The sequence below is a fragment of the Schistocerca nitens genome, chromosome 1 (genome assembly GCF_023898315.1).
Source record: "Schistocerca nitens isolate TAMUIC-IGC-003100 chromosome 1, iqSchNite1.1, whole genome shotgun sequence".
Taxonomy (NCBI): domain Eukaryota; kingdom Metazoa; phylum Arthropoda; class Insecta; order Orthoptera; family Acrididae; genus Schistocerca; species Schistocerca nitens.
The window spans coordinates 430846858-430918946 of NC_064614.1; the positions used below are offsets into that span (position 1 = coordinate 430846858).

General features: G+C 42.3%; 1 protein-coding gene across 1 annotated transcript; it reads right to left on the minus strand.

Moving 5' to 3' along the window:
• Positions 1–7309: 7309 nt before the first annotated feature.
• LOC126250968 (proton-coupled folate transporter-like) lies at positions 7310–25722 on the minus strand. The gene is made up of 11 exons (XM_049951601.1): positions 25710–25722; positions 22888–23007; positions 17949–18227; positions 17598–17772; positions 15472–15658; positions 15223–15370; positions 13940–14041; positions 13292–13429; positions 12922–13005; positions 10446–10602; positions 7310–7801 (listed from the first exon to the last, which is right to left on the minus strand). Exons 2-11 carry the CDS (start codon positions 22985–22987, stop codon positions 7720–7722), a joined length of 1452 nt encoding a protein of 483 aa, XP_049807558.1. The 5' UTR covers positions 22988–23007; positions 25710–25722; the 3' UTR covers positions 7310–7719.
• Positions 25723–72089: the final 46367 nt, after the last annotated feature.

A 72089-nucleotide genomic window follows, 5' to 3' on the forward strand; every position in this document is an offset into this window, starting at 1 on the left:
CAAACTGAACGCCGAACAGCGCAATACCCGAATGGTGCTGTCTTTGAGTCATCTGCAATGTTATGATGAGGAGGAATATGGCTCTCTGTCGAGTATTGTCTTAGGTGACGAAACATCGTTTCACTATTTTGAACCGGAAAGCAAGCATCAGAGCAAGCATTGGAAGCATGCGACTTCACCACCTCCAAAGAAATCAAAGGCCGTGCACACCAGTTCTGGTAAGTTCATGATGTCCTTTTTTGACCACAAGGGTCCACTGTTTTTCGAGTTCCTGGATTGGCGAACCAGTGTTATCAAGCCGCTTTACAGAAACTTACAAGAGCCACCAAATCGAAACTCTGAGGCATGTTGTCCAATGGCGTTATCCTTCTGCATGATAATGCCTGCTACACACTACACACCGCCAATGAGGTCAAGACGACATTGCAGCAGTTTCGGTTGGAAACGCTGGAAGATCCACTGTATAGTCCCGACCTTTCACAATGTGACTTTCATGTGTTTGGACGTCTAAAACAAGCTCTTCGCGGACATCGATTCGCAACGGACGACGAACTGCCTGGCTCCAACAGCAGCCTATTAGCTTCTTCGAGGATGGAATCGATCGGCTAGTATCGCAGTGGGATAAATGTGCCAACAGTTTTGGCGACTATTTTTGAGTATTTGTGCTGCGTATAACTACATTTTTGAGTTAATAAAATCGTTACCGTTACTTTACAATAGTGACCGGGTTTCATTTGAATGCCCCTTATATTTCCGTCATCGCTTCTTCCATGTATAGATTGAACAGTAGGGGAGAAAGACGGCATCATGTCTTACACCCTTTTTAATCCGGCCACTTCGTTCTTATTCTTCCACGCTTATTCTTTCCTCTTGGCTCTTGTATATGTTGTATATTACCCGTCTTTCCCTATAGGTTATCACTACTTTTCTGAGAATGTCGAACATCTTACACCATTTGACACTGTCGAAAGCTTTTTCCAGATTGACAAATCCAAAAAATAGTGTCTTCATTTTTCTGAAGTTTTACTTCCTTTATCAACCGCAAAATCACAACTGAGTCTCTAATGCCTTTACCTTTCCTAAAGCCAAACTAATCGCCCTGTAAAGGATCATCAATTTTCTTTTCCAATTTTCTGTGTATTATTTTTGTCAGCAACTTGCATGCATGACCTGTTAATCTTATTGTGCAATAGTTCTCGAACTTGTCTGCTCTTGCAATCTTCGGAATTGTGTGGATGATATTTCCCCGAAAGGCAGATAATACATCGCTAGACTCATACATTCTACACACCAAGACGAATCGTCGTTTTATTGCCATTTCCTAAATTGATTTTGGAAATTCTGATGGAATGTCATCTATCCCTTGTGCCTTACTCGACCTTAGGTCTTCCAAAGCAGTTTTTATTTCTGATGGCAATACTTGATCCCCCATCTCTTCTACATCGACCCGTGTTTTTTTCTTTTGTCACGTCATGATACAAGTCTTCTCCGTCATAGAGACCTTCAGTGTACCTTTCCACCTATCGGTTCTCTCCTCTGCTTTAACAGCGGAATTCCCATTGAACTCTTGCTTTTAATTTCACCGAAGGTTGTTTTGGCTTTTCTATATACCGAGTCAGTCCTTCCAACAATCATTGCTTTTTCGATTTCTTCACATTTTCCATGCAGCCGTTTCGCCTTAGATTCTCTGCATTTCCTAAAAAATGGCTCTGAGCACTATGGGACTTAACATCTATGGTCATCAGTCCCCCAGAACTTAGAACTACTTAAACCTAGCTAACCTAAGGACATCACACAACACCCAGTCATCACGAGGCAGAGAAAATCCCTGACCCCGCCGGGAATCGAACCCGGGATGCATTTCCTATCCACTGTATATTATTCCTAAGTGACTGTATTTCAGTAGTCCTGAATCTCCTTGAGCATTTTTATACTTCCGTTTTTTAATCGATCCACTGAAGTATTTCTCCTTTTACCTACGGTTTCTTTTTAGTTATCTTCTTCGTACTTATTTTTATCTTTCCAACTTAAGTGATTGCTCTTATTAGAGATGTCCATTCCTCTTCATCTGAACTGCCTACTGAGCAATTCACTATCGCAGTATCTATAGTCTCACAGAACTTCAAACATATCTCTTTATTCTTTAGTAGTTTGGATTCCACTTCTTTGTGCATTGTTTTTCATGACCAGTCTCTTAAACTTTAGCCTACTCTTAATCACTACTAAATTGCTGTCTGAATCTACATTTCCTCCTGGGGAGGCCTTAAAGTCCAGTATCTGATTTCGTAATCTCTGCTGGACCATGATGTAATCTAGTACTAATCTTCCCGTATCTCAAAGCTGCTCCAAGTGTACTTTCTCCGCTTGTGATTCTTGAACAGAATATTTCGCTATTATTTGCTGAAATTTATTGCAGAACTCCATTTGTTTTTCTCCTCTCTCACTCCTAGTACCAAATCCACATTCTCCCATGACCCATATTGCTATTCATTCGCCTACAACAGCACTCCATGATGCCTGACTATTAGGTTTTCATCTGCCTTCACATACTGAATTATCCGCTCAGTATCCTCGTATACTTTCTGTCTCTTCATCTTCAGCCTGCGACCTCAGCATGTATGCATGACCTATCGTTGTCAGTGTTAGTTTGCTGCAGATTCTGAGAAGAACATTTCTGTCACTGAACTGTTAACACTAAGTCACACTTTGCTGTACCTTCTGCTGCTGTTGAGATTACCCTATACTCATCTGACGAGGAATCGTTGCCTTCTTTCCATTTCACTTCACTGACACCCCTATATCTAGATTGAGTCTTAGCATTTCTGGCTTCTCTACTACGTTGAAACTTTTGACATTCCACGCCCCGATTAGTAGAACGTTATCCTTTCGTCAGTTATTCTATCTTTTTCTCATGGTCAGTTCCCCCTTACCAGTCCTCTCCCATAGATCCGAGTGGGAGACTAATCTGGAATCTTTGGCCAATGGAGGGCTCATCATGACACACTTCAGTTACAGGACACATGTCCCGTCGATACACATTATGTGTCTTAAATGCAGTGGTTTCCATTGTCTTCTGCATCTTCATGAAGTTGATCATTGCTGATTTTTCCACCTATAGGGACTGTTTCCCACCCTAATGGCAAGAGAGTGCCCTGAAAGTCTGTCCGTCCTTCCACCCTCTTTGGCAAGGCCGTTGGCTTAACGAGGTTGTCTTCTTATGCCGGAAGTATTCGGCCGCCCCTGCTGACGAGTTTTACTGAAAATGTAAACGGTGGTGAGGTACGAATCTAGGACCGAAAACGTTTTGATTATTAATCAGCGACGCTACTCCTAAGAATTTTATTTCATTCATTGCTTCAAGTGATATGTCACCTACAGAGTTGTCGAACAGCAATGGATCTCTTCGTCTATTTTTTGCGCGCTGTGATTTATTTACTTCCATGGTAACTGCAAGTCCCTGCACCAATTGTTGATCCTCTGCAGCCCTCCTTTCACTTCGTTACAGCCTTCTGGCGTTGCAACGATCCTATAGACAACAATATCTTCGCCTTCAACGTCATCCACTTAATAATTAATACAAATTGTCAATAGTAACGGCCTATAAAACTGACTTTGGGTACTCTGGGCATTACCTTTACGTCTATCGATTATGCTGTCTTAAGAACGAAATGTTGAATTCTACCTGCAAGGACGTCCTTGTATGCAGCCACGAATGTGGTACCACACTAAACGACGTTGTGGAACTGTAGCGAATACCTTCCGGAAATGAAGGAAAGCGGCATTATGCCTTAGCATGTTTCTCTATGTCATTCTGAATGCCATGCACGCACAGAGTGAGCTGATTATCCAAGATCTGCAGCATTCTTGTTGATTTTTAAGGAAGAGTGTTTCTTTCTCCAAGATCATAAAAATGCTAGACAATAAAACACGTCCGATAAACCTACAACTGACTGATGCCATGTGTTGTTGTTGTTGTGGTCTTCAGTTTGAAGACTGGTTTGATGCAGTTCTCCATGCTACTCTGTCCTGTGCAAGCTTCTTCATTTCCCAGTACCTACTGCAGCCTACATCCTTCTGAATCTGTTTAGTGTATTCATCTTTTGGTCTCCCTCTACGCTTTATACCCTTCACGCTGCCCTCTAATACTAAATTGGTGATCCCTTCATGCCTTGGACTATGTCCTACCAAGCGATCCCTTCTTCTGGTTAAGTTGTGCCACAAATTTCTCTTCCCACCAATTCTAGTCAACACCTCCTGATTATTTATGTGGTCTACCCATCTAATCTTCAGCATTCTTCTGTAGCACCACATTTCGATAGCTTCCATTCTCTTCTTGTTTAAACTATTTATCGTCCACGTTTCACTTTCAGACATGGCAACACTCCATACAAATACTTTCAGAAACGAATTCCTGACACTTAAATCTATACTCGATGTTAACAAATTCTCTTCTTCAAAGAGATTTTTCTTGCTATTGCCGATCTACATTTTATATCCTCTCTACTTCGACCATCATCAGTTATTTTGCTTCCCATATAGCAAACCTCTTCTATTTACTTTAATTGTCTCATTTACTAATCTAATTCCCTCAGCATCACCTAATTCAATTCGACTGCATTCCATGATCCTCGTTTTGCGTTTGTTGATGCTCATCTTATATCCTCCTTTCAAGGCACTGTCCATTCCGTTCAGCTCTTCCAGGTCCTTTGCTGTATCTGACAAATTTATTATGTCATCGGCAAACCTCACGGTTTTTATTTCTTCTCCATGGATTTTAATTCCTAGTCCGAATTTTTCTTTTGTTCCCTTTACTACTTGTTCAATATACAGATTGAATAACATAAGGAATTGGCTACAATCCTGTCTCACTCCCTTCCCAACCACTGCTTCCCTTTCATGTCCCTCGACTCTTATAACTGCCATCTGGTTTCTGTACAAATTGTAAATAGCCTTTCGCTCCCTGTATATTACCTCTGCCACCTTCAGAATTTGAAAGAGACTATTCCAGTCAACATTGTCAAAAGCTTTCTCTAAGTCTACAGATGATAGAAACGTAGGTTTCCCTTTCCTTAATCTGTTTTCTAAGATAAGTCGTAGGGTCAGTATTGCCTCATGTGTTCCATAATTTCTATGGAATCCAAACTGATCTTCCCGCGGTCGGCTTCTACCAGTTTTTCCATTCGTCTGTAAAGAATTCGTGCTAGTATTTTGCAGCCGTAGCTGTCAACGCCTGCTTTCTTTGGGACTGGAATTATTATATTCTTCTTGAAGTCTGAGAGTATTTCGCCTTTCGTATAAACCTTGCTTAGTAGATGGTAGAGTTTTGTTCTAATGGAATGTTGTCTACTCCCAGGGCCTTGTTTCGACTTAGGTCTTTCAGTGCTCTGTCAAACTCATCACGCAGTATCATATCTCCCATATCTACTTCATCATTTTCCATTTCCATAATATTGTCCTCAAGAACTTCGCCCTTGTATACACCGTCTATATACTCCTTCCACCTTTCTGCTTTCCCTTCTTTGCTTAGAACTGGGTTTCCATTTGAGCTCTTGATATTCACGCAAGTGGTTCTCTTTTCTCCAAAGGTCTCTTTAATTTTCCTGTAGCTCATCAGTGTTTTCGCGTTCTTTAAACCTGGCCTCTCCTCAGACCTTTCAGTCGGCGTTACTCCGTCAGTGCCGCACTATAATTGGTGTCGTTCACATAAAACGGATTCACTAACAGCACACTGTCAGAATGCTTTTGAGCTTTACGGTTTGTCTTACTCATCTTCGTTCGGAGAGCTGCGTATAAGGAGTTGACTGCTTAGATACGGTACTCTATAAATTGTCTCTTGTCACACTTGCAAACCAAACTTTTTCCTACGTTTCTTAACATTCCTTGTAATACTCATAATCACTGATGCTATCACAGATGGCTGCCTACTTGACGTTAACTGACTAGAAGAGTTCGGGTCTGTTAGTTGTTACGAAGTGCGCGGCTCGTGATCTTGCGGTAGCGTTCTTGCTTCCCGCGTACGGGGTCCTGGGTTCGATTCCCGGCGGGGTCAGGGATTTTCTGTGGCCGAGATGACTGGGTGTTATGTGTCTTTCGTCATCATTTCATCCTCGTTCACTCGCAAGTCGACGTAGTGGCGTTAAAGAACTTGTGGAGGGGCGGCTGAACCGCCCCGCGGGGGCTCCCGGCCACCAATGCCATACGCTCAAAATAATAATAGATGTTACGAAGTCTAAGACATTGCCTTATCTGCTCCAAGTAATTCTCAGACAAGACCTTCAAAATGATTATTATACTGGAATTCGTTTCTGCGGCACCAGTTTTTGCTGCGTGATTCTCGCATTATATAGATGTCGATGTATAGCCCCCCCCCCCCCCCGCCTCCACCACCTCCATTACAACAGCATGATCAGGAAACTTATTCATGGTATTCTGCAGGTGAAGTCTGAAATGCGTTGGTACTACTATAGTCACTGACACAGGTGGTCTACAAAACCAGCCTATTACCGTGTGTGACATACCTTAATGCTTACTTTTCCCCAGACTATCTCACAGTGGGAATCTTGCAATAAGCTTTCAATTAAGAGTTCTTTAGGGCAAGTAGGCTACAATCACTGGCGCGTAGGCTATCTCGCGTTGTATATTCCTTTGTGGGTTTAATATTTCGCTGTTGTTCATTTTCGGTTTCTTCTAGCTTTCTGTTCCTAATACTAAGTGGGTGTTACGAGTGTTGCGTTTTGTTAAGCAAGACTAATTCCTTGACGTTACCATGGATGCGCGTGGAGGTTACTAATACACATCGACTTTTTTGTGATGTGCAAGACCGAGAGTTCTCGTCCGAGAGCAATGTTGCTGATCTATCTTCGATTGTAAAATGTTTTCTGACATCATAGAAATGTCGAAATAGTGCCACATGATTTGTAAGTCAGTACTCTCAGGTTAAGGATTAGTCATTTCTACATAGTATTACAAATTACGAATTTTTCTGCTGTTTTTGACACAAATGAGAAGAACACGTGCTGATGTTGTAGACTCGCAGAGTAGTGCAGATCTGGATTGTAATGTATGATTCAGAATGGGGGAACAAATTTATTGTATGATAAATTTGAAAAACAGAGATGATCTGTTAATGCAAGTACTGATTTCTAACTTCTTTCGTATATATGAAATGGTGTTTAATGAAAAGAAAATAGTAAAAACTTTGAAATATTTTATAAAAACTTTATCAAACGATGTATTTATACAGATGTCACATGTATTTTATGCATACTCTACACATATGTACAATCGTAAATCTCTATAAAAACTGGCGTTGTATCTACCGATTTATGTAATAAATAACTAGTCGGTCGTAAAATGAGTTTGAAGAGTTAAGTGAAATACATGTGTACTGAATAATAATTGTATAAAAAAATAGATAAATGCACAATTATGAGAATACGTACAAGAAATTATAGTTCTTAATACGCACATACATAAAGTGAAACGTTCGGTGGATAAATGAGTATTAGGGTGTGACGCAACAGAACGAAAGAGAGGTTATGGCTCTGCCACGTCGCACTCGGGCAGCCATCTGTAAGCCGGCCCAGCAGCGTCACTGCCCAGCAAGCACGGTCGTCCCAGCTGTGGTCTCCTAGCAACCACGAAACCCTGCTGTGAGTGCCCCGGACAGGAACAGGGCGCGAGATTCAAGGCGAGGTCGCAGGCACCAGGCCGGGAACATCACGCGGGCGACGGGGTCGCCTCCTCTTCCCGCCGCTGCTGCCCCTCCTTCTTCGCTCCGCGGTTCAGGTAAACAGCAAACCTGCAGCAAACAGTAGGAGATAAAATCTCGTATCCACTGCATCCATACTACTACATGAATCTGTTTATGTACAATGCCCGACAAAACTATACAACACCCTCGAGAATTCTAATTCACAGGCACCAAGGTATAATACGAGCATGCGTACTGACGGGGTTATAATATTACTGACACATCTGTCGCGGTCATCGACGATCTTATGGAGTTCAGGAGGGCTGTTCGTGCACCCTATGTTTCGACTCTGCAGGCAGTAACTGTGCTGAGTTCTAGGGTAGAAATATGCCCGCCGCCGTCGGTTCGAATCCTGCCTCGGGCATGGATGTGTGTGATGTCCTTAGGTTAGTTAGGTTTAAGTAGGACTAAGTTCTAGGGGACTGATGACCTCAGAAGTTAGGTCCCATACTGCTCAGAGCCATGCCCCGCCAACGAGTACAGCTTCACCCATCTGCAATCTCATTGTGGGCCTACGGGAAGCTGGATGGACTATCTATCGATTGCCGTAATGTTGGGCACAATTGAACGCTGGTGTGTACTTGTTTTCAACTGTGGTCTTTGGAACATTCCCACACCTATTGACCAGGCTCTGGACGTTCCTAAAGATCGTCGCATTGTGCGAGCAGCTGTGGCCCCCTGAAAACCATCCAAGCATGAAATAAGGGCACCTGTTGCACTTGATATGACACGAGAAACCAGTGGGAAACGACAGCTTGCAGTATAATTAAGATCAAGTGTGCCTCTGGGTAGGCTACCACTGGCACAACGACACCGCCGAGCGCAGCTACTCCAGAGTCGTGAAGGAGTTGACTGGAGAGTGGCATGGCACTCTGTTGTCTTCACTGAAGGGCGTGGGCTCTGTGGGCGAGTGTTGGACATACACGTGTATGAAGTGGACCTGGTCACCTGAGTATTCAGGAGTGCATTGGTCCACGACACACAGGTTCCATCCCAGGGTTCGTGGCGTGTGTGGGTCTGTTATAACTGACAGTCACATTTTGTGTTTCTGTAGGCTAAAGTAACCAGTGCCCGTTACATTTACAGCCTGCTGTTTCTTGGACAGGAAAGCGCCGTGCTTCTTCAGCAGTAAAATGCACATCCACATACGGATATTGTGACGGAACGTGCCCTTTCTAGTGTCCAACAACTGTCCTGACCAGCAAGATCACCAGATCTCTCACCAACTGAACAGGTATAGAACACGATGAAACAGGAACACACGCGTTTTCCAAGGCCTGCAAGAATCCTTACCGCATTGCACCATGAGGTACAAGATAATTGGGACCGTCTATCGCAGGATGCCACTCGGCACCTTCAGGATCTTTTGCATGTGAGAATACACGCCTGCTTTACCGGGAACTTGGGCATATATTCGTCCTGTATCAGTTACAGAATAAAGAGCATGTTATACATAACTGTACCGTTACATCGCGTTAACAGTATCCCATCCCAGAGTAAAACCTAAAAATTATTTAATTTTTCGGAGGAGATGATGCTATTTAGTATAATTCGACATTTTTAGTCCTATTTGTCGGCAACACCTCCCCGATTTCTCATAGACTAGCTTTCTCTATTAGTACCTGATATGACAGATAAATGAATCTAAAGTTTGCAAGATGACAATTAGTTCAAGACTCTGTCCCTGACCTACTGATGAGCCAAATGTATGTTTTGACTTTTTTCGAACTTCTCGTCTTGCTGTAGGTGTCTATCGTCTGAGCGGTTTCAGCTACAAAGGCTTGCGCCAGGTGGCTGGGCTCCACGCAGGCCGGGCTCCCAGACTGGCCACTGTCATCATCATCATCTCTATAAATAGAGTAAACCACAAGAAGATAACGCGGAAGACAAGCATGGCTACCTGACGCAGTACTGTCAGCTGGCAAACGTTGGCCACAACCAAAAACAAATTACTACTGGCCGTTGCAGGCAAGACGATAAACACTAGTCTCCCTTTACTCTGCTATGACTGACGCACCTTATCATCGTTCGTATTCGCATACACTTTCTTGTTAAAAGGTTCCTCTTCGCTTTCTGGAGGAGCACTGAGGGTCGTCAACACGTAGAGATACACACAGTTCCCGACGCACTACCATCCTCCCTAACGACTTTCGCAATGAATGAAACAAGATTAGATTTACACATCTGTGAACAAGGTTATACGCAAGCGAAGAACTTCGCGTCGTCTGCAATGATGAGACACTTAACTCTGTCAGTGGAATGACAATGCCAAGCGTGAGATAGGCGGTTGTTACTAAAAATATATATCTGTGGCTGTTCAACCAGCTTCAAAATTTAATTTTCACACACTGCATTTCAATGATTGTTCTAATCGTGTTCCATAATGAAGCTGCAAGCAAGAGTCTTACAAATGCTTCCAACATAGAGTCCACCAAGACTGTGCAAGAGCATTGCATTTCAGCCTAGTAGGACGTTTGTAAACATTTCTTTCAATCAAACCAGAAACTCCACAGAAGACAACTAAGTCCCCACTGACTTGTCGAATACAGATGGACTACGGAGTTACGTCCTCTGAAAGTGTCACCGTTTCACGGTGCGTTCCATGAGGTGAATAGTACAGAAAGTATGACATGTCGTTATTCCTGACATCTCACAACCGTAGACTAGGATATATTGGTGTAAGAATACTCACAGCAGCATAGCGAGGTCGAGTGCCATGATCCCCGCGGACAAAAGGTGGAAGGCTCCAGGGAAGTAATCGATGGTCGCCTTGAAGACGGCGTTGTAGATGGGAGGCCCCGCCAGAGGAGTCAACGCCTCCAGGGTGACCGCCAGCGCGAACACCTGGCCTGTGGACACACGAAACGGACGGGGCGCTGCCCATCACACTCTCCATGCTGCAACCACATATACACCTTGCGCCTCAAACAAGTAACCATACGGAAGTTGTTCCTCAATCTTGGTAGTACTGAAATCGGATACAGTCAGTGAATAGACTTAGATCCTAATCTTCTGTATTAACATATTCCACACCGAAAGTGATCTGGTGGTTATTCCCTGTCTTAAACTAAAGTCTGCCATTTCTCAAGGTTCAATACCTGCAATGATAATACTGTTACTGTTCTGTAGTGGGCTCAAACATTTTTGCAGAATTTTTGATTAAAGGTTGAGTGAACCTTCATCGCTACATCTTTTATCATCCGTTCTGGCTGTGGCATCTATCTGAAAAGACGAGGAATTCGGCTATCACTTTTGGCATAAATGGAACAGTGGCGTTCGACATTAATAGTGAAGGAAACACCAATATCGAAAAGGAGGTTTCCTGGCTATACTAGTCGTGTTGCCGTGTACCACTGTAAATTCTTCCAACGTTTTGGCCACATTCAAGGTGTCCATATTAGATAAGCGAGTACTAATAACACAGACGCAGTCGAACGCCTCGAAGGGTATTTTGCGAAGGTACCTCATTCTTCCATTACATTTCACATTAATATTTCATACATGCAATGTATGAAGTGCACCCTAGCAAGAATTATGTTACTCAGTGTCAGTACCCTCTCATTACGGTTATAAAAAAATAAGTAGAAGGTTGAAGCCATATTTTGACAGTTTTTTAGACGAATTGAAAAACTAACCAAGTATAAATTTCTGTACAAACAATTCTTCATTCACTGGAATAAAATTGTTCTTTTAACACACTTTATGGTGTTTTCTGTCTCGCACCTTCGTGACTCCAAGTAGATTCCTCTTCGTAAAATGCTTATTTCCTTCTTACATTTTCAGATTCTTTACGTTTTTCCCATTTATAGTTGGTCAAAATTTTCGACATATCAATTTAGAATCAGTCATTACAGATAACATTTTTTATGGCAAACTGTAATTCTCGGCAGAGAATTGTTCGTTACTATACTTTTCGGCATCAGACTTTGATTTGATGGATCTCTCCATGATATCTTCTTCTGTGGCATTGTCTTCTTTTCAGAGGTGCACTTACATTCAATAAGTTATTTGTTGTACATCTTATCAACATTGGCTCTCAGTGAAATTATTACTCTCTACGGCGTCCTCTAGTAAAATGTGCTAGCCCCTGATGGCTACAGTTTTTCACAAATCATTGCCGGTACTGCTAAGAGCCTCCTCAAGTCTTATCTTATTAGTACACTTAACATGCTGCATCCTTCTGTAGCATTACGTCTGAAATGCTTCGATCTCTTCTTTTGCTGTTGTCCTACAGATCACGATTCACTTCAATAAAACTCTGCACTCCAGAAGTACATCACAGAAATTTCTTTCTTCAAATAAGATACATGTCTCATACTAGAGGACTTCTTAAGATGTGTTACCTCTCCTCGCACTAACTTATGATCTGAGTCGATGCCTACTCCTGGGTATGCCTTACACTACAACATCTGATTTTGAAATCTGTGTCACATCATGATGTAGTACAGCTGGTATCTCTTTGCGTCTTCTAGGCTTTTGCAAGTACACCTCCTCCTCGTGAGATTTTCGAATGGCGTATTCGATATTATTCGCTAGAATTTACGGCACAATTCAAGGAATCCTTCTCCTGCCTCTTTCCTATTGAGGAGCTCCTATTCTCTCATAACATAATTCTGTTTTCCTGTACTAAATAGTTCCAATACTCTATGGTTATTAATAATTCTTCTCATTACTGCATACTAAGTTACGCGTTCAATTCTCTCATGTGTTCTCTTCATCTCGTCATATTCTGCTAGGAATGTTGGGATGTATATCTCAACTGTAGTCGTTCGCATTCTTTCGGTTTCGATTTTAATGAGAATAGCGATATCGCTGAATTTTTCACTGTAACGTCTTCGTTGTCCTACATTCCTACAATGAAAAAATCCTAATCCTGATCCTGATATACTGTCTTCTATTGCTGTTCGTATTACCCTATATTCGTCTGGCAATATATCATTATTTTGTTTTCATTACAACTCCCAAGGTACTACTAGGCCTAGTTTCTAGCATTACATTTGTCTGTTCAGACTTTGCAGCTTCCGTAACAGCCTCATATGCTCCAGATTCGAATTCATAGAAAGTTATCATCTCTCTGGTTTCTCGCTCTTGTTGCCATGGTGTTCTAACGTTAAGCAGTACACTGTAATCCACTGCTATAAAGGAGAGTGTTTCTGAGCTGCACTCACCTATCTCGTCCTTGGCGACCAGCCTCGTCAGCATCGCCCTGGCCAGAACCCAGATCAAGGCTCCGAAGCAACTGATGGCTCCGCCTGCAAACAAATCAGAACACATTTCATTCGCGGGAGACCTGTAGCGCCGGACTGGCGGAGTGGTGGCCATGGCGAAGAATACAGCTGCACGATGCTTCCTCTGAATATACTCTGTATAATAATACTCGTACAAAGAAACACAAAAAACATATAAAGCTTGCAACATAGAGGAGGAAGCTTCATGGCGTAAACATTGGATTAATATAGGCTAGGAGTCGGGAAGTGGTTGATGTTAATGACAACAAGCCATAGACAATAAAACGTCGCGGGATAGTTGACAACTTACCCAGAAACATAAACCAGGACTCTGGTGATATGGCATAAATTATGGAGGCAGCGATCTTGCAGGAGAAGGTGATGAGGGCTATCCAGCCGTCGCCCAACTTGAGCCACCGCACGAACACCATCACGCCCACCAAGGTTCCTGCAAAGATGGAACGTGTTTTGTTGAAACAGTAACTCACTTGTTCATCGATCGAGTGAACCAGTGTAAATGTATGTCGATCATTGCCTGGTATTCGTAATTGGAATCTAAGAACGCCGAATATTTATAATCTTATTGAAAGACAATCTGTTCTACAGCAACTAGCAACAAAACTGGAAATATGTTTCTAATTCACAAGACTTTTACTCATCTTATCTTAACACTATAAAATAATACTCATTAAATTGAAAACAAAACCGGACACTATTACTAAGCAGAACCTGTGAACTGGACAAGACACGAAGAAATTCTCATGTAATTGCTGGATGCCCAGTTGCGGTTGCACATCGTATGGCTTTGAGCACAGTGAGAGAATTAACTATTTCCAGATCGATCTACGATTATGTCAACTGAAGTAGTTTTAATGTTAACTGTATTTACACTTCCCTTAAATGAATAGCAAATACTTCAGGACGTAGGTGGAAGCAGAAGTAATGCGTAGTGCCTCACCTACAGCAGTGGTGCCATTGTTGAAGAATCCATACAGAAGGTTCTGGTCTATCGTCCAATGGAATTTGGCGTTCACGAACTGGTAGTTGGCTATGCCTTCTCCTGAAAACATATAACACAGTATTACGATTCGTATTTTATACGATGTTGCTTCCTACATGAGTTTCTAGGCTAGGTTAATTAATCGTCTCTTTGTAATTAATCTTTTCTTGCAATATTACTAAATCGCAATGTTAAAGTGTTGTAAATAATTTGAATAGCTGTTTACCCTGCTAATAACACGAAAGCAAGTGACTGAAAATGTTAGTGATTGTGTTCAGTCACCTGCCTCTATATTCTACACTAATTCATAGTTAAACAAAACAAACCACTCCTTGGAAACTGATGGATGGAAAGAAAGAGAAGAGACGCACAAGAAATTATCCGTCAAGAGATAACGAAGTAACAGTAAGCATAGTTAGGGAAGTGCTACGTCCTTCAGAAGAAGAGATTCCAATGAGTTGATTCGAGACGATCTTAAGGAATTTTATTACAAAGAACGCTACTTTCTGCATTTTTTTCCGACTGCATGATGATCGCTGTCACGAAATACTATATTGGTTCAAATGGCTCCGAGCACTATGCGACTTAACTTCTGAGGTCATCAGTCGCCTAGAACTTAGAACTAATTAAACCTAAGGACATCACACACATCCATGCCCGAGGCAGGATTCGAACCTGCGACCGTAGCAGTCGCTCCGCTCCAGACTGTAGCGCCTAGAACCTCACGGCCACGTCGACCAGCAATACTATATTCTCTAAACGTTATTCCCTTGTGAAGAAGAACTTCAGCGTTGCGACCTTGTAGACATCTATGTAGGGAGTACGTGTTAAATAGCTTAACGTTCCGAACAATTTTCTGCAGTAAGGTAGACTTGGTGCGTATCTGCTGAATCGAGCTTGAAATTATCTGGAAAAATTAACTGAAAAGCCATATGGAAATTCTCTTCGATGTTGTTCGCTTTCAGCCGGCCGGCGTGGCCGAGCGGTTCTAGGTCCTTCAGTCCGGAACGGCGTTGCTACTACGGTCACAGGTTCGAATCCTGCCACGGGCATGGATGTGTGTGATGTCCTTAGGTTAGTGACGTTTAAGTAGTTCTAAGTTCTAGGGGACTGATGACCTCAGAAGTTATGTCCCATAGTGCTCAGATCCATTTTTTTTTTTCGCTTTCAGAACCAATATTACTGTAACAAAAACGGGTTCGTAGGTTTCTTTCGATGGCGAATGCGTCGATTGGCTATACCTTGGGAGATGAGGACACCAGTGACGACCACGAAGATGACGATGAGGATGGCTGAGCGCCCGTGGTGAGGCCGCTTCATCAGGGACGTCTTGAGCGCGTCGCGCACCAGCTGGGGGCGGAAGATCCCCTTGCAGCAGCCGCAGCTCTCCTGAGCACATGAAACACGTTTACGTCAGTTTTCGGTAAACCTGTTGCAATTTCGTATGACTTACAGTGGGAGTTGGGTTCATCTCGAGGCCAGCAACTCACGTCTTGAGACGGCGTGTAGGGCGCAGTTGTCTCCTGCAGCAGGAAGATGGAGTAGAGCAGACAGAGCAACATGAAGCCGGCGGCCAGCGCGAACATCCCGTGGTAGTTGAGGGCCGAGTACAGCGGCGAGGACAGCCCTGACGCCACCATCTGGGCCGAGTACATCGAGGCGTCCAGGATGCCCAGTCTGCAAGCAGCACATCCTCGATGTCAGAAGAGATCCACTCAGAAGGCTCTACTAGCTCTGCGATGGAAATGCCGGTTTCCGGCCCATTACACTTAGATCACAATTCCGCCTGTGCCACTGCTATAGTTTGTATTCGCATGAGGTCTTAGTTAACACAGTTGCACGCCACTTCCAGTGTAAATGATATTTTTATTAACACGGTTAGTTTGCTACAGGCCATCTGGTTTGTCGAGTCGTGTTCGAGAAATAGTGTGTGATAAATTTACAACTGAAGCCGGATTCTCAATCTTATCAGTATGATCGTCAGTTCCGTTGGTTTATCATATCAGACCTTATGGTACTTTTATGCCATACCGGTGTCGTTACGTGCATTTGCTTACAATGAGCCTAAGATACTACATAGTACTCAATTACATTGATGAGCAACTAACGCAGACTTTGACATTATTATGACAATACGACCATAGTGTCTCCAGGCGATTCATAGAGAATGTTTCGGTTTAATAATGGGAGATTAGTTCCATAGACTTAATACAATATTACATACTGGACCTTAGATAAATAATTTCTAGATCAGTCGGCTTCCATCGACTTTACCAAAACAATAGACTACAAGTAATTGCCAGCCATTATGTCAGAAGCGTCAAATATTGTAGCTTTATATATGGTATAATATTTATTGTACAAGTGTAAGTTAGCAACATTTTTTCTCCATATGTGTAATATTATACCAGTTCGCTTGCATATTTTACTCGATATGAGATTGCCATTAACTATGGGTGCCTAGTCAATTGATCATTTATTTGACTGACACTGGATAACACCACGTATTAACATTTGCTGTAGTGATGTACGCCTGCGAGTTACTATGAGCTGGATGCTGGCGGCAGGGTGCCGTGACTGTTTCGCGTTCCTGTGACAGCAGTGGTTGGCAGAAGGCTGGTTAGAAAATTCGCCGTCGTGTTCAACTGAGATGGGTGTTTGACTGCTCTAAAGGGAACGGAGCAGAGGCAGCGATTTTACAGCCCAGATGGCGGCCTCCCCATGGCGAGGCTGATGAGGGAACGCGAGACGCACTAATGCCGCCAAACAAATCAGGGAAAACAGCCAGTCGCTGGAAGATGGCTGTGAAGAGCGATAGCGTCTTCCAAGACAGGGACACATGCTTTTAGTGCAAAGCAATGCGCAGAGGTCACAAACGGCGGATGCGAGCTGACCCATCGCAGATCTTCTCACGAGAGGCACTGAGCAACGTTTCCTCCCAGAAAGCAGAGAAGTGAAGTTGACTCAATCGTAGGGGGAGTTTTAGACTGCTCTGAAACAGTGTTCTCTGCGTAGTATGTACTGCTGGCCATTGACTGTCAGCTTTATGACTCGTATAGTGGGAGGCATTGCTTTTGTAACGGGCGCGGGGATTCGTTGTAGGAAGCACACAGGCAGATGCTGTAAGCCTCGGAGTGAAAAGGCGACTCTCCTGCTGATGTCAATAGAGGACACGTCACACTTGGAGCAACTTACATACATCGCTGAAAACAGCAAGAGAGAGTTTCACTGTTAGAATTTTCGAAACGCCGATTTCGCGATTAGGAATGAATCAAATCGTTTATCTGTAAACAGAGTGACGATTCTTTGCTTCTCTGTAAAGTGCTTACTTACGAACTAATACCTGAGTTTAGTTTCTATTACTGGCTTATGAGCAAAGAGAAATCTCGAAGATATCCATTCAACATTCTCGACCTCCTAATTAAGTTAGAGTAGAATATCATCATGCCTAGATACCTCAACTAATGTATTCCTCTAAGTATAGGTTGTCAATGGTCTTTTTCAGTACGGTAACACTGACAGAGACGAAAAAAATTAATTCGATCTCAAGTTGCACCCACTCAATTAATAGCCTCGTCTAAATGAGTATAATACGTATTAAACAATGAGCACCTACCTGAGCTCCTTCTGCCCCACAGGGCTGATGTCAGCAATGTAGACATTGGCTACAGCCATGAGGTTCATCATGCCGCCACTGAAGGTGGCCACTATGGACGGCATCAGCAACCACTCTGGCGCTAGGTCTGGAATCGCAGACAGCCCAGAGAACAAGCCATAGCTGATGGCGTTCCCTGAAGGAAAAGGGTAATTTGTAGAATCGCTCGCTATCATTAGCATGACGTTGTTCAGGGTTATATTATTCATGACAGCTCTTAATGTATTAGTGACTGCAGTGGGCGTAAACTGTGAAGTAATGCCAGTTTGGAAAACATGTTTGAATAGTGAGAGACAACTACTCTGGACATACCGGCAAACGACCAGATGAAGATGGGACGCCGTCCAAACTTGTCGCTCCAGCTGCCGATGAAGAGTGACACAGCGGCTGGCACGACTGCCTCGATGATGCCTTTCCAGGTGGTGAGCGTGCTGGAGTAGGCGCGGTGCTCGTTGGTGCACACGTCGGGGTCGCTGGAGCCGCACACGCGATCCAGGAAGAGCCCGCTGACCACCGAGTGTGTCGTCACGTAGGAGAACATGAAGAGCACCACCAGCGGCTCCACCGTCGGGCGGATGCGCCACCACTTCACTGCAACACGACGCACTTTCCTGAATTGCTGAGTATATAACCGTGAGCCCGAGACAAGGAATTAAAGAGACTTGTGGCTTCGTCACCACTGAGAAAGGTAGAGACCCAACTATCATCGTCAAAAGCGATGCCGAGTGTTTTGGGGACTGCCACGGTGAGGTGACAGATTACGTATGTAAAGGGCAAACCGTCACAGAGGGTACTTCCGGAATCTACTCACGATTTTATGGGAGGCCGTGAAGACGAAGCATTTCGGGAAGCCGTCAAAGAGTGTGTTTGGTCGCACAGCCAAGCTCGAACTAAGTCTGCACCGCACACAGACACACATGCTGATTGTCTGGAATTTTGAATTTGACCTCGACTTCAAAATCTCCTGACGTGGCATTCAGCAACGTCTTCCTGTTACCTCGGAAGAAGAAAGCATTGCATAGCAGGTCTTTCCAAAATGGCGAAGAGGTGGTTTTAAGGCGTATCGGTTCCTGACGGCCAAAATACAGGCTTCACCAACCAAAGTCTCCACCAAGTCAATCATATTTGCGTAAAATTTGTCGCACTGCAGCGTGAATGTGAAGGTGTAACAGCTTGATTTCTTTAAGATGATTACTAAAACTTTATGACTACCCACAGTATTAATATCTGCTTAGTAAAGGATTTCATTTCAAAGCGCTGCTTGCTGTTGTTGTTGTGGTCTTCAGTCCAAATACTAGTTTTATGGAGCTCTCCATGCTACTCTATCCTGTGTAAGCCTCCTCATATCAGAATAACTTCTGCAATTTACATCCTTTTGAGCCTGCTGACTGTATTCATGTCTTGGCCCCGTCGCAAATTTCCCCTCCCCCCCTTCTCTCACATACAAACACACTGCTCTCCAATAGTAAACTGGTGATCTGTCGATTTCTCAGAATACGCCGTGTCAAATGATCCCGTTTCTTAGTCAAACTATGTCACAAATTTCTTTTCTCTCCAGTTCCGTTCAGTACTCCTCATTACATACACGATCTACTCATCGAATCTTCATCGTTCGTCTGTAGCACCACATCTGAAAAGCTTCTATTCTATTCTGATCGGAACTGTTTATCGCCCACGTTTCACTTCCATACATGGCTACTCCAGATAAATACCTCCATCAAAGACTTCCCAACATTTTAATCTACTAGTACAATCACTGTTAACAAAGTTCTCTTCTTCTGAAACGCTTTCCTCGCAACTCCCAGTCTACACTTTATATCCTCTCTACTCCAGCCGTCATCAGTTATTTTACTACCCAAATAGCATAACACTCTTACTGATTTTAGTGTTTCGTTTCTTCTCTAATGTATTCAGCATCGTCTGATGTAATTCGACCAGATTCGATTATCCTTATTTTGCTTTTATTCATGTTCATCTTATTCCTTTTTTTCAAGACACTGTCCATTCCATTCAATAGCTTTTCCAATAATTACAACGTCATCGGCATTCCTCGGTGTTTTTACGTCTTCTGCCTGAACTTTAATTCCCTCTAAAAAAATCCCTTAGGATTCCTTTACCGCTAACTCAATGTTCAGACTGAATAACATCGGGCAAAGGCCTCAACCCTGTCTCAACCCCACCTCAATCAGTGCCTCACTTATAACTACCCTCTGGTTCTTGTACCAGCTGTAAATAGTCTTTAGCTTCCTGTATTTTACCTTTGCTGAATGTTTGCTCGAAGAGAAGTCGATGGGTTAATATCACCTCGCATGTTTCTACATTTCAAAAGAATCTATAGTTATCTTCCCCGAAGTTGGCTTCTACAAATGTTTCCACTCTTCTGCAAATAATTCGTGCCGATATCTTACAATCATAACTGATCAAACTGATAGTTCGCTAATATTTACATCTGTTATCATCTGCTCTCTTTGAAACTGGAGTTAGTCCATTCTTATTGCGGTCAGACGGTATACCACCTGCCACATACATCTTGCACAATAGGTGGAATGTTTTTGAAGGGCTCCTCTCCCAAAGACATTAGTACTTCTGACTGAATTCTATCTGCCTCAGGGACTTTGATTCTGTTTAGGTCTCTCAGAGCTCTGTCAAGTTCTTCTCCAATTATCAAATCTCCCATTTCAATTCTTTTTGCGTCCTCTTCCGTTTCTATAATATTTCCTTCGAGTTCATTTCTGTTGTACAGTCCCTCTGTATAGTCCTTTTACCTTCGAGCTTGTCCCTTTTTTGGTTAGTACTGGTTTTCCAATCCGAGCTCCTTATACTCATTCAGTTGCTCCTATTTTCGACAAATGCTCTTTAATTTTCCTATAGGCTGTATCTTTCCCCTAGATAGATATATTTGATAGCCTTTCATTTGTCCCCTAGCCATTCCTGTTTAGTCATTTTGCATTTTCTGACAATCTCATTTTTAGTCGTCTATATTCCCTTTCGCCTGCTTTATTTGCTGCGTTTTTATATTTTCATGAATTAAATTCGATGTCTCCTGTGATATCCAAGGATTTTAACCAGACCTTTTCGTTTACCATTTGATCCTCCACTGCCTTCAATATTTTATCTCTGTCCATTCGTCTTCTACAGGATTTACTTCCCTTCTTTAAGGCCGTCGTTGCCTAATGTTCACTCTGAAACTCTCAACAATCTTTGGCTCTTACAACTTATTCTCGCCCCGCCTCCTTAGTTTCTTAGATTTTTACAATTTGTTCAGTTTTAATCTACAGTGAATGATCAATAAATTGTGAAATTTATTTCTTAAATTCAGTTTTACTGCTATAGTCATAAATGTTCTAGCTAAAGCAACATATGTGAATTACTGCTGGATCAAGATTCGAACCCGGATTTCCCTCCTATCGCGAGTGCTCACCTTAAGACTGAGGCTGCGCTAGCAGGCGTGCCGGACCTACCCAAACTTCTGTATATCACAACTTAGCTATTTATTCTCATCATTTTTTATTCATTTAAGTAACTTTGTGACATATGGAAGTTTGGGTCGCTCCTGAGGGCGTTCTAGGATAATTCTAGTGGAGAGGCAAAGCCGGGTTCGAATATTGTTTCGGCAAATATTTTCATATGTTGGTTTTAGTAGTACATCTGTATCTCTCACAGCTAAGTTGCATTTCAGAAATTAATTTGAATATTTGAAACTGTATTTCTGTATCAAATATAAACTATTCAGAGTCCACATCGGCGCCTGGATATGTTCCTAAACTCCGTCTTACAAATTCATAAAGTACCTGAAATCTTCCTGAGTCTCCATGTCTTTTCCACCGATGATTCGTAAACCAAGTGTTAACGATGATTAAGTAATACACTTTGCAACATTTTACCACATGGTTTCCTTTTTGATTCCTTACCTCTAGTACATATCTTCCTACTATTTTTCCTTCTCTTCCTTTTCCTACTGTCGGATTCCAGTCCCCCATCACAACTGAATTTTCCTCTACATTAACTACGTGACTAATCTATCTTTTCATCATCTGCCGAGCTAGATGGCATATAATCTTGCATTACGGTGCTGGGTGGGGACTTCATATCTATATTGGCTGTGACAATGCGCTTATTGTGCTATTCATAGTAACTTACTGGGATCCATATTTTCTTACTCATTATTAGTTTTACGCCTACATTACCTCTATTTGATTTTCTATTTAGAACCCTGTACTCGCTGGACTAAAAGTTCTGTTTCTCCTGCCACCGGACTACACTAATTTCCATTATATCTTCACCCTACCAGTTTCCCGTTTTAAATTTTATAACCAATCTTCCCTATTAAGGGATGTAAGATTCCACTCTCCGACACGTAGAATAGCGGTTTTGTTTTTCCTTATGACGACATCCCCCTGAGTACGAACTACTCGGGGATCTGAGAGGGGACTATTTTATCTTCGAAATATTTTGCCCAAGAGGATAGTCTTCATTTAATCATACACTAGAGATGCATGTCCCAGGGAAAAATAATGACTATAGTTTGCTCCCGCTAACAGCCGTTCGCAGTACCAGCACTGCAAGGCTGTATTGGCTTATGTTATAAGGTCTGATAAGTCACTAACTCAGACTGCTGCCCCTGCAAGTGCTCCAAGTTTCATAATTTGTATCCTTCATCGACTCACATGCTATCCGGAGGAGAATCCTTCATTCAGTTTTTAGTTAACGTGCTTTTCAATGCAAGCTCTACTATATTGTTGTGGTAAGTGCAGTTTAGAGCGAGTTTGATTAACATTTACCATATGTGAACTAACATCTCTCCTGTTTTCGCTTATGATTTGAAGTACAGTGAAACCTGAGCTCTGAGAGAATTATTTTAATTCTGGGTGAATGTTTTCACTTCATTTCATATAAGAAGAGCCAATTAGACTAGGAGGCGGCAGTCTGTGTGACCCGATAGTAGACTTAAATCATGAGCTGCCAGGAAGTAATGTCCCTGTTGTTGCACAGACGTGTACCTACAGTCCAGGGTGGCAGGGAGCTGTGATCGTTAGAGGAGGTCTATTCTCGTATACTGAACTTTGACATTTGGCTCGGCTAAAATCAACACTCCATTCCTTAACAGCTGTGAAGGACCCCGAAAGAGCCCCGCCAACATCTGTTTGTGAGTGACTGTTATATCTGGAGCTAGGAGAGGCGACACCTGTGCCCCTCCCCTCCCACCGAGGTGGGAACGCAGCCCGCGTGACACGCCTAGACACACACTCACCTGCGGGTGGTGGAGAGTCTTCTGCAGGCTCATCGTCCACGCTTCTCTTCTGATCAGACATCGCTTCTTTCGGAGCTGCGAGGTCAGCCGTAGACTTCATCGTGGCGGTTATCCAGTACTCTGATAAGCAATAAAAAAAATATGAATGCAACATGACTTTCAACAAAGTGATTTCTGGCACGCTGATAACCACGATTACGGGATACAGCTCCGTTATAACACATGCGTGAACAAACTGTGGGTAGGGTAATTGTATTTCGTCCTATGTGAACAAAGATAATCACTTCGTAAACTGAAATATAAATTAAGCATCACTTTCTTCTTAGTAACACAAGAAAATCTTAAGTGTTTTTGGAAAAAGTACTCAACAGGGATTAAAAGTTAAAAAACGATAAGGTGCGTTCAACACAGGGAAAAAGTCGTCTTGAATCATTCAGCGTTTCAATTGGTAACATTAACGCTACGTTATCCTGATAATTTTCGTCACTAATTTTTCCACTATAATCTCGGCAGCGTTCCTAATTGGTAAAATTTTTCTGGTGGAGAAATTCGATTGACACTGCTATTACGTTTATTATTATTATTATCCTACTATTATTATAATACTCGAAATATTTTCTCTAAGAAGGAATTGAAATTCATTGTATCAGTCTAACAGATTAAAGAAGGTTTATAAGTTTCTGTGGAGATATCTAAATCTTCCTTTTATACGAGTATCTCTCGACTTCAGTGCCAAAGTCAGTTTCAACAAAATTTTTCTACGTTTTTAGAAGCATTATTGAGTAATATAATAAACCACCGTTTGGACCACTACGACAACTTACATTCAGCAGTGTATGATTTAGGTAAAGTTTAGATTATCATGCTGCAAGATGAGACAGTCTAATATCTAAACCTCTCTGAGTCTGTTTACTTCAGTATAATATGTGTTGTTAACTGGCGATATACGGATCTCATCGAATCTCAGTTTTTATTTAAAGTTTTTACAGTATTATGGTTTTACACATTTTAGCTTGTTAGTAATAGACTGAATATCTTCTTGAAAAGATTCAGTCGGAATATGTGTTATATTCCGTCCAAAAAAGAGGGAATTTGCTGAGATAAGATTTTTACAGTATGTGGTACTCTACAAAGAAGTAGTGGTGACATATGGAAGGAACTTAATATTTCCAGAATAAGTAATAGATCAATGAACTAAAATGGTAAGAACATTTGAGCGAAAGAAGGAAAATGGAATTCCAAAGATCTTGCTTCAGTACAAGCCAAAACGACGATGGAACGTACTAAGGCCCGTCCACAGAATGGAGGAAAATTTCACGTAAACAAAGAATCAGACCCACAGACGCAAGCATTGAAGGCATGGTGATTCTTTCATATTAATATCTTATGTATGTTCACCAGTAAGGTTAAATGTCACGGATCAATTTGCAATACATCGGTACCTCAAAATCCGCAATTTTTTATGCTTTCAAAGCGACTCATATATTAGACGAAACGCTAATCATAGATATCACGATAGAGCGCACCTACCAAAATTCGTTCTACTTCGAGTGTTTCTAATATATTTCATTGACCCGGCAACTCTGTGACATGACAGGGTCGATTGAGAGTTATGAAACGAGAATCAACAATGGGCTCTGAAGTGTCTTCAGAAACTGATTAGCAAAGTGTAGAGATTACATTATTGACGCTTCCTCGTGATGATTATGAACGAAATGTTAGTTTAACCTTACCGTTTGGTAAATGACGCCTTCGTTTATGAAAACATCAGAAATTATTCTGAAATAAAGTCAATAATGTTATGGTATTTGACATAGCATGCCAGTCATGCTCAATCGGTAGACGTAATGTTGGCATAGTGGAAGAAATTAACTGACCTGAAGATAGACTGATAAAAAACAGATATCGCTTATTACTGAAAATTTCTATTGTACTTGAGAAGGTAAGTAATAACTCTAGTGAAATATGAAATGATAATTGGTTCTACAAGACACAATTTCTTTCTTCATAACCTGAGAGTTGACAACTGTTTGAGCACTGGAATAACAATGAGCACGAATGGTAACTGATTGATTATGTTCAATCATTTGCGATTGAAACAGGTGTCCAGCTTTTCGTTCATAGATATTGCCTACAAAGGATTCAGCAATGTTGCAATTATGAGGGAGATATCTATGAAGCAAGTTCAGTAGACGTTACTGATTCGTGAGAAAAGAGTTGAGCAGATTTTCCTAAAGTTGTTTAGTTATATGTGAATAGCGCAGATGCAAAAAAATTTGAAATGACAGGCAATAGAGAAAATGAAATACAAGTGAAATTTCAGAAACCAGTCTCTCTCAAGAGTGTGTGTTTAATGCGTAATTTTACGCACTAAACTTATTCTGTGGCCTCTGGTGTGATGTGTAATTATTGATGGTGAAAGAAAAACACTCACAATCAATACTATAATAAATTATCTTGAATAGGGACTGAGAATGGCTGCTGAGTGACGGGAGTATTTTACCGAGCTTGTTGGTAATACTCGAAGTTCTTCGCAATTAGCTGTTTTCTTCAATGAACATCCGAGTGGTGTAATGAGATATTTTCCAGTGAGACACTGGGAGTCAGTGGACACATTCCACCGTCCGTCTGTTTTTAGATTGACTACACATCCATATTACGTGCAATGTACCCACAAAAAGAGCGCATATATATCTGACGAAGCTTAGGATGGGTACGTACTCGATTTAACATTTCCGACATATTAACTGCAACACTTAAATTACACTACACTGCAGCACCGCTCGTCAGTACAGACAGAGGCACACAGCACAATATCTCACCTGTGTCGTGGCTAGTCGTCGCTGCAAGACTTGTCTCTTCGGCTGCAGATGTTCTTTAAATACAGCGGTAACCGGATGTCGCGGCGATAGTGGATCCCGATAGCAGTGATCTCCGAGATAAGTTTTCACGTGACGGAGTACATCCTGTCAATAAGCATTTAATCACTATATCGTTTCCTGCCTTTTTGGAATCGGTTTTAAAAATTTCACCGCAAAACGTAATTGTTGCGACCTGAAACAATCGAGCTGGATTTCGACAACATACGTCACGACATGGAGGTGCATCTTAGGTGGTCTGGCTCTTGCTACTTGTGAGAAAGCAGGGGAAGGCTCGAAAGGCCTGCAAGTTCAGTGCAGTAAGCGATATTTGCTCCTTCCATAATGCTGTTGTGTTGTAACTTACGTGCGAAGATTGGTGTGATGCAGCTCGCCACACTAGTTTGTTTCGTGCTAATCTCTTCATCTCCACATAACTCTCGCAAATTGCATCCACTTCGACCTGCTTTCCGTATCCAAGATTTGGTGTCTCTCTACCCTCAGGATGTCACATTGCTACCGATTTCCACTTTCAGACACGCTCAGTCATAAACTCGTTCATTCTCAATTCGATTATAGGTCTTCAGTAATTATGTGATCCACCCATCTAATCTTCATCATTCATCTGTAGCACAACATTTCAGAACCGTCTCTCGCTTTTCGTCTGTGCATTATATGGTCTATGTTTCACTTTCGAATAACGTTACACTTCAGACAAATACTGTCAGAGAAGATTTCCCAGCACTGAAATTCGTGTTGGATGTTAAAATATATATCATTTCCACTTAAAACTTCCTAGCTGATAGGCTGTGGTCGATGTATAAAACTCTCCGCTGACGTTTCGTCTCCGATTGCGGAAGACACCCTCCGATGTAAAGCGGCGAAGTGCTTCACCTCGGAGGACGTCGCCCGCAGTCGGAAACGAAACGTCAGGGAAGAGTTTTATACATCGACCACGGCCTATGAGCCTGGAAGTTTTAGGTGAAGACAATACCGGCCGTAAAAGCCTACATTGTATGATCATGTATCTCTTTTTAAGGAACTTTCGTCTTTCTATTGCCAAACGTTTTTCTTTCTATAGCCAATCTGCATTTTATATCCACTTAAATTCCGCCATCATCTGCTCCTTTGCTCCACAAAAGCAAAATACGTTTACTCCTCTCAGTGTTTCTGTTCCTACTTTAATTCCCTCAGAATCGCCTACGTTAATCGACTACATTATGTTACCCGTGAGTTACTATTGTTGATTTTTGAACCTCTTTTAAGACACTGTCCTTACAGTTCGGCTGAATTTCCAAATCTTTTACTCTCACTGACAGAGTTACAATGTCATCGATAAACCTCGAAGTTTTATTATCCGCAACTCTTTCATTTATTATCTTTACTCTTTTCTCTTTGCATATATTGAGTAACATAGGGAGAGGCTACAGACCTATCTCACTCTCTTCAAACTGCTGCTTGCTTCTGATATCTCTCAACTCTAAGATATGAAGTCTGGTTTACTTCAAGTTTTAGATAAACTTTCGCTATCTGTATTTTATACTTGCTAACTTCAGAATTTCAGAGACTGTATTCCAGTCAACATTATCAAAAGATTTTGCTAAAACCACAAATGCTATAAATCCAAGATTTTCTTTTTGCAATCTGTATTTAAAATAATTCTTTGGGTCATCTAAGGAGTATCTTGTTTACTGAGTGGATTAGCGATGGGTGATTATCGCAAAGATCCCAGTAACTCTGAGGGAATTTCGTCGATACTTCTACATATCTTAGTTATCCGCTCTCTCAGCGATGCGTCGTGACTGTTTTACTTGCGTACAACAAAAAACAAACCGCCTTCAGCCTCAAATCGTGACTTTTATTTCAGTGCAAGAAGCATTTCCAGCCCTGGGGCTCATCCTGAGGTGCTTGATCAGCCTATACCATTTCTCAGATTTATGTTAATATTTGTCCTGCTAAGAATACATAGGTATATTACAAAGCAGGACATTGAACATACTAGTTTTACAAAACTAAGACAAAATTGAAAAATTATTGTTTCTACAGGTGGTTACACGACTTTGAAATACTGTATGAGTAGACATATTTCTGTACGTATAACGAATTTTACAGACCATGAGATGCTCTTTTTTCTTCGACAGATTGCCTCTAAAATTCAGATTCGTCTTTTACTCTAAATTAATATGAAACTATCGAGTGTTTGATTTAAAATTCCCGACACACTTAAAAATGGCCATATGATCGATGCCACAGGAAACCATCTCTATCTGACACCAATGGATTGAACTGGCAGCAGCAGTGCACCGATGCGACGAACGTAAGATGCGTGCATTCATAAGCTTGTTAACACTGTGTGCTTCATGCCATCACAAACCCTGAACAGTGTCTAGCCTATGATGCGTCATTGTAGTCTACGGCGCTAGTGAACTTGAAATGAAAGTGATTTGTGTTATAGGTAACAGAACAATATTTTTGTTAGTAGCTAGTTTCGTAATGGAAAAAAAAATAAAAGGTGTCCATATGATGGGGGCTATAAATTGAAAGTAAAAAGCATATGCAGAAAAACAGGGAAACAGATCAGCTGAGCGGCATTTCGGCCCGCCGCCAACAGAAAAAAACCATTCGCGGTTGGTGAGCAACTAAAGAAGAACTGAAAAAATGAGGAAGACTAAATGTGCAAATAGATGACTGAATGCAAAATGGTAAAAACTAGATGATGACGTATGGAAATGAATTCAAGGACACAGTCAAAAGGCATTGGAATTAATACAAAAGCGACTGAAATACACCCTCGTAAGCTAGCGCTACAGTGGAACTTAAGACTTGACGGTTGGAGTCGTTTGGTGCTACAGGTTTATGAAGAGTCATGGGCTTAGCATGAGAACCAAAACCAAACTATCGCTGAAAATGCCACAAGAATATGGAGAGAAAATATTATCTTTCCAGGCTTTATTATTCAACATCGAAAGAAGTAGTCATGCATACGTAGATGAATAACGGAATTTCACGAATATATTAGGTTGAGCTAGAATTTTTACAGTGTCTAACTACAAAGAAGTTTATAATCAGATTGATGTGGCATAAGATCGCAGTGATAACACCTTTTTGTCTTATCGGGTATCTGCATATGCCATTTGCTATAAAAATGCCGCACAGTCATGACAGTGTTTTGTAGATGACTTTCTGAAATTCTACTTCCTCTCTCTAGACGCATTTGGTGTTTTCCCAGAGACACCGTTATATGAGAAAGACCTCAGTGAGTGTTCGACAGGATACGAAATACATTTTAAGAGTAAATGAAACGATAAGTGTTCTGCGCCAAAAACAAGTAACATTCCTGGGCCATCTAGTCTCTGCTACTGGTATTTGTGCACTGAAAGAGAAGTTAGAGTGCGTTACAAACGTCACATGCCCAATGGATTTTTTTCAGCTAAGAAGAATCCTGGGAATTGTTAATTTCTACCGCCGATACCTGCTGGGAACACCAGAGATACAGGCACCACGGGCTGCAGCACTGACAGGTCACAACGTCCGAGGCCAGCAGCCCCTTCTGTGGACGTCAGAGATGCAATATGTCTTGAAAACGTAAAAGCCAGCTACCAAGACGCACTTCTCTTGTCTCATCCAGTCTGTAATGTTTCATTAGCAGTAATAGTAGTTGCTAGCCAGCATACTACCTGGACAGCTTTCCATCAAAATGTTGGGAAGTGTTGGAAACCTCCAGATTTTTGTCCTCCTGCAAACCGATAGAAACACAAACGGATTGAAGTGCACACAACCAAGCGCTGCTGTCCGTCCCCGAAGGAGTAAAGCACTTCTGCCATTACGTAAAAGCAGCTGTTGCTGTGGTGGTCATCAGTCCAGAGAATGGTTTGATGCAGCTTTACATGCTGCTTTATCCTGTGCAAACTTCATTTCCGAGTAACTACTGCAATCTACATCCTTGTTAATCTGTGTAGTGTCTTCATGCCTTGGTCTCCCTCTACGATTTGTACCCTCTGTGCTTCCCTCCAATACTAAATTGATGATCCCTTGATGCCTCAGAACGTCTCCTACCAACCGATCCCTTCTTCTAGTCAAGATGTACCACAAATTCATCTACTCTCCAATCCTATTCAGTACCTCCTCATTAGTTACGCGATCTACCCATCTAATCTTCAGCATTCTTCTGTAGCGCCTTATTTCTAAAGCTTTTATTCTCTTCTTGTCTAAACTAGTTATCGTCCATGTTTCACTTCCATACATGGCTACACTCCATATAACTACTATCAGAGAAACCTTCCTGATACTTAAATCTGTCCTCGATGTTAACAAATTTCTCTTCTTCAAAGGACTTTCCTTGCCAGTGCCAGTCTACATTTTATATATTCTCTCCTTGACCATAATCAGTTATTTTGCTTCACAAATAGCAAAACTCATTTACTACTTTAATTGTCTCATTTCCTAGTCTAATATTCTCAGTATCACCTAATTTAATTTAACTACATTCCATGATCCTCGTTTTGCTTTTGTTCATCTTATATCCTCCTTTCAAGACGCTGTCCATTCCGTTCAATTGCTCTTCCAGGTCCTTTGCTATATCTGACAGAATTATAATGTCGTCGGCAAACCTCAAAGTTTTTATTTCTTTTCCATAGATTTTAATTCCTACTTCAAATTTTTCTTTTGTTTCCTTTACTGCTTGCTCAGTATATAGACTGAATAACATCGGAGATAGGCTACAACCCTCTCTCACTCCCTTCTCAACTACTGCTTCCCTACCATGCCCCTCGACTCTTATAACTGCCATCTGGTTTCTGTACAAATTGTAAATAGCCTTTCGCTCTCTGTATTTGATCTCTGCCACCTTCAGAATTTGAAAGAGAGTATTATAATGAACATTTTCAAAACCCTTCTCTAAGTCTACAACTGCCAGAAACGTAGGTTTGCCTTTCCTTAATCTATCTTCTATGATAAGTCGTAGGGTCAGTATTGCATCACGTGTTCCATCATTTCTACGGAATCCAAACTGATTTTCGCCGAGGTCGGCTTGTACCAGTTTTTCCATCCGTCTGTCAAGAATTCGTGTTACTATTTTGCAGCGGTGACTTAAGGTGATAGTTCGGTAATTTTCACACTTGTCAACACTTGCTTTCTTTGGGTTTGGAATTATTATATTCTTCTTGAAGTCTGAGGGTATTTCGCCTGTCTCACACATCTTGCTCACCAGATGGTAGAGTTTTGTAAGGGCTGGCTCTCCCAAGGCTATCAGAAGTTCTAATGGAATGTTGACTATTCACGGTGCCTTTTTTCGACTTAGGTCTTGCAATAGTCTGACAAACTCTTCACCCAGTACCATATCTGCTATTTCATCTTCATCTACGTCCTCTTCCATTTCCGTAGTATTGCCCTCAACTACATCGCTCTTGTATAGACGATCTATATACTCCTTCCACCTTTGTGTCTTCCCTCCTTTGTTTAGAACTGGTTTTCCATCTGAGCTCTTGATATTATTACATGTGGTTCTCTTTTCTACAAAGGTCTCTTTAATTTTCCTGTAGGCAGTATCTATCTTACCCCTAGTGATATATGCCTCTATATCCTTACATTTGTCCTCTTGCCATCCCTGCTTAGCCATTTTGTACTTCCTGTCGATCCCATTTTTGAGACGTTTGTATTCCTGTTTGTCTGCTTCATTTACTGTAATTTTATATTTTCTCCTTTCATTAGTTAAATCCAATATCTCTTCAGTTACCCATGGATTTCTACGAGCTCTTCTATTTTTACCTACTTGATCCTCTGCTGCCTTCACTATTTCATCTCTCGAAGCTACCTATTCTTCTTCCTCCGTATTTCTTTCCCCTGTTCTTGTCAATCGTTCCCTAATGCTCTCTGTGAAACTCTCTATGACCTCTGTAAAAGCCAGACAATGTGAAATCTGTACTGACCATAAACCACTTACGTTTTCAAAATATCCACGGGTGTACTGCCGGTCTACAGTGTCCAACGGGCACAATATTTCGGCGATCATACATGTCGCCATCATCAGGTGAACTGACGGACTGAGCTCCTGTGAACGTGCCGGCACGGAGATCCGAACACTATGGCTGCTCAGGTGGAACTGGGTTCGGTCGCGGCGGCGGCGGATTTAAATACCCTCCGCCCGCGGCGCGCTCACTCCGCCGTCCGCGCCCCGCGCCACGGTCGCGCGGTGGAACAGATTGCGACGGCGTCTGAGATGACGTCGGTGAGGAATGGGGTACTTAAAACTCTAGTACATAGGGCGCGCACTATCTCTGACGCAGAGAGTCTACCCCAGGAATTGGAACATCTGAGAACTGTATTTCGAAAAAATGGGTACTCAGAGTGGCAGATTCAAAGTGCTCTCCGCCCAACCACTACAGCACAACCTGTGGATATGGATGAAATCACGAGGGAGGAGGTAGGCACTGCGTTTATCCCATATACAGGCGCACTCTCGGGAAAGATCGCCCGCATTTTGAAGAAACACCGGGTCGGAACGGTGTTTTGTCCTCCGAATAAAACTCGTGCACTGGTGGGGAGCGCCAAAGATGACCTCGGTTTGAGGAAGGCCGGCGTGTACCAGATTCCGTGTCAATGTGGCAAGTCGTATATTGGTCAGACGATGCGTACCGTCGAGGATCGATGCCGTGAACACCAGAGCCACACTCGACTGATGTATCCGAGCAAGTCGGCGGTCGCTGAACATTGTTTGTCGGAAAATCACGCTATGGAGTATGAACGCACGAGGATTCTGGTACAGACGTCGAGATACTGGGACAGCGTTGTTAGAGAGGCCATCGAAATTCGCACCAATGACGACCTCATAAATCGTGACTGTGGTTATAATCTTAGCAAGGCTTGGGAACCAGCGATTGGGTTAATCAAGAGTAAATCGAGCAAATGTATAGTTGTGACGACCACGGCGGACGGAGCCATCACACCGACGTCATCTCAGACGACGTCGCAATCTGTTCCACCGCGCGACCGTGGCGCGGGGCGCGGACGGCGGAGTGAGCGCGCCGCGGGCGGAGGGTATTTAAATCCGCCGCCGCCGCGACCGAACCCAGTTCCACCTGAGCAGCCATAGTGTTCGGATCTCCGTGCCGGCACGTTCACAGGAGCTCAGTCCGTCAGTTCACCTGATGATGGCGACATGTATGATCGCCGAAATATTGTGCCCGTTGGACACTGTAGACCGGCAGTACACCCGTGGATATTTTGATTATCAAATACGCCGGGAGAAACTCAAGAATTCCACTTACGTTTTATTTTAAGCCACTCAAAGAGCATTCTGATCTAGTCTTAACGATACCAAAGTCAGTGATACATAAGGGATTGTAGTGCGTTCCTTGAGTCATAATTTAAAGCCAGTTCTTGAAGCTTTCAAAGTAGGCTTTCTCGGGAGAGACTACGTCTATTTTCAAGAGTCTGCCAGAATCTCTGTGACACTCTCAAATGGGTCCAACAAACCTGCGACAATTCTTGCTGTCATTCTTGTATACGTTCAGTATCCACTGTTAGTCCTATTTCGTGCGGGTCCCACACATTTGAGCATCATTCTAGGACCGATCGCACCATTGATTTGTGAGTAGTCTCCTTTGTAGACTGATTACACTTCCCCAGTATTCTACTAATAAACCGAAGTCTTTCACCTGCTCTACTCATGACTGAGCCCAAATGGTCATACCATTTCACATCCCTGCAGAGTGTTACATCCACGTATTTGTATGAGCTTTCTGAGCCCAGCTGTGACTCATTGATATTGCAGTTGTACGATATCACGTTTTTTTCTTTTTTGGAAGTGCTCAATTTTACATTTCTGAAGATTTAAAGCAAGCTGCCAATCTTTGCACCACTTAAAAATCTTGTCAAGATCTGACTGAATATTTGTGCAGCATCTTTCAGATATAACTAAGTTCTAGAAAAAAGTGCATTATCTGCAAAACGTCAGAGGGCACTATTGTTCTCCCCCAACCTCGTTAATATACAAGCAGGAAGGGTCCCAACAGAGTTTCCTGGGGAACATCTACATCTGAAGATGACTATTTATCCGAGATAATATGCTGCTGCTTCCCGGCCAAAAATCCTCAATCCAGTGACAAGTTCGCTTGATAGCATCATGATCATACTTTTGTCAACAAGGAAAGTTGTTGTACTGAGTCGGATGCTTTACGAAAATCAAGAAATACTCCATCTACATGATTGCCCCCGTCCAAAGCTTTCTGTATTTTTAAGTGAGAAAAGTGACAGTTGGGTTTTACATGATGACACTTTTGGAATCCATACTGATTGGCATGGAGGTGGTCATTCTGCTCGAGATACATCATTATGTTTGGGCTCAGAATATATTCGAAGATTTTACAACAAATCGAAGTCAAGGATACTGGACGGTAGTTTTGTGGATCGCTTCTATAACCTTTCTTGTAAATGGGGGTGGTCTATGCTTTCTCGCAACCACTGGGTACAGTTTTCTTTTAATGGGACGTGCAATAGGCTATAGTTGCAGTAGGAACTAACTCAGCTGTAAGTTCCGAATAGACTCTGGTAAGGACTCCGCTGAGACCTGGAGTTTTGTTCAGTTTTAATGATTTCAGCTGTTTCTCAACACCACCTTTTCACTGATACAAGGATTAAACTGGGGCAGTTCTTCTGTGTTTTCACTACCTAATAGAATATTTGAAAAAGGAGTTAAGCATTTCAACGTTCACTCATATCGTGTCTCGTATGTGAGTGACTGGACACTCACTGTGGTGCCACTAACAACCTTTACAAACAACCAGAACTTCTTTCGGTTTAGTGAAAGATCATTTTACAAAATCCTGCTATGGTAGTCACTGAAGGCTTCACGCATTGTTCTCTTGACAGCCGAGTGCTTTTCACTTAGTCTCTCTCTACCTCTAGTCCTATGCTTTGTTTCACACCTGTTATGGTACAAAAATCACTGTTTCTTTATCCGTTTCTTTACAGTGACTGTATACTCCAGAGAGTCCATCCCAGAACAGTTCTACTGGGTACATATCCATCCAGTGCGTGGCCAAGTAATCTCTAAAACTTGAGTCACAGTTTCCCTACAAGCTATACAAATACAGGAGTATTTAAAAAGGAATTCTACAGTCCTCCAGCTTATACCTACAATAGGTACCAAAACCCTTATTTTGTGTCGTATGTCTCGAATCACCGATACGATTTGTGTCTGGAATTCCATGTAAAGCAGTATTTGACCGCCCTAACAACTTCTTCCTTCCCAGCACAAAAGTCATCATTAAACTAATGACAGAGCCATTTGTGGCCCCATATTATAAAAGACTGTCGCCAGTGGTCGAGAACAAGTGTAGTATGTCAACAGTGCAAAGTTGTCAGACATAAATCAAGCCAGTATGAGAATTTCCTGAAATAAAAATCGGTTTCTCACGCGTATACGTAGATTTTGGGGCCGACTTCCGCCATCAGAGGGGTATCCCTATGTATTTACAGCTAATGATAGATACACTCGTTGGTCTAACGTGACGCCAGCCAATGACATCTCAGCGAAAACAACAGCAGAACCTTTTTAATGACTTGGATTTCCCATTTCGGCTGTCCAGCTCATGTCACTAAGGGTTGGGGGTGGCAAGGGAAGCATCTTCTGCGGATAATGATTATAAGTGTATATATTGTTCTGTGATCTACCTACCAATCATTGCCGATGTTATGTTTTCTCTTTGTTTCCCTTTACGACAGTTCCTTGTTTACTTTACACACTCGCCAAAATTAAATGTTTATTTTATTACATGCGTATTACTGAATTATTACTTCCAGTTTTATGAAAGAATCTCATAACTCTTTGTTTAGAACGCTGGTAATACGCCTGTAGTTTGACTCAAATTCATCAGACGTACGATAAAAGATAAATCGCGAGAAGTGATCTGAAGTGTTGTTGATAATTAGATTCAGTTACAGAAAAAGTGAACGGCAGACTCATAGCCGGCGGTGGTGGCCGAGAGGTTCTAGGCGCTTCATTCCAGAACCCCGCGACTGCTACGATCGCAGGTTCGAATCCTGCCTCAGACATGGATGTGTGTGATGTCCTTAGATTAGTTAGGTTTAAGTAGTTCTAAGTTCTAGGGGGCTGATGACCTCAGATGTTAAGTCTCATAGTGCTCAGAGCCATTTGAACCATTTAAACGCAGACTAAGATTATTTAGAAAAATTCCGAAAAGATGTAGAAATCTGCTAGGCACACCGCTTCAAGAACCTTCGTTTGATTCTTTGTTCTTGGAATGTGTTGTAGATATATAGTAGAACTAGGTATCGATTTTAAGTAAACATCAATAAGATAAAAATACTATAAACATAGAACGAAGCATATAATTGTAACACATAAAAGAACCATCGAAGAGAAATTCCACCCAGGTGTTAAGTGGAAGCCTTAGAGAAGAAAAATCGTTCCTCTCGTCATATGTTGCAAGAATTCTTTCAAGAGTTCGATCAATATCATAATCGATGTTGACATCAACATAATAACCTTCGGCTAGACGCCAAAAGACTACGATAAGAAACGTTTTTACAATTACAGAAATAAATAAACGAAACACATCTCTCACTTCCTCCGTACTTTACACCAGACTGCATGTACTGGACAGCTGCTTGCTTATCACGGGCACAAATATAACAGCACAGATAACTCAAATATTAATTTTGTTACTTGCGACTGGTTTGTAATGTTGCTCAACATAATGAAAAACTACATTATAGTCCAGAAACTCATATAAAACTAGGTTATTACGAAATGAAGATGTTTCCAAGATATTTCATCCCATTTCTCAAGGTTTGTTATCGATGATGTTTAGTGCAATAACGACAGTCACTCTTATGAGTGTGTAAGCTCACTTCCTTGTTAACCACAGGTTTATGATGAGGGCATTTTGTTTCGAATCTGTAATTCACTGTCGTTTCCTGTGGGATATCATTTGTGAATCTTGTATGCCACTGTTCTCAAGTTGTCTTCTTGCAAACGGATTCAAGCCGAAACTGATCAGTCGTGGACATAAAGTTATTTAGTCGTATTTGCGAAGAATGCGATCATTTAAGGAATACATTACAACTGTGGTACTAATGATAATTGTACTAAATCAAGAAGGAGCGGGGTATAAAGCCTAGTATATATTTTCCGTCGTTTCATCGAACTGCTTGTGGCGAATTTAAGGATAATCCCTTTGAAAATCACACTGTGCAATATGAGCTTCTGCGCTTGTGCTCTGTTTCTGATGATCTCGTCCTCCAGATTAGCACTTGCAGCCTACATCATTAGTTATTTGTGCATGTATTCCAATCTCAGTCTTCCTCTACAGTTTTAACCCTCTGCAGCTCCCTCTAGTACCGTGGAAGTCATCCCTTGATGTCTTAACAGATGTTCTCCCATCCTCCCCTTCTTCTTGTCAGTGTTTCTCATTTGTTCCTTTCCTCGCCGATTCTCCCGAAAGCCTACCTATTCCTTACCTTATGAGTCCACCTTCCGCAAATTAAGGCCTACGTTTCATACTAGAGACTTCCCTTTCCTCCTTACTCCATCCGTCACGGGTTATTTTGCTGTTTAAGTAGCGAAATTCCTTAACTTCATCTACTTTGTGATCACCAATCCCAATGTTCAATTTGTCGTAGTTCTCATCTCTGGTACTTCTCATTACTTTCGTCTTTCTTAGGTTTACTCTCAGTCCATATTATTTCATCACTAGACTGTCAATTCCATGCAACAGATAATGTAATTCTTCGCCACGTTCTCTGAGGACAGCAACATCATCAGCGAATCTTGTCACTGATATCCTTTCACCTTGAATGTTAATTCGAGTCTGGAACCTTTCTTTTATTTCCGTCATGGCTTCTTCGATGGTTTCTTCCAGGGCGACAAGTCCTACGAAAGTGTCTTGATTTTTCCTAAGTCTTGCTTCCAATATCAACTGTATGGTCACAAGTGCCTCTATGGTGCCCTCACCTTTCCTAAAGCCATGCTGATCGTCATCTAACACATCCTCAGTTTTGGTTTCCATTGCTCTGTGTGTTATTCTTGTCAGCAACTTGCATGCATTACCTGTTAAGCTGATTGTTTAATAATTCTCGAACTTGTTGGCTCTTGCAATCTTCGGAATTGTGTGGAATTCCGATTACACTCTTAATGTTACCATCCTTGTTACTACTTTCACGGAAGGTTGTTGAAATCTGTTTTCACAGGACAGAGAGGATCAGGTTGGGGAAAGGGACCAAGGTCAATTACTGTTAGTTATACAAGAACACACACAACTTTATTCCTCAAACCATTGCACAGTTTTCTCTTTAAAACAAGAAGGATCAATTCTCGGCTGAGGGCCCAAGTAACTTCTCCAGAATAAGTTTAAACGATCGCTTTTAAAACACCAGGATTTAGAGTAACGGCTGAAGGCCTTACTTAAGTAAAAATACAATATCATCTCGGCTAAAGGTCGAAATAATATTTCAGATCAGCTAAGGAAATTCTTTAAAGTCAAGCATTTAAAATTCGGGCTGAAGGCCAGACTAAGGAACATGTAAGTTAATTCTTCGGCTGAAAGCCTAATTAAAAAAAATTTTCTTTACATAGTAAAAGAGGGACTTTAAAGATAAGTTTACACAATACAACAGAAAAACATCTTAGGAAAACTCGAAGTATCTTGTCAGCTTAAGTCCCAAACAATTACTCAAGAATGATTACAGACAACCTTAAGATAAACATTTACAGAACATGGCTGAAGGCCATTACAAGAATTCAAGATAATTAAAGAGAAACCTTACAGATAAGGATTTACATATTAAAGCGATAGATTCTGAAACAAACGTGAATGAAGGCCTAAATGCAGAGCAACAAGAATTTTAAATGAAACACAGCTGAAGGCCTAATCTTAAAGGTATGTAGTTCGGCTGAAGGCCATATACTAAACTTAAAACAGACAATATTAATACATGGCTGAAGGCCTGGCACAGTACCTGAAACCAAATAAAATGACAATCACAAACAACAAACAGTGGTGCTCAGAAGTGTTCCAAGGGTCGGCCTGGGGAGGAACCTCTAATCAAAGTTTAGGTGAGACAGACAGCCAAGCGTAACACTAAAGAATCGGGTTGCAGCACGACCTACAGACAGCTGACGAACAAACCAACCGCCCAATCAATTCCCTTAAACCCAACCACCAGCATGACAACCGAAAGTACCAGAGAAGACGAGGATCGCAGCAGAGTTACGCGTTAATAATTGGCGTATAAACACAGTCAAGGCACAAAACACTCAAAGGGGAAAGAGCACAACACCAAGCTGTGGAACTACAGGCTGTGCCTGACAGCATCAACATGGCGAGGAAAACACACTGCTACAAAACTACACTAACGGAATGTTAATGGCGACAAGACTGAAGATGCAGCTGGTGCATTTCACTCATAAATTATAATAATTTCAATGGTTAAACATCATACAGGGAGACGGCTGCAAAATTTTGCCGACTCCAACACACCATGACATTGCTGCTTGTGGGGACAGCCCAGGGTGCAACAACCAGCAATGAACGAAGAGATGTCACAACGGTTGAGCTTTCATGACAGTATGCAGGTGTGGTGGGCGACGAACTTGGCAGTTCTCGCAGCTAGTGCCACACAACTCCGACCGTGCGTACACGCCGCCAGCGGCCGCGGCCAGATCACACGCCGCAAAGACTGCCTCGCTGCAACCGACCAACCGCCACACACACCATGACACGGAAATATAACTGCCACACCAAAGAAGTTACAGCAGTACTGCCATGATGGAGGCAAGTAAGCAACTCGTTCAGATAGTAACTGAGGGAGGAATAAGACGCCACTCGATGGTGACAAAATGCCCAAAAGAAAAGAAACGGCATTAACGCGAGCCGACCACGGCTCAGTTGTTTTGCCCTTTCTATATGCTGAGTCGGTCCTTTGAAAATCATTGCTTTTCCGATTTCTTCAGATTTTCCATGCAGCCATTCCACCTTAGGTTCCATGCACTTCGTACCTATTTCCTTCCTAAATGACTTGTATTTTGTATTCGTGAATCTTCTTGGACATTTTTGAACTTCGTTTTTACATCGATAAACTGAAGTATTTCTTCTGTTACCTATGGTTTCTTTGCGTCACCTCCTTTACACCTTTTTTCTTTCCAACTTTCGTGATTGCCCTTTTTAGAGATGTCCATTCCTCTTCAGCTGCAGTGCCTGCTGAGCTATTCATTATCACAGTATCTATAGCTTCAGAGAACTTCAAGCATATCTCTTTATTCCTTAGTACTTCCGTATCCCATTTCTTTGTGCATTGTTTTTCCGGGCCAGCCTACTCTTCATCATTAGTAGATTGTTATCTAAGTCTATATCTCCTCCTGGGTACGCCTTAAAATCCAGTATCTGATTTCGGAATCTCTGCCTGACCATGATGTAATGTAACTACAATCTTCCTGTATCTCTCGGCCTTTTCCAAATGTACCTCCTCCTCTTGTGATAGTTAAACAGAGCTGAAATTTATTGTCGAAATCAATTAGCCTTTCTCCTCTTTCATTCCTTGTACCATATCCATATTCTTTTGTAACCCTTTCTTCTGTTCACTGTCCTACACCGGCATTCCAATCACCCATGACTATTAGATTTTCATCACCCTTTACGTACTGAATTATCTGCGAAGTATCCTCATATACGTTGTTTGTCTCTTCATCTTCAGCTTGGGACGACGGCGTGTATAGATGAACTATTGTTATCGGTGTCAGTCAGCTGTCAATTATGACCCTCTGCTGCTGTTGAGAGTATCCTATACTCATCTGATGAAAAACGCTTGTGTTCTCTCCATTTCACTTCACTGACCCCTAGTGTATCTAGACTGAACATTTGCATTTCCCTTTTCAGATTTTCTAGCTTCTCAACCACTTTCAAACTTCCGTCATTCCACGCCCCGACACTTATAACGTTATCCGTTCGGTGGTTATTCAGTCTAATTCTCATGGTCACCTCCCTCCTTGCCAGTCCCCTCCCAGAGATCCGAATGGGGGACTAGTCCGGAATCTTTTAACAATCGAGAGCTCATCTTGATACCTTTTTTGTTACAGTCCACATTTCCCTTTCAGTACACATCATGTCTTTAATGCATTCGTTTCCATTGGCCTTCTGCATACTCATGCCGTTGATCATTGCTGATTCTTCTGCCTTTAGGGACTGTTTTCAACCCTAAGGGTAAGAGAGTGCCCTGAACCTTTGTTCGTCCTTCCGCCCTTTTTGACAAGGTTGTTGGCTAAATGAGGTTGACTTCTTACAATGCAAGTATTCGGCCGACACTGCTGATAACTTTTAGTCAAAATTTAAAAGGTTGTGGGTGTGAACCCGAGATCGAAGACATTTTGATTACTAATCAAAGACGCTACGCCGGTTTTGGGAGGGAAAGGGGGATAGATGGTCCCGGGGACAAAGCGGGCAGGGGTCATTTTAAGAGGTCTGGGGATCATGTCTCCATCGCCTGTATCATATGGAAGGGATAATGGCCACAGGAGAATATTGACTTATTTATAGACAAGAAGTAAATCCGCATTTCTTATGAGCCCTGAACAGAACGATAAATGCGATTCCTCTGTCTTTTCCTTTACTTGTCAAGAGATTTTAAGTGAGAGGATATAGAAGTAGATAGAAAATGGCTTGCTGACACTACGATGGTTGGACAAAAATATTGAAACGCAAACTTGAACATAAATGGTTGCGCTGTTGTACTTGACCACCAACGGCATCTGTGCAATCTCCTGAACACGTTGCAAGTGTCAGTCGCGGTCACAGCAGTATTCCGGGGAGTTGTGAGCGCATTACGTCGGAGCTCATTGCAATCGAACGTAGATAAATAATTATTGCTGCTCGTATGGTGGGTGCTTTCGTAACCAAGATAGCCGAGATGATCACTGTTTCAAAAGGTCCCGTATCGAAGATTTATACCGCATACAGGGAAAGCGGAAAAACGTCAACCGCTAACTCACAATGCGGACGAAAGTGTGTCTTAAGTGATCGTGACAGTCGGTCATTGAAGAGGGTTGTGATGAAGAATAAGGGGCATTCAATAGGTAACACTCATTTCTCAGCCAGTTCAGAAGGCGATGTGGAGTTTGTTGTCAGACACGGTGGAAAACTCGCACTTCAGCCCCTACAGTTTCATGAAGTTCCGACAAGTGAAGGAGCTGTACGTAGTCTTCAAAATGGCGCCTGCAACGGAGGTGCGTTCCAAGCAGAGAGGTATCGCTAAGTTCCCTGGAGTGGAAACGAGAGCATTGCAGTTATTCACAGGCGCTTGCAGCATGTCTACGGTGACCTGACAATGAACAAGATCACAGAGAGGCGTTAGGCGAGATGTTTGTCATCATCGCAACGAAGTCGCGCAAATCTGTCTGATCTTCCGCATGCTCTCCGGGCGCACACAACTATTATTCCTGCAATGTTGGAACGAGCTGACACTCTGTTTTGAGGTGATACCTGGACCACAATAATACACCTCGCTCATCAACTGGGCGTTTCGTCCACCAGTTGGGGTACTCAAAGCTGTATGCTTGCCGTCTGACACAATGCCATAAAGAGCAACGAAGCCAAAAGATTGGGGAATAATATGGTGTATTGGAATCTTGAATAAAGCACCCTGCTTTCAGAAAACAACGTATTTGATTACTTACGGAGCACCATTCGTAGCACTCGCGAACCCTGTCAGCACCAAATCAACTCAAGAAAGCTCCATAAGCAGTGAATTTGAGGGCGACGTGGAAGTCCTAAACCACTCATGTGCATGTAGCAGTTAAACGTGATGCCAAATCCATAAAACCTGGGCTTTTGAACAATGGAGGAAAGTCTGATTTGGTCGAAAAAGGCTTGTTTCATACCGTTTCCAATTTCTGGTCTAGTTTACATCCAAAGACTGAAAGACGCCTGTGGTTCGTTGATGATGTGCGCAACCACATCCGGGTATTCTATGGGTACCATGGTTACTCTGCGGCACTGCCAAAGATTATGTGACTATTTTGGTTGATCAGATCCATTCCACAGTACAACGTTCGTTCCCCGGTGGTGATGCTATGTTCCAAGAGGACAGGAAGCCTGTTCACACAGCTCGCATCGTCCATGACTGGTTTTGTGAGCACGAGGATGAATTATCGCATCTCCACTGACCGCCACAGTCGCCAGATCTCAATATTGTTGAGCCTTTCTGGTATACTTTGAACAGAAAGGTGGGTGATCGCATCGACCTCCAGCATTGTTACCTGTACTTGCCACTATTTTGCAGAATAATGGTGTAATATTGACTTGAAAACAGTACAGGATCTTTTTTTTATCCATCCTGAGACAACTTGATTGTGTTCTAAATTCCAACGAGTTTCCTACATCTTTTTAGATATAGCAATGTGTCTTTTTTTTTACTGTTTCCATATTTTCTCCATACCTCGCAAGTACAGCGATATCTGTAGATATCGCAACCTCGAGAGATAGTGTTTTGAACGAAGCAAAACTGGGTTATGAAACTTCCTGGCAGACTAAAACTGTATGTCCGACCGAGACTCGAACTCGGGACCTTTGCCTTTCGTGGGCAGGTGCTCTACCAACTGAGCTACCGAAGCACAACTCACGACCGGTACTCACAGCATTACTTCTGCCAGCATCTCGTCTCCTACATTCCAAACTTTACAGAAGATCTCCTGCGAACCTTGCAGAGTGAAAATCTCATTCTGGAAACATCCCCCAGGCTGTGGCTAAGCCATGTCTCCGCAATATCCTTTCTTTCAGGAGTGCTATTTCTGCAAGGTTCGCAGGAGAGCTTCTGTAAAGTTTGGAATGTAGGAGACGAGATACTGGCAGAAGTAAAGCTGTGAGTACCGGGCGTGAGTCGTGCTTCGGTAGCTCAGTTGGTAGAGCACTTGCCCACGAAAGGCAAAGGTACCGAGTTCGCGTCTCGGTCGGACACACAGTTTTAATCTGCCAGGAAGTTTCATATCAGCGCACACTCCGCTGCAGAGTGAAAATCTCATTCTGAAAACTGGGTTAATTTATAGAGCATTATTCAAGCACTGAATGACGAAGACTGCAGGGAACTGGCGTGCATGTTGGCTCAGCAGGGCCTCCACTTGCGTCACTCGGAATGAAAAGCGTTACAGCAAGCTCATTCATTGAAGAGTCTCCAAATGAACTGTAAATGAAATGAAATTGTAAGGGCATGTAAACGTTTCCGACATCAAAAGTTGCAATGTCAGTAAGTGTGTAAGTTCGAACAGAATGAGATGGCTGTTTCTTTGGTAACGGCTTTCTCGGAACATGGCAGTGTAATATACACCATCTTGAAAATGCTCCCATCAAAGCAAAAATAAAAAAATTAAAAAATGCGGGTATGTTCCTGTTTATTTCAAAAATTCTCACTAAAACGTGGTATACCAACTTCTTCAGTCCCCCTTCCTCAGCACCTATAAAAAAAATTTCAAAAAATTGTGGCCTGCGAACATATTTGCGCTTTTTTCAACACGCAGCTCACCTCAAACTCCACGAATGTTTAGTCTGCTGTCGCAGTTCGTTGAATCTTGAACGAACTGTGGCAGAAGCCCGAACAACAGGGGATTGACGTCCTGGTACATGCATTGAAACTATGAAACAGTGCATTGATAATGGCTTCGCACTAACCGGAATCTAGATTTGCTTAATATAACCTGACTGATTCCTGTACTTCATATCACAGTCGCTGATTGCATCCACATTCCTAATGAAAGGTAATTTTATAATTATTGTAAGTGATTTTGAGCATTGACTGGGAATGTTCATTATGTGATGGGATTACGAAGAGAACGCAGATTCTGACCCAGTTGTTGCCGGTAATACCGGATATTCTTATTTGCTGTACAATCAACGAATATCCTTCTATTGATTAACGTGTCGTACTGATCTGTCACCGCTCTATCGACTAGGCATACAAAAATTCTCTTTAATCAATATTTTTATGTTCTGATTTATGTTCTGAGTAAATACAGTATTTTTCTAACGATACTGAGCGTCGAAGGACACATTCCATTAGACGTCTGTTCTCAGATTGACACGAGATCCATATACAAAACTTGGACTGCAAATATCTCCAAAAACAAAAGTGAAAATACTATGCAAGACGACGCTCATGAAGGATATCCGTTACATAAATACTCCACTTCTACGTGCATATCCTTACTGTGCAAACCACTGTAAAGTACATGGCAGAGGGCACTTGCTGTTCCAGCAGTTATTGGGACCCTTTCCATTCAAGTATGGATATCAGAAAGAATGTTTAAGCGCCTATGTGTGCGTAGTAACCAATCTAAACTTGCCATAGCGCCCTCTGGGACTGACAAGTAGGGGGCTGCTGCATGTTTCTAGATTCAATATTTAAATCTGATTCACGAAACTTAGTAAGTAGATTTTATTGCTATAGTTTGAGTCTATCTTTACATGCTGCCACAGAAGTATCTTCAGTATCTCCGTGACACTCTCCCACGGGTCAGAGAAACCTGTGACAATTCGTGCTGCTCTTTTCTGTATAGGCTCAGTATATCCTGTCGGTTCTATTTGATACGGGTCCCATGAACTTCACCAACATTCTGGGATGGACCGCACGAGTAAACTGTAAGCAGTCTGCTTGTTAGGATGATTGCATTTCCGTAGAATTCTATCAATGAATCAAAACCTGCCTCCTACTTTAGCTGCGAGTGAACCTATGTCATCGTTCTATATCGATGACATCCGTTTGTTGTAGAGTATTAGAACACATTCTGAGCTCAAGCTTAATGAGATATCTCGAACGTAATAACCTCCTCCATGCCAGCCAGGCTGAATTCCAAAAACATCGATCATGTGAAATCCAACAGCCACTTTTCTCGTATGACATCCCGAAAACCATGGATTAGGGCAGCCAGATACGGTATTTCTTGATTTCTGTAAAGGATTTCACTGAGTATCACATCTACGCTTGTTGTCGAAAGTATGGTCGTCTGAGGTATCAAGCGAAATTTGTTGCGGAATTGATTCCTTGGTTAGGAGGACGTAGTATGTTATCTTGGGCAGAGAGACGGCTACAGGTATAGCAGAATTATCTTCAGACCTGCTACAAGGAAATGTGTTGGGTCCCTTGCTGTTCATACTGCGTATTAATGAGCTGTCAGACAATATTGATAGTGACTTTAGACTTTTCGCAGATGATGAAGTACTGTCTGGGAAAAGATGTACAGATATTCAGTCAGAGGATTGAACAAGGATATTAGTGCTAAAACAGTAAAAAGCACATATTCTGATTATAACAGATTATATAGCATAAAATGCGATTTTCATTGCACTCTAAGATACAGAATATACCACGACATACGCACGAGATTTAACACTGTCAAGGCGAAAAGCACGTCTAAATTGTACGGTACGCTTTTGATCCTGTGTTTTAGAAGGTAAATAATCTGGCACATGTAATTTTTATCGAACACAAAACTAAATATCAGAGTCCGCCTATATATGCAAATACTCGTACAACTAAATAAACATGAGAACTGCACGGACTGAATCTGTCCCTGTGTCGCAGTTGCTCGTACTCTGGAAGACTCTGTCTCTCGCTGTAGCTGTACTTTGAATTTAGAGATAATCAGACGTCGAGACGCTGTTGATTCACGAAAACGCCAATCACCGAGATAAGTTTGCACTTGATGGAGCACAGTCCTGTCAGAAAGTATTAAAAGTAATCGGGTTATCGTATCCTGCCTTCTTGCAATCACTTCTAAAACTATTGCCACAAGACAAACGGAAACGTGGATTCACATTTCGACACGAGCTTACTTTACAACAAAATATTCTCATCGTAAATCCTTTATCGTAGAAGACCTGGGTCTTCCTGTTTATGCGTAGGAGAAGTAAAGATATCTTTGTTAGTAGTCTGAAATAGAACGGGTATCGTTTCACAACGATCATATTCATTTATAGAGTTAGGCACTGTGCCGATCGTTTGTGATAGGCCATCTTCATCACTTAGTATGCAGATCTTGAACAGTTTGTTGAGTTCTCATCAACAACGATTGTCACTCACTGGATCAAACGTTATCAGGAATTTAGAATTCGGAAGTCGTTATAAGCGTCTCCTCAGGCCAATAACAGTGATTATTGGTTTTAGTTCTTTCCCGGCGTTTACACCCCACAGTAGTGTAGATACTCACGTGAAGGCTCTCTGTTGGGATGCCCCAAACAGTGAACCCCTCAGATATGGCTCTTCCGATCTCTCAGTTTCTCCGTCTGCCCGTTCCACTAGAAGAAACGTGGTCCGTGATGACACATACCGGCTATCATTTTACACTGTCGGGAGCCTGTCTGATTTCTCACATAGGGTAGAATCTTCAGGCGTGCGCGTACTTTAGGACACAGGTTCCCCACCTGAGACCAAGGGGCAAGGAAATTTGGGAGCGCAACGAAGCAGGATCTATCCGATTTGACGTATGAGACAAAATGTTTTATCTCGTGCTAGGAGTACGTGTTCAACAGATATGTGCAGGAAGTCTTTCTCGCTCTTTCTCTTATTACTTGGAGGCAGTACATCTCGCAACCTTGGATAACACAGTACTTAAAATTTCTAATTTCACTGGCCGAGCGTTGTGTACACAGTGGGCCCAGTGTATCAACAGTTGCAGCATGACTCGTAAGCGAGTACGGTTGGCAAGCAGGCCAGCAGAAACAGTAAGCTCAGCGAGGCAGTGTGTGAATGCGACTGATTCAACAGAAAGCGTGCGACAGAGGCGGAACCAGGAAAGCCTCTGTAGGCTTCCGTAACGTTGTGCAAGAAGCATGATTCTCTTCACTAATTGTGGGTTTGTCAAGAGGGCTAATGTACCGAAACACATAATTAAGCAAAGATAGCAATGTGAGAGACTGTTGACTGCTAGGAGTAAAGGAAGATGGTTCAGTCATTACGAATAACGTCTAATAGCAAAACCCCTTCCCCAACACCAACCAACAGGTCAGTAGGCACTTAATGAGAAGGATTGATGGCATTCGCCTCATTCCCACTCGATTCTCTGTTTGGTTTTAGGTAACAGTTTGTGCAATACAGTGCCACTGCTCTAGTACATCTCCGACACACTGTTGGGCGAGGAAGGCTACATCTTTGTGACCTGCCACGAGGTATCTTCGAGACCGGAATGACAACTGCCACTGATGAGCACAAAAGAGACCATCACCATAACACAGAGCTGGGACACGAGCTACTTTAATGTCACCGCCTCTGATCCACCACTAGCTTTCTGAAGGGTGGATCAGGTTCAGCGAACAGCATGACATCATGACAATGCAGTCACCTGATGGGCACTAGCGTCGATCATAACGACAGCCTACAACTCAGCAAGATGGAGTGCCTGGTAGAACAGTAGCATCGGGCATCGTTCCAGCCAACAGCTCCACGGCATGGAGGGGGAAGGCAGTCGCAAGAGAGACCCAGCACTCCTTCATCCTCTCAGACGTCCAGTCAGAGGATCACACCAGCAGACGGCACTGAGGGTCCATCCCATAGGCCTAGCACAGAATAGAAGATGCTGTTGTTCAAAATTATTGTATAAACATGTCTCATAAGTGATCCTCCTGTAACCGCATCTGCCTAAGCGTCCAGGAATCTACCACGACCGTCCTGAACACAGTAGAGGCACCAGCTGGGCGTGCTGGCTCCTGCAATATTATGCTGTAGGTGACATGCATCTGGGCTTCTATCGGACCTGTGGCAGTAATCGAAGGCGCAATGATAGCTGTGAACTGCATTTTCTGATGCCAACTTTTCGACTTCTACTGAGATAATTTGCAGCTTTTTTTGCGAATATTCAGTTCTATTTGCACAACTGTGGCACTGGAATGGTTTGTTAACTGGATTTCGTATGTGCCTGTACCCACTGCCACAGTTTTATAGCCGGCCGAAGTGGCCGTGCGGTTAAAGGCGCTGCAGTCTGGAACCGCAAGACCGCTCCGGTCGCAGGTTCGAATCCTGCCTCGGGCATGGATGTTTGTGATGTCCTTAGGTTAGTTAGGTTTAACTAGTTCTAAGTTCTAGGGGACTAATGACCTCAGCAGTTGAGTCCCATAGTGCTCAGAGCCATTTTGAACAGTTTTATACTTTCGTGGTACTTCAGTATGAATTTGGATTTCACATAGACACAGACCGTTTCGAGACCAAAAGTGCATAATATCTCTCTAATTCGTGACGATTTGGACATGCTCGTGTTATGATTACTTTCTTTTATTCAATACGACTTTTGTCGTAAGGTTATTATGACAAGGTGTGATTCATGTGTACGTTAGTTTGTTGACCACAACAGAAACATAAGAGATAAAATTAATAATCAGCAATATAGTCTCCCACATTATCTAAACGAGTTTGACGGTATTCGAATAATGTTTCGACTTCAAGTGTGTTGAAATCTCTTACTTTGGAGTTGAAGAGGGCCGTAAAGCCAAATTGTAAGCACATTTGCCGGCCGCTGTGGCCGAGCGCTTCTAAGCGCTTCAGTCTGGAAGCCCGCTGCTGCTAGTGTCGCAGGTTCGAATCCTGCCTCGGGCATGGATGTGTGTGATGTCCTTAGGTTAGTTAGGTTTAAGTAGTTCTAAGTTCTAGGGGACTGATGACGTCAGATGTTAAGTCCCATAGTGCTCAGAGCCATTTGAACCATTTTGAAGCACATTTTCCGCATTGTTACGAGTAAGGACCGTAATATGTAAAATTTCGGGGGTGCTAAATCATAAGAACAGCAGAATAATAGCGGACATTATCGTGGAGTAGCAGTACCTGATGCAGTCTACTTGACCGTTTTTCCTTTACTGTGACCGCGAGTCGCCTCAGTTGTTGAGAGCAGATGGCAGTTACGATGGACGTACCTGTGGAAGCAGTCTATAGTGCACAACACATTTTTTGTGCCAGGAGATTCATAACATTACCTTTGTGGACTTACGAAGGTTGTTAAGATGATTTCATTAGAAGTAATAATTTATTTTAATGGAGTTAACACAAAGAACCATGTCTTCTCACTAGTTATGATGATTTGAATGAGAGAACTCGGTACCCTTACAGCCTTGTCCATGGACTTGGTTCAAATCACCATCTGATCATCTTGCTTTAGATTTGCCACGATTTTCCTAAACGGCGTTAAGTAAATGCTGGTATGGTTCCTTTGAGAGGACGCGGCCAGTTTACTTCCCTATCCTTCCCGCCACATCTTCAATTCCCGCGTTGTCGTTGGCCTTTCCTTGAATTGTGAACCTTCCACATTGAGTGTGACGAATAATGAACTTTAAAACAATCGTTCTTGAAACCACAAATGTCATGAGTTGCATTTACCACCTACGGCCAGTCACCCCTTGAGTTATCCATATTGAAAGCGAAAAAAATGTCACAAGTGTTAGACTTTTTCCGTGCGTTGCACATTTTCCTACCGCTTAAACGACTCTCTTCATAATCTTCAAACATGAAGTATTCAGTATGTCACCAAAAGCAAAATCCTAGAACTTTGAATTAAAAATCACCGTTGATATATAGAGCTATAACCAGCAGCGTGACGGCACTCCAAACAAAAACACCACGAATACACTTGTAGCTGAGATTCAGCGTCATAAAAAACTTTTGAAGGACGTCATCTTCACGCCAGTGACTGTTACAAGTTTTTACTGCACCATTAAAATTTCGGCCTTAGGCCATTATCATAATATCAGCACTCGATAATGGCCTAAGGCGGAAATTGCAGAAGTGCAATAAAAACTTATAACAGTCACTGGCGAAAAGATGATATCCTTCAAAAAAACCACGAATATTATTGCGGACCACCTGCGTTCACTCACGCTTGACGTCTTCCCCGGCGCCGAAGGCATCTCCGTGCAAGATGACTCTCGGTGTCACAAGGCCACAACGACGGTACAGCTGTGTGAGGAGGATGATAGTGAACTCAGGTTGGTACCCTGTCCATCAATTTCGCCTCATGCGAACACGATGGAACACATCTGAGAAGCGGTCGGCCGCCAGCTCAGCGCCAACAGTTCAAGGGCCGTATTTTACGAAAACTGCGTGGTGTGTGCGTAGACATCAGGAGCCATATGTCTCTGGAAACCTACCAAGAACTTGCACAGTTCATGCAACGCAGAATCGCTGATGAACTGAGTTCCTGATGTATACCAACAGGCTATTAGGCACGTTGTCAGTGTTTTGCTTATCGGTGGATCTCCATCACGTGTCGATTTAGTTTAGGCGCCGTTGTCACGCATACCTCTGGACCGCCGTACGTTAATGCCTAAAAGACTTGTTGACTGTTGAGAGAATCTACTTTGTGTGAATGTGAGTTGTTGCGTCCTCTAAACCATACGTCATCTGGTGTAGTTCACCGTGACGGCAGAGGCGTACGGCCCTTAATGAGGACTTTCCTACCAGTCTAGATAATAGTAGTGTATTCTCACGACTCATCTGTTCATTAATAGGGTAGATATTTTATCGTATTCGAGGATGGATATTTACGTAAGGGTGAAACCTTCCCGCCTCCTCTATATCTCTTTTGTTGCGCAAACTACCCTTCTACAATAACCTATGAAACCTTCCCTTAGGATTTCTATCTCTTACTTAATAATAACAAATGAAATCTTCCGTTTGAAATTGAGTCTCTTTCTCAATAATAATAAGTGCAATCTTCGCATACAAATTTAAATGCTGCTTATTAAAAGTGATTTGCTGATTATTTCGTGCAATAATCCAAAACTGTTCTTTACCTTTTTTACTGTTACTGGATCACCATCTGACTGCTACATCGAACTGCGACATGAATATACTTACTCTGTTTTACTATATTAGTTGCTGGTGGGCTGTCATAATAAGTGGCTGTATTTGTTACGAAAGGTGACGTTATTCTTTAATAGCAAAGCTGACGTTATTCTTTAATTAATTTGACTGAAGTTACGTAATTCATAGTTAAACTTTTTCTTGACAACAATAAAATTTTTCAAAGTTTTACGTTGATGGTTTTTGGAATGGATTATAACCAGTAGTGCAATATTGCTGGCAAAAATTAATTATATTCTGAAAACGTGTCTTCAAATATTTACTGTTGGAAATGAAATGATTTTACAAGCGTTCAAATGGGACTTATATTTTACAATAATCTTACAACTAGCATTGCGCAAAGATACCTTCAGTAGTCTTGAGTTTCTCAAAAAAAAAATAAAAAAAATAAATAAATAAATAAACAAATAAATAAATCAATAATATGGTTCAAATGGCTCTGAGCACTATGGGACTTAACATCTGAGGTCATCAGTCCCCTAGAACTTAGAACTACTTAACCCTAACTAACCTAAGGACATCACACACATCCATGCCCGAGGTAGGATTCGAACCTGCGACCATAGCAGTCGCGCGGTTCCAGACTGAAGCGCCTAGAACCACTCGACCACCGCGTCGGCCAATCAATAATATTAGTTCCTCTTATGATAATAGTTAGCTGATGTCTCTGTACATCCGTTTATAATCTCTTGTAAATCATAGCTGGTGGCTGGCAGGCACATCGCTCCTCTCAACCTCTCGAGTCAGACCTGCTACCGACTCGCTTCACATCTCGCTTACTACTGACTTCCTACGAACTCTAAAATGCGGTCTCTCCCCGCCAACAATGCTTTCTGGTGCAGACAATCCATGCTACCATTACAAAATGTATCAATGCTCGGTCTTTCCCGCTCATTTCTTAAAATGTATCCATATGTGGTCTCTCCCGCCCTTTTAAAAATTATATCAATGTGCGGTCTCTCCCGCCAACAATACTTTGTTGCAGGCATTCCCGGCTACCTCAATTATTTCCAAAATGACAAATGTTAATTATTCCTACTTAATCCTAATAAGAAAATATAAATATCTTTCATAAATTGTGGTTTGGCAATAGGTAACAGAAATATACACGTCTTACAAGGGTTTCTGGTATACTTGTTTACATGCATACATGCGTGCATGTATGCCAGTGTGTACGTGTGTGTGTGTGTGTGTGTGTGTGTGTGTGTGTGTGTGTGTCTGTGTGTGTGTGTGCGTACGTGCGTATGTGTGTGTGTGCGTGTGTGTGCGTCTGTGAGACAGAAAAATATATGTATTTACAACTGATTTTATGGCAGATTCTGTATACACATCAAGGATTTAACCTCATTCATTATGTAATGTTAATAAAACAATACTTAGGAGATATCAAAACTCTGCAACAAAGCACCATCAACAAAAACAACAACATCGACATGTATTGCATTCAGACATTTATAGCGGAGAGCTAAAGATCAATTCTACTCAAAGAACGTGTATTGGGGTAATAACTGAACTATACTATCTCAAACATACACAGAGGTGACAAAAGTCACGGGATAGTGATATGCACATATACAAATGTCGGCAGAATCGCTTACGCACGGTACAAAAGACAGTGGATTGGCGGAGATATCATTTCTACTCAGGCGACTGATGTGAAAAGGTTTCGCATGTGATCATGGTCGCACGAGATGAATTAGCAGACTCTGAATGCGGAACGGTAATAGGAGTTTGTCGCAAGAGACATTCCATTCTGGAAATCGTTAGGGTATTCGATATTCCGAGATCCACAGTGTCAAGACTGTGCCGAGATTACCAAATTTCAGGCATTACCTCTCAGTACAGAAAATATAGTGGGCGACGTCCTTCACTTAACCACCAAAGCATCGGCGTTTGCGTATAGTTTTCAGTGCTAACAGACAAGCAACATTGCGTGAAATAACCGCATAAATCAACCTGGGACGCACGACGAACATATCCGTTAGGACAGTGTGTCGAAATTTGGCGTTGATGGTCTGTGTCAACAGACGACCGACGCGAGTGCCTTACTAACAGCACGCCGTCGCTTGCATTGCATCTTTTGGGCTCAAGAGCGCATCTGTTGGAACCTAGACGACTGGAAAACAGCCGGCCCCTGAGGCCGAGCGGTTCTAGACGCTTCAGTCTGGAACCACGCGGCTGCTACTGTCGCAGGTTCGAATCCTTCCTCAGGTACGGATGTGTGTGATGTCTTTAGGTTAGTTAGGTTTAAGTAGTTCTAAGTCTAGGGGACTGATGACATCAGATGTTAAGTCCTATAGTGCTTAGAGCGATTTGAATCTGGAAAACCGTGGCGTGGTCAGATGAGTCCCGATTTCAGATGCTAAGAAGTGATGGTAGGGTTCGAGCGTGGCGCAGACGCCACAAAGGCTTGGATCCAAGAAGTCAACGAGGCACTTTGTAAACTGGTGGTGGCTCCATAATGGTGTGGGCTGTCTCTACATGCAATTAACTGCATCTTGTAGTCCAACTGAACCGATCATTGACTGGAAATGGTTATGTTCGGCTACTTGGAGACTATTTGCAGCTATCCATGGACTTCATGTTCCCAAACACACATTGAATTGTTATGGATGACAATTCACCATGTCACTAGGCCACAATTGTTAGCGACTGGTTTTAAGGACATTCTGGATAATTCGAGCGCATGACACAAATCCCAACGAACATTTATGGGACATAATCTAGAGGTCAGTTGGTGCACAAAACGCTACACCGACAACACTTTCGCAATTACGGACGCCTATAGAGGCACCATGGCTCAATATTTCTGCTGGGGACTTCCAACGACTTGTTGAGTCCATGCCATGCCGAGCTGCTGCGCTATGCCGGCAAGAAGGAGGCCCGACACGATAATAGGAGGTGTCCCATGCCTTTTGTCACCTCGGTGTATTGTTGCACAACATCCCTGTCCCCGGGTGCACTAATAAATCTTCGAAGCTGTTACTCGACACACGCGGTTAAAGAGCCAAATGCGACCCAGATCGTGTGTCACAAACATAATCGAGAGCACGCAATGAGTGCCAATAACGAAAAAGCAGGACGACGCTCGTAACTCTTTGTTACACAACGAGCAGAGCCACAGCGAGCAGCGCAAATGATGTAGTGTAAGAGCACCTAGTGTCGTTTTGAAAACTCTGCAAACAGAGTAATAACATGCAGCATCCCAGCTTCGCAACCCCAAGGCGCTGTAGTTTTTTGTTGTTGTTGTTGTTGCCTTCAGCCCTGAGACTTGTTTGATGAAGATCTCCGTGCTACTCTATCCTGTGCAAGCTTCTTCATCTCCCAGTACTTACTGCAGCCTACATCCTTCTGAATCTGCTTAGTGTATTTATCTCTTGGTCTCCCTCTACGATTTTTACCCTCCACGCTGCCCTCCAATGCTAAATTTGTGATCCCTTGATGCCTCAGAACATGTCCTACCAACCGCTCCCTTCTTCTTGTCAAGTTGTGCCACAAACTCCTCTTCTCCCCGATTCTATTCAATACCTCCTCATTAGTTATGTAATCTACCAATCTAATCTTCAGCATTCTTCTGTAGCACCACATTTCGAAAGCTTCTATTCTCTTCTTGTCCAAACTGTTTATCGTTCATGTTTCACTTCCATACATGGCTACACTCCATACAAATACTTTCAGAAACGACTTCCTGACACTTAAATCTATACTCGATGTTAACAAATTTCTCCTCTTCAGAAACGCTTTCCTTGCCATTGCCAGTCTACATTTTATACTCTCTCTACTTCGACCATCATCAGTTATTTTGCTCCCCAAATAGCAAAACTCCTTTACTACTTTAAGTGTCTCATCTCCTAATCTAATTCCCTCAACATCACCCGACTTAATTCGACTACATTCCATTATCCTCGTTTTGCTTTTGTTGATGTTCATCTTATATCCTCCTTTCAAGACACTGTCCATTCCGTTCAACTGCTCTTCCAGGTCCTTTGCTGTCTCTCACAGAATTACAATGTCATCGGCGAACCTCAAAGATTTTAATTCCTACTCCAAATTTTTCTTTTGTTTCCTTTAATGCTTGCTCAATATACAGATTGAATAACATCGGGGAGAGGCTACAACCCTGTCTCACTCCCTTCCCAACCACTGCTTCCCTTTCATGTCCCTCGACTCTTATAACTGCCTTCTGGTTTCTGTACAAATTGTAAATGGCCTTTCTCTCCCTGTATTTTACCCCTGCCACCTTTAGAATTTGAAAGAGAGTGTTCCAGTCAACATTGTCAAAAGCTTTCTCTAAGTCTACAAATGCTAGAAACGTAGGTTTGCCTTTCCTTAATCTTTCTTCTAAGATAAGTCGTAGAGTCAGTATTGTCTCACGTCTTCCAATATTTCTACGGAATCCAAACTGATCTTCCCCGATGTCGACTTTTACCAGTTTTTCCATTCGTCTATAAAGAATTCGCGTTAGTATTTTGCAGCTGTGACTTATTAAACTGATAGTTCGGTAATTTTCAGACCTGTCAACACCTGCTTTCTTTGGGATTGGAATTATTATATTCTTCTTGAAGTCTGAGGGAATTTCGCCTGTCTCATATATCTTGCTCACCAGATGGTAGAGTTTTGTCAGGACTGGATCTCCCACGGCCGTCAGTAGTTCTAATGGAATGTTGTCTACTCCCGCGGCCTTGTTTCGACTCAGGTCTTTCAGTGCTCTGTCAACCTCTTCACGCAGTATTATATCTCCCATTTGATCTTCATCTACATCCTCTTCCATTTCCATAATATTGTCCTCAAGTACATCGCCTTTGCATAGACCCTCTATATACTCCTTCCACCTTTCTGCTTTTCCTTCTTTGCTTAGAACTGGGTTTCCATCTGAGCTCTTGATATTCATACAAGTGGTTCTCTTTTCTCCAAAGGTCTCTTTAATTTTCCTGTAGGCAGTATCTATCTTACCCCTAGTGAGATAAGCCTCTACAGCCTTACATTTGTCCTCTAGCCACCCCTGTTAGCCATTTTGCACTTCCTGTCGATCTCATTTTTGAGACGTTTGAATTCCTTTTTGCCTGCTTCATTTACTGTATTTTTGATATTTTCTCCTTTCGTCAATTAAATTCAATATTCCCTCTGTTACCCAAGGATTTCTACTAGCACTTGTCTTTTTACCTTCTTGATCCTCTGCTGCCTTCACTACTTCATCCCTCGGAACTACCCATTCTTCTTCTGCTGTATTTCTTTCCCCCATTCGTGACAATTGTTCCCTTATGCTCTCCCTGAAACTCTGTACAAGCTCTGGTTTAGTCAGTTTATCCAGGTCCCATCTCCTTAAACTCCCCCCTTTTCGCAATATCTTCAGTTTTAATCTATGGTTCATAACCAATAGATTGTGGTCAGAGTCCACATCTGCCCCTGGAAATGTCTTACAATTTAAAACCTTGTTCCTGAATCTCTGTCTTACCATTACATAATCTATCTGATACCTTCTAGTATCTCCAGGATTCTTCCATGTATAGAACCTTGTTTCATGATTCTTGAACCAAGTGGTAGCTATGATTAAGTTATGCTCTGTGCAAAATTCTACCAGACGGCTTCCTGTTTCATTTCTTACCCCCAATCCATATTCAGCTACTATGTTTCCTTCTCTCCCTTTTCCTACTCTCGAATTCCAGTCACCCATGACTATTAAATTTTCGTCTCACTTCACTAACTGAATAATTTCTTTTATTTCATCGTACATTTCTTAAATTTCTTCGTCATTTGCAGAGCTAGTTGGCATATAAACTTGTACTACTGTAGTAGGCGTGGGCTTCGTGTCTATCTTGGCCACAATAATGCATTCACTATACTGTTTGTAGGAGCTTAACCGCATTCCTATTTTTTTTATTCATTATTGGCTCTGAGCACTATGGGACTCAACTGCTCAGGTCATTAGTCCCCTAGAACTTAGAACTAGTTAAACCTAACTAACCTAAGGACATCACAAACATCCATGCCCGAGGCAGGATTCGAACCTGCGACCGTAGCGGTCTTGCGGTTCCAGACTGCAGCGCCTTTAACCGCACGGCCACTTCGGCCGGCTTATTCATTATTAAACCTACTCCTGCATTACCCCTATTTGACTTTGTATTTATAACCCTGTATTCGCGTGACCAAAAGTCTTGTTCCTCCTGCCACTGAACTTCACTAATTCCCACTATATCTAACTTTAACCTATCCATTTCCCTTTATATATTTTCTAACCTACCTGCCCGATTAAGGGATCTGACATTCCATGTTCCGACCCGTAGAACGCCAGTTTTCTTTCTCCTGATAACGACGTCCTCCTGAGTAGTCCCCGCCAGGAGATCCGAATGGGGGACTATTTTACCTCCGGAATATTTTACCCAAGAGGACGCCATCATCATTTAACCATACAGTAAAGCTACATGCCCTCGGGAAAAATTACGGCTGTAGTTTCCCCTTGCTTTCAGCCGTTCGCAGTACCAGCACAGCAAGGCTGTTTTGGTTAGTGTTACAAGGCCAGATCAGTCAATCATCCAGACCGTGGCCCATGCAACTACTGAAAAGTCTGCTGCCCCTCTTCAGGAACGACACGTTTGTCTGGCCTCTCAACAGATACCCCTCCATTGTGGTTGCACCTATGGTGAGGCTATCTGTATCGCTGAGGCACGCAATCCTCCCCATCAACGGCAAGGTCCATGGTTCATGGGGTGCGCTGTAGTAGTAATGCGAAATGCAGAGGCAGGGAAAACCGCCAGTAATTGAGAAACATGATGCAAACTAGTCCACTGACACCAGTGGTTAAACTAAAGCAAATGGCCGCCTAACCTGCTACAATGACGTGGTGTCTGGACTTAAGTACCCCTGTTACAGACACCTCGTCCTCAGTGTCTGGTTATTCTGTCCACATCACCAGTCCTGACGGACTGACAGTCTCGCTAGTTCCCGGCTAACTCTGCTGGCGAACCACGCCGCGCTGCTTGCAGCATGTTTGAAGACTTCATCTACGAGAAAGCAGCCTGCCGGCTGTGGTTGGACTTGATCGCTCCGTGCTGCCGCTGCCGGCGGGTCGCAACCGTCACTGATACAAGATGCAGACCTGCTGGGCCTCCCACCCGACTAACTGCAAGCTGCCATCTTCTAACTGCTGGCTGTGCACCTGAGTTATTTATTTGCTGCCATTTAGAAATGACCTGCCATCTTGATACTAAGACAGATCACATTTTCACGATATGGCTGACTCTGAGCACTATGCGACTTAACTTCTGAGGTCATCAGTCGCCTAGAACTTAGAACTAATTAAACCTAACGAACCTAAGGACATCACACACATCAATGCCTGAGGCAGGATTCGAACCTGCGACCGGAGCGGTAGCTCGGTTCCATACTGTAGCACCTAGAACCGCACGGCCACTCCGGCCGGCTTCACGATATGAAATTATACATGTACAGAATGTGAAATCTGTTTAATATTTCTCATCTTTAATAACGTTTAACAATATGGCAGCTTTAAATACTTACAGACTTAAAAGTAATTAAGCAACGGAAAATCTTAAAATTAATGATTTATGTATAGAAGACAGGAAATGAGGTTATAACGTATTATAACTTTATGACATACTATAAATTCGGAAAAAATTCTAAAATGACAGGATTCTTGCATTAAAGAAGGAGAAACAAAAGATAATAGAAAAATACATAAATCTGTGTAAGAGATTCCACCACCTAGCTATCTAGCTATCTCGGCAAGTCGTCGTTCCCGTCACATTCGAGGTAGCGTTCAAAATATATCTTTAATATTCATTTGTTCGATTTTTGTGTACGGAAGTGGATTGTTTTGTCGTATATTACATTTGTTATAGGTCATATGTGCTTTACATATGGCATGATCGGTACATTATTTGTGTATCTTTCCCTTCCTTTTCTGCGTACACCTTGATCTAAATAACCAACTACACCGTTTGCATTACAAGTATTACTTTACCTAAGCTTTATGAACAATTACAGCATTTAAATTTCACGTATTACAGAAGACGTTTCTACGCATATTAAAATATTTTATGGCATTTGATCCATTACAGTGTTCCTTAAATTAGTCTTATCTTACATCTGCGTTTGTATACTAATTTTACTCTCTGTAACTGTTTCGGGGGTTTATAGTTCCCCGCAAGTGCAGATGGCTGTTCGGCTGAGACCAAACCGATGGTGCTGGTCTTGGTGTGGACCATGGTCCGTGAAGAAATGGACCATGCCGCATATGGGATCTATATGTTTTAGGCTCATTCGTCGCTTGATGCTTGGCAAAAAGGGGTAGAAGCGACCCCCCTTTTTTGCCAAAGCCCATTCTTTCTGCCAGGCAGTGGTTTAATTCGCGACTTTCTATGATGTCCTGTCCTATAATTTCAATTACCTTATGGCGCCTGCTGCTCGTTGGCGGGTGGTAATGCAAAGGAATACACTCCCATCACCGTGAACAGTGCCTCTGCCGACGTTGTACCGACGGTATCCGATATCTTGAGCAGAACATTATTTTGGCCACGTCTCCCAAAGATTTTGTGTTGCAAGCTACAACTGATGCACCTAAGCGCTCGCCGCAAAGCGTACTAAGGATTCGAATAGTGAGATACGAAACGTACTTATTGTCTTTGTGGCTATTCTATATTTTGTAGCTTCTAGTCTTGCTAATTTAAGCATTATTTTCATTGCTTTATCGGTCGTAAGTCAGGTATGTTCAGTGAATTTCAGTTTGTCGTCAGTGTGTAAACCTGGTTATTTTGTCAGTTTTTTCCGTTGCAAGATTGTGTTATTTAGTTTGATGCAGAGATTTCTTTTAAGTTCGCCTTCCAATAGTAAATACACCGTTTTATTAGCTGCATTTGTTATTTTACTGTTGTTACACTATTCATTAATGTCTATGAGAAGTTGTGTAGTCTCTTGTTCTAAATGTATTCTTTAATTTGCCAGTATCACTACTATTGTCTTATCTTCGTGAATAGCAGAAGCCGTTGAAGGTTATCAAAAATGGTTCAAATGGCTCTGAGCACTATGGGACTTAACATCTATGGTCATCAGTCCCCTAGAACTTAGAACTACTTAAACCTAACTAACCTAAGGACATCACACAACACCCAGTCATCACGAGGCAGAGAAAATCCCTGACCCCGCCGGGAATCGAACCTGGGAACACGGGCGCGGGAAGCGAGAACGCTACCGCACGACCACGAGATGCGGACCCGAAGGTTATCAAAAGGGCCAGATATATTAAGCATCTTATCTTTGCGAATAGCAGAAGCCGCCGAAGGTTATCAAATGGGCCAGATATATCAAGTAATATTGCCACCACATATTTCTCTTGTCGACTGAGTTACCTGTAAAGCCCTATTTACCACATCGTCGATAGACTTGTGTAGCCTGAACCCGTACTGATGTGGACTAAGGACTGTGTGACAGTAGTCTGTCACACAGTAGCCTCTCCTGCATCTGGCTGCCATCTCCCATGCTGTGTGCGTACCGCCTTGCTGGCTGTACGCTGTGTGTTGAGGGAGCCCCTGGCTTCCGCTTTCACTACAGCCGTCAATAGCCACCTGTGGATGCAAGTCTAACCACGCGTCCACCTTTGAGAGTGCTGAGGCCGAGTCTGCGGACTGCCTCGCTGGCCCCAACTCCTGCCTCGCTATCAGACAGTGTGCATAACCAGCCACAAGCTACGTGAGCTGCTAGAGTTCTGTGTCCAGCATTCCTCGCTGATGCCTGTGTGAACAGCCGGCCCGTTTCCTGCGAGCCAGAGAAGATAATATTCCTTGCAGCATTCATATAACTAAAATGTCATGAAGAACACCGCTGTTTCACTGATGCATTCGGACGTAAGACTGAAACACTCAACAGACCGCAGAGCTCGGTCTCCGACACTTAACGACACCACCTAACCTGTCTAACATCGACGCCCACTGGCTTCCTGACCCTAGGGTGATCGTCATAGTATTGTGATTCGTACGCTTCGGAAACAGTTGGACGAGTTAAAATTATTCCCCTTCATCGCATTCCTCTACTGATATCACTAAATAGCAGAAAATATGAAACAAAGGGTTAAAAGTGGACGTAAAATAGTATCACGAAGAAAACCAACGATGCAAATGACGTCAGTTCACCAAATATTTAATCGTTGTTGATTTTAAGTGTTGGAAACTAGCGAAAATGCGTCTGGCTACGATCATTTTAACGCTCATGTGAGACCTGCACATATACGTGAGGTGTTTGCATTTTCTTATCCAACCATGTTCTTCTTTTTGAATCGCATGCCATCATAATCTTTAAAATCGAACAGTAATTATAAACGAAGAAAAGTATATCTCGTTATCGTTCAGAGAAAGCACAAGGTTAGCAAGTGTTGAGGCGTTACTCGGAAAGCCTCGGTGTCGGCCATTTGGCGGAATGTTATGCTACACCAGAGGTAACTTGTCAATACTAAGGGCAAGAAGGACTATCAGAAAAGATTAAAAATTAGTTCAAGAAGTTGCAGTGTGTACGATGTATAATTAAGAAGACAAAATATTGAACGATTACCGTTAATTTCTGATCTGCTTCATTGCATTTAGCTACGTCTGACTGTAATAGATTTCCTTGCGTCGAACTCTTAGGGAGATCATTGCAGGCTGTATGCACTTGCTTTCCAATGGGGACATTTACCTTGGCTACCTTCCTTGATTTAATGCTTGGGATTTTATAAAAAGGGGTTGGCCCAAAATAATTATTTACTGTTAAGTGAAATACAATCTGATAATCTCTACACAACGGATAACGCATGAGAGGGCTCAAGCAACCAAGGAAGTTAGCAGTCAGGCAAGATCTATCTTTCATTGACTTCTGCAAATTATTTAATGATTGATTATAGTCCATCAATTGGCGTAACTAATCAGGTATCCTATAAGAATGGCTTTTGGGGCTGAAATTTCTACACTATGAAACCAAAGATTCTCAGCTGAAGATGTAAGTTATAATGACGTGTTAGCTATGACAAGGAACACTATGTTAGTACTGTTCTTTACACTGCTCTCGCATGATCATCATACTCGTCATTCATTCTCATTCTACTGGAAACGCTTTTAGTTAGTAGCAACTGAGCTTAGTTACTGTCATTATTTGATTTTGACCGGAACACGCGATGGCATGGGGCAAAGCAGACAAATAAATTCTTAAATTAGGCTTATATAAAATTTATTAGATTCTACTAAATTCTCCAACTGCACATATTTGTCCTAATATGAATTTCAATAAGAATGATCATCAAAGCGGTAGACTGGAACACTTCTTAGTCGATCGTTCGTGGAACATAATCAAAACTTCACACTAGACACATGCAAATCCTAGATGAATTACCTCAAGGACGTTCTTTGTTCATTGATTTGTGTATCCAACTCCACGTGGATAGTAGGAAATCAATGTTTCTTATATTTACTCTCCCACGTGGATAGTTGTCGGTTTTATTACAAAATTAAACTTTACGCCCATTTGCCATCTGTCCCTAATTTAGGATGCAGGTGGTCAAGTATCCTTCCTGAACGGCTCGCGTGGCAGTGAGGAGACAACGACCAGCAGACCAGAAATAAAAAAATAGCAAGGAATTTCACACGCCAGTTTACTTAAGTATCTCACACAATTCACACACAAAATGCCTAACCAGAAATCGTACTATAACCTCTACTGTCTTTTGTTGTACAGTGGCAACCACATGGTTGTACTCAACACACTGGGCGAGGCCCATGCAACAAAGAATATTAGTTTAATATTTGTCAAACTAATTTACGTTAAAGATCAAAGGCAAGGATAACTGATGGCAGAATTCAAAGAATACCAAAAGCTCTGAAGGCACCTCAAGATCTTATTACTGGATTCTGTTATGCTCCATGCTCTCGACAAAATACAAAACTTCTAACCATTGAATTTATCTTCCAAATTACTAAAAAGGGTAGTCGCCACATAACCCTGCCTATAATACTGCTGAAAAAAGAATGGTTTAGTAATCTTAACAATAACATACCTCATCCTCTTTAACTGTTGCGAACTGCATGACGTAGCCCATCACAGCTTCCGTCCACCTTCTAGCCAGACCAGGAACCTCGTGCCGAAAAATGGCGGAGCGCCCCTAACGGTCACTCTGCTCTTCCCTGAGGGGGAGTGCGAGGGGGATTTTATCAACCCTCGAAGACCCTACCGCTACAGGTGCATATTCGTCAGATCCCGATAGAAGTTGTTGACACCAAAATCCAAGTAAATAATGCACTCTGTCCTACAGTTGTTCTGCAGACGAACCCACAGTCAAAATAAACACTCCTTCTTTAATTCATAACAGCATAATAAGGATGATGGAAAGAATATACATAGTAAGGTAATTACAGAAATGAATACATTAGCGTCCATCGCTTTTCCAGAGGCTCACTATACCATACTACACTTACAAGAATGGCTAATGCGTCATATACAATCATTGCCATAAGGTACAATGTGACACTGCGTTGAAGTGGGACAACTAGCTCCATCTCAGTACACAAGGAAGCAAAATAAATGTGGTACAGATTAAAACCTTCCTTACAAGGCAGATTTTAACGACAGTTATAGGTTAGTGTCTCATAACACTAGAAAGAAATGAGGACCCAAACGAAATCTTAACAAATAGCCTAAGCAGAAATATAAACTGTCAATGGAAGGAGACCTGTCAAGAGTTTATAAAATAAAATCTGTAACTACAAGAAGAACTGTAGTAACGATATATCTAGGTGTATTTTTATTAAGTATTGTAGTTGCATACAGTACTGACGAGGCTGACAGAAAGTTGTGAATGTAGCAAGTAGGCAGTTTCGTCTTTCTTTGAAAACAGTGACACCAGACCATTAATTTACACTGGTGTGAAAAACTCGAGGACGAAAGTAATTTAGTATAACGCATCACTGACAAGAAACATGCAGCGATAGAACTTTGACCATACCTAAAAAGAAATGCTAGAGTATTGTACAGAAAGTAACTGAAAGAAATACGCAATGCAACGAACAGAAATGGCACTCTTATTCAAAACAGTCTCTTTATGAAAGGGTGTATTCGTTTCACGTGGTAAGCTCCTTGGCAACATGTCTCCGCAACACCGTGTCTTTGGCATGACTACTTGCTTGCTGCAAGCCCATCCCAGTCTGGTTTATAATCTACTCTATCCACTGCAATGGTGTGTATCCTCCAGGTCTTTGACCATCAGTATTGGGGTAAAATGGGTCCCGAGCCATTTTGTTTGTGTGGGTTGCATACATTCAGGGGTAAGGATATATCAAGGGCAAATTATCCCTCAACTCTTAACCTATTGTTATGCTATTTTATTTATGAGCCCTTGGGCATTGACGTATGACCCCTGGGGATAATCAATCCTTCTGGGAAATCACCACTCCTCCCCCTCCTCCTCCCCACATCCCTCTGGAAATCTCCAATCCTCCCCCCCTCTGCATCGCTGATACGAGTACAGTTTTGGTATCAAATTAATTGACTAAGTAATTAAATTGATCAATTAATTATCCCCTTCCCCTCCTAGGAAATCCCCCAATCCTCCCCTCACCCACTACTCCCCTCCCCTCACCCATCTGGAAATTGGTGGGAAAAAGATTCAGTCAGTGGCAGAGTGGACGGATCTCACAATACGAAATTCAAATCAATGTCAATAACAGTCTTTTATTCAATTTTCATATTCTTTATTTGATCAGTTTTCAGGACACCGGCCACCCCCACTTGAGTACAGCTCACATCAGCACACACCTGCACCGACTTCACATAACATAACAATGTAAACATCAAGGAATGGAATAAAGTGTGATATATTAGCCGCTGCTTTGCGTCGCTGTTGCGTGTGTCTTCGTCCAGGCGCCGCCGCAGAGGTCAAAAACCGCCCAGTGCCCTAATTACAGATCACGATACTAAATACCACCGACCTTTGATGTTAGATACCCAGCAAACCACCTCCCCTCTCTCTAAAGTGGCTACTTCCTGTTGTAACATCTGCGCCTCAAATCCATAGAAGAAGGTGACGTGCCTATCCGCCCGAAGGACCTCAATTTGTTATCGCGGCCCCCAAACAAAGCATCAATAACATCCAGTTTGTGTAAACACATGCATGCAGAAGCAACATCTTCAAACTCGCATACGGATGTTTTCATACCTCCTCAGAATACTTGTAGAGAGAGAGGAGATTAATGTTTAACATCCAATCGACAACGAGAACATTAGGGACAGAGCACAAGCTCGGATTGGGGAAGGAAAGGGAAGGAAATCGGCTATGTCCTTTCAAAGGAAACATCCCGGAATTTGCTGGCTAGTTGGTTGATTTGGAGGAGAGGACCAAACAGTGAGGTCATTGCTCCCATCAGATTAGGGAAGGCAGGAGAAGGAAGTCAGCTGTGCCCTTGCGAAGGAACCATCCCGGCATCTGTCTCAAGTGATTTAGAGAAATCACAGAAAACCTAAATCAGGATGGTCGAACTCAGCTTTGAACTGTCATCCTTCCAAATGCGGGTCCAATGCGCTAACCACTGTTCCACCTCACTCGGCCCGGTATTTGCATTAGGCGAGTTAGGAAAATCATGAAAAATCTAAATCACGATGGCTGGACGCAGGTTTGAATCGTCGTCCTTCCGAATGAGAATCCAATGTGCTCATCACTGCCCCATTTCGCTTGGTCAGAATACTGTGTTCCTACTGGCTAATGCTTGGGACAGAGGGAACGCTCGTGCAACTGCACATCAAAAATGGCGGAAAATAGTCCATTTGCTCTATTCTATCAAATTAATTGTTTAACAATTTGCAGAAGTAGATAGCTGAAAACACTCACCATCACCTTACGATGATTCTTCTTTATAATAAAACATATTTTCAACGTTTGAGAATCAAATGTAAAAATTTTGCAAATCGTATAATTAAATTTCCACCACAAATATATTGTAGCAATAAATATATCCGAGGTCTTGTATGCACCTACGTTTGAGAACACAAGAACCTTCCTCCATCCCAACGTCTCCACCTTATACTAAATATTTCTGGCGAAAAAAACCTTCCAGCCACACTAGTAGTTGAGAGACCATCTCCAGGCATCCATACGCTGACTCTACCACATGCTTAAGGGCCAGAGAGACTGTCACCATGGCCATCCAGCCATCAACCGATCAATTTACGTGAGGAGGAACAACCGTACAGCGCAAACACTCACCATATTGATTCTTCTCGTGCAACACACACGTCTGCTTCTGTTGCCACTCTTCCAGCATACTGGGTAGTTCACTATTCAGCTATCCAAGGGGCGCCACTAGGACTTGTCCCCGGGGCTGCGAGCAACAGCCAACAGGTCGTAGCATTCTTTGAACGCGCCGCTCGTGTGAGGCTAAGCCACGGCTTCCGGTCGGCCACAGGCTGCGAACAGTACAAATGGTTCAAATGGCTCTGAGCACTATGGGACTCAACTGCTGAGGTCATTAGTCCCCTAGAACTTAGAACTAGTTAAACCTAACTAACCTAAGGACATCACTCACATCCATGCCCGAAGCAGGATTCGAACCTGCGACCGTAGCGGTCTCGCGGTTCCAGACTGCAGCACCAGAACCGCGCGGCCACTTCGGCCGGCGAACAGTACAAGACCATCACGTGTGGCTTGGACGTGTAGTTCTAACTGAAATTCCACCCCGAAATTGACTCCGCAGTTTAAAAAATCAACTTTACCCAATCTGAAACAGGCATGTTGCTGCCCATGCACCTTGAATTTCTCAGGCGAAATGAAGATTCCTTCCTTTTATGCGAGTTATTTTCGAAGACAGAAGAAATCGGACCATACACGCGTTTTCACGTCGCTAAAGTACCGTTACTTGTGAAAATACAGTACAACAGTATGACATAAGCTGTATTTCCTCTAAGTATTTTCTCATCTGGTAAAAAAAAAAGTTCTTATCAGCTTAATATCTCTAGTGTCCTGCATCAGAGGACTAGAACATTAAACTCATTTTTGGATCACGTTCGTAATACTCTTGACCTCACTTCCATCCACCCAGCGGCACGTTATTGATATTAAAATTGATTGACTAAGTAATTAAATCGATCATGAGGGGCCCCTGGCATGGTGAGCTATTTTTTTCCTGTAGTCGGATTAATCTCGCCAGGTAACTCAAATGGGAATCCCTGGAGGAAAGAGGATGTTCTTTCCGAGGAACACTATTGGAATCCGACGTTTGAAACTGACCGTAGAAAGATTCTGCTGCCATCATCATACATTTCGTGTAAGGACCATGAAAATAAGACACGAGAAATTAACGCTCATACAGAGGTGTATAGACACTCTTAATTTCTCTCTCTCTGTTTGCGAGTGAAATGGGAAAGGAAATGACTAGTAGTGGTATGGGATACCCTTCACAGCGCACTGTACGATGTCACTCCAGCCATTTATAAGCACACGAAACTCACAAGAGAGCGTTGTCTCTTAATTATTGACAAAACAAAAAACAGATATTCTGTTACTAATTGTCTTTCGGTAAAAACCTTTGTATTAGCCCCTAATTTTCTCACATCAGTCACATCGAGAGACATATGTGAGAGACTGTAATATGTTTGTCCACAGTACTTAGAAGAAAAGGTGTAGAGCCCACCTCTCTACTCCCCTTTCGTCAGAGTATCGCTTTCCTGACGTATTCTCACGACTCCTCCAACCTTCGTTATCTAGCATTTGAATCCGCCTGATTTCAAAAAGTAAAAGATGTCCCCCCCCCCCCCCCAAGTCACAGACCCCTGATAATTCTGTCGAAAGCTCATCACATCCCGACAGCCCCTGTTCCATCAGTTAGAAGACTGTCTAGTCCATCACCCATCACTGACTGAGCAGAGAACTATCAAAAGAAGAAAAATAGCACACTAACGAACAGGAGGAAATTCACAACCACACAGAGTATGTATGGATTGCACAAAGAAATTCAGAAGCATAACACCTACAATTCATGGCTATCTATAAATGTCCCCCTGTACATGACCTCCTTTGTCATATGCATATGATTACGACAGCCTAATGGTGCCCGAGTCTTCGTTGACAGCCCAATGTCTCTCTCTCTCTCTCTCTCTCTCTCTCTCTCTCTCTCTCCCTCCTTGTTATTTTTATAACATCCAACAGAATAAAACTACGAACTACAAAAGCTTCGCTAACATCACTTGGTAGAGAATGCAATAAGATTTTACTGCATCTCTCTCTTCTGATAAATTATATCGAAAACAAATACTGTCTGCGTGTTGACATCGACCTTATGTGTGATCCCATTAAATATACATGTATTGGTCTATTCAGGCACGCAGTTTGTGATAATAGTCGCTTCCACAGGCCTGTGTGAAGTTTTTTCGTCTGTACTGGCGGAAGATCTTACCCCACAGGCTGTCAATCACAATAGAGGGTTCTTGTATTGTTGATTCATAAGCAGTTTGATACACTTTTTTTTGCTATAATACAGCGAAGCAGTGTATGACTACAGCTTTGTAAATAGTCATACTTTAGTTTTTCTGCCATGCCTTTGAGGTCTGTGTCAGGTGCTAAACTGACATTAACATGTTTCGATCCGTTGATTCCCACAGAAAGATATACATTGCATGGTATAAAGTAAGCTGCTCCCACAACACACAGGATGGTTGAACTAAAAGACAGAGGCGGTGTCTCTTATTGACAAAAATTTGGAAGAGATGGCAACATAAGGAAATTGCAAGAGTTTGTAGCATTATGGAGCGTTTCCAAACAGCTGTCAAAAAGGTGACGATCACTACATTTAATCTCCTCTTCCACAGCGACAGGATAGCAGATGTCTTTGTTCCACATTTGAAGCGATGAAGAGCATTGATTCCTCACGTTGGTGGTGCATATTTCAACTAGGTATATGGTCGCTATTTCTGTGTCCTAGGTGGTAGTCATCCTGACCTCCAAATTTTTGGACACTGCATCTTTTACTTTTATGGCTTACAATGTATAACTGCTTGTGGATCAGCGGGGTATTCGACAGGACTTTAACCAATAGAGCACAGATAGCATCCACAACTAGTTGTGAGTCACACTTGTGGATCAATGGAATGGTTTTCATACAACCAGGCGAGCATGTAACTACCCTTATTCCTCCATATTTTTGTTGTATTTTCATCAGTTTTGTGTATTTTTATCAATTGTCGTAATTTTGCCACGTTTTCCGTAGTTTCAATACATTTTACCTAGTTACTTGAAGTCCAAATCAACACTCTCGATGACTTGTAACGCCAATAAAGCGTCTCACTGCGTCGATCTCGTGATGCCATCAGCCAATGGCAATTTCTGTATCATTGCTAAACCACCCCCGCCATTACTTCGCGAGTGCTATATACATATGGACATATCACGAACCCTTTTACACTGCCTACGTCACAGGAAACAAGTATTGTTTCTTAGTGTAGGGAACAGCCTTCAACAGAGAAAAGGTACAAAAACTATGATCCTTAGCCGAAACACTTAGCCAATCCTTAGCCGATTGAAAGATCTCACGAATACCTTTGATTATTACCACCTCAAAAAAAGAATTTGATCCATAGCAGCACTCTGTTCTCTATTTCGAAGCCAGTTGCCCCTTCGTCGAACCTATCAGCTAAGAATTCTGATCAAGACTGTAGATCGTCTCCTTTCGCATCTTGTAACTGTTCCTACGTCTTTAACCAACCCGCCCTGCAACCTTTTCTCCGATTTAATTTGGAGCTAAACGTAATCAGTATACTTCGATGTTTTGATTTCGGAAAGGCCATAACACGTGTTCTAAACTTGTACAACCGATCGAAGCTAGTGATATAGACCGGTATTCTCATCCGAATACCTAAATACCGTTCTGCCAACACTATACGAATCTTACATAAATCGCCCATCGAATTATACACGATCTGTCTAGATGCTTAGGAGGCTAGCATTTCTTATTGGTATATGCTAGATATGAGCCTAATACATTTGAGTGTTGTGTTGATATAACAGACAGATAAGAAGAAGAAACGTATGGTTTATGCATGATGAAGCTCCAGACGGAAAGAGTATGAAATATTTTACGTAAATCACTTGTGCTATCAATTACGTAGCATTGCAGTGTTTGGATTCCATACCTAGAAGATACTGGAAAGAGGGAAATGATCGTAGAACATGAACACACACTCCTAAGGCTACATGGTTCTGTACATAAACATGCTATAATGTTAAAGCACTGTGATTTCCGATATGTTAGTTACATGGAATGCAACGCTGTTAGTACTCCATTGCAGGAAATATATTTTTCTACCACGTGACGTACATTCGCCCTGCACGTTTCCTACCCCACTCGCTATGGTGAGAAACTTTAAGACGACAAAACTACTACATTCTACACCAAAGGAAAGAAAAGATATAGATTCTTTGTGGTGCAGGCACTATACAGCTTTCCAGACGTGTATAGTCCCCACTATTCACGTCCGATTACGGTTCGGGAACTATGTTATGCCCACATCAGTAGTATAAAGTGATAACTATCAACGAAAAATGTATGGAACAACGACATCTTATGAGGAAATAAACAAATGTATAGTCGCGGTAGAGTGTGACACGTGAAATACACGCCATGCTGCACTAAATCTGTGAGAGAACACAGCGTCTCCCACACAACATCTGTCAAGCAATTGTGTACACAGGGATTACAGTACCTCACAAACCCCTAACACTAACTTAGACTGAAGACTATTTATGTCAAAGATATGGCAGAGGAACTTCGCACATCTCTTCGTTCATCTAGAAGAGGGAGCTGAAATAGCTTTTCCATCGGTTTGGTTTACATGATTCATCATAGACGCGTTGGAAGTCCTCTGCTGACTGTGGTATGGGGAGGTTTGCCGTTAACGATTGCACTTAGATACCACTCTAAGCCACACACAGAACACGCAGTTGTATACGAGTTGAGCGCAGATTACACCACACAACTGAAACACCCCGAGAGAACAACGGGAAAAATGGTTAAACGTGTGATAAATGACCTGTCGCAACGTCTACCGCTCTCTATCATTAAATCGTACCTCGTTACAACCTCTCTCAACCGATTTCTCCATCCACTTTCTATGATCCTTTAATGCAGATCCATGTCAATTTAGAGGAAGATGTTCTCTTTTCTAGGAAAGCATCCAAGACGACACACATGTATTCCTATCATCTCAGTAGACATACTGCAGAATGTTGTTAAAAACCATGCAGCAGCTGCTCCGTAAAGTATTTGTTAGCTGACACTGCATGGTTGTGATTGCTAGAGAGTACAGAGAAGCGCGTTGTAAGTACTGTTTGTTAGAGTTTAAAAACACTTTAACAGTCTTGCACAGAGTGAAACACGCGATCCATTCGGTAGTTGTACATTGCAGTCCCGAAGCTAATAATACAATGCTGTTGAGCTACAGAGGGCGTAAAGTTTATGGTAGTCACATGTCCAGATACTTTATAAA

Bases quoted from the DNA above. Each gene is read 5' to 3' on its own strand.
- LOC126250968 (XM_049951601.1), bottom strand. From the start codon at position 22,987: ATGAAGTCTACGGCTGACCTCGCAGCTCCGAAAGAAGCGATGTCTGAT. The intron at 15,659-17,597 runs GTAGGTGCTCAT...TGCTGCTTGCAG, and splicing joins GTGGGGCAGAAGGAGCTCAG to ACTGGGCATCCTGGACGCCT. The intron at 15,371-15,471 runs GTGAGTTGCTGG...TCATGTGCTCAG, and splicing joins CCTACACGCCGTCTCAAGAC to GAGAGCTGCGGCTGCTGCAA.